Source organism: Pinus tabuliformis, chromosome 2_2 (assembly GCF_031772625.1).
Source record: "Pinus tabuliformis cultivar Carrire ecotype Pingquan chromosome 2_2, CPIR1, whole genome shotgun sequence".
NCBI classification, from domain to species: Eukaryota; Viridiplantae; Streptophyta; class Pinopsida; order Pinales; family Pinaceae; genus Pinus; species Pinus tabuliformis.
Genome location: NC_142300.1, coordinates 968140781 through 968212869, shown reverse-complemented (window position 1 = coordinate 968212869; position 72089 = coordinate 968140781).

Genomic DNA, 72089 nt, shown 5'->3' with positions numbered 1-72089 from the left:
TCTCACCTGTTTAACAATAATTTCAGAATCGCCGAATACTTTTAGATATTGCACTTTAAGGCCGATTGCTTTATATAATCCCTGGACTAAAGCTTCATATTCGGCTGTGTTGTTAGTGCATTCAAATTCTAACCTACAAGACAGCATTGTCTTTTCTCCTTGTGGATTAACCAAAATGCAACCTGCTCCTGAGCCCTCGCTGGACTTAGAGCCATCAAAATATAAAGACCAAAATAAAGAGGTATTAACAAAAGTATTTACATTTTCCTCAGCATCATTAAAACATCTAGACTTATCAGTTTGTGAAAAATTTTCAATCTGAGATGTAAAATGATTGACTGAAAAAGGAGATGGTTGGGCAACAAAGTTGCCAAAAAATGACTCTGACGAATAATTCCCCAAAATATTGTTGTTGAACGCTACAGGTTGGTTTTCTTGCTCAAATTCAGTAACTGTGTGGGTCATGTGTTTCTCTCGATCGATCCTTATTTGATTTGGCTTCCCCTTGTAGGGAAGCCACATATGTGACCAATCAGTGGAAATATACCCATGCAATTTTTCGGACCAATCCCTACTCAGAATTAAACCGTAAAATTCAGGTATATCAGCTATTAAAATGTCAATCCTCTGTACAATTCTGGGATCGGCAGACAACCTGATAGTTACGGAATTAATTTCTCCCACAACCTGCACTTTGGTCATGTCCAACTGTACAATATGAATAGCAGACTTCTGGGGTTCAATGTTTAGTTTAAAGCAAACTGAAGCTGGCATTATGTTAGATGATGCCCCTGAGTCAATTAAACAGTTGTGCAGGTTTCTGTTATAAATCTCATAGGTTAGCAGGAAGGGTGGAGTATGAGAGTTCGATCTATCTCCAATTAGAACTGAATCGGTAGCTTCAACCATACCTGGAGGAGGTTGGCCTGAATCATTAGCAGCTTTTGCACTAGGAAGGGGTGTAGAGGGAACAACATTCAATTCTTTAAGAAGTAATTTTTGCTGATGCTTTAATTTACTAAGTTCAAACATAGTTATGTTTGCTTTAGTTTTCTTCATGTCATCAACAATGTTATATTCCATTGAATCGGATACCACTAATGTTTTGGATGTTGAAGGAGAATTAGAAGTTGAAGGCTGATTTTGGGGAACTACTACAGGTGATTTCTTTGGAGGAACTTTTTCCTTTGTTGTGGTAGCACCTGCACTCCTTTTCTTTGAAGTTGCCTGGGCAGGTTCAGAAGTACTTTTACTTCTTGTAGTAACCGGAAAGGCTTCTTCTTCATTATCGGTATCAGAGTTGGGGAGTATAAAATCCCACATTCCGTGGCATTCAACTACTTCTTCTTCATCATCAATTTGTGAGGTTGTTTCCTCTTCCTCTTCTTCTTGCTCTGAATCTGCGTTAGATATGACATTCGGTGGCTTTGTTTCAGTTTTCTTATAAGTCCTAAATGGTCTTTTGTTTGAGATTTCGGCCACCTGCTTCTTTATTTCAACCATTTCGTTAGACAAAGTTTTCAGGACCTTTTGCAAACCCTCCATGTCATATGGGTCTTTTGGGGTTTTCTTCTTGGAATCCTCTTTAAATGAGACTTTTTTGGCTTTTCTGTCTTCCAAAGCAGCTTTCTTCTCTAGAGCATTGATGCGCTTTTCCACAGCAAGTGCTTCTCTCATGTTTTCAACTAAGGTAGGTTTCCCAGCCCTGTCTACAAAAATGGCTATATTGGCAGGCAGGGCGGTAATATACCATTCGCTTCGAATTTGTTCACTTGGTTTGGAAGCTGTAGGGAGTTTATTCAGGAGTTTATTAAATCTAGCATTAAATTCCTTTATTGGTTCCTTATGCTCTATTCTCAGATTGGAGAGGTCGTTTATTAAAGTAGCTAAGGACCTATCATCTCCATATTTGGTAAGAAACTGCTCTTGGCAAGTGTTCCAACTGGTAATGGAACCAGAGGGTAAAGAAAAATACCAGGATCCTGCTGATCCTTGCAAGGTGTAAGGGAAGAGTCTTACAACAACATCTTGTTCTGTCACTCCTTTCAAGTTAACTGCTAACATAAAATTATTAATGTGTTCTTCAGCCTGGGTCCCGTCATCTGGGTTAAATTTAGGTAGCCATTTTTCAGGAGCATTTGGTAAAGGATGCAATGGTGCAGGCATATTCCATGGATCTGCCATAGCAACAGTGGTTGATACTACTGTTGGAATTCCAGATGTCTGGGAAGGAACTAATGCTGAGGAGTGAGTGGGTTGGGATGTTGAGGCTTCAAATCCCTGGTGAACAACAATATGTAATGGGGGAGTGGATGGTTGACTTTGCAGAGGGGAAGATGCAATGGAGGATGTGGATGAAAGCTCTCCACTATCAGATCCTTCAGTAATTTTCTTCGCCTTTTTCCTTTTGGGTAAAGGGAACTCAGTGGGTTCAATACCGAGTTTTTCGCTCTGAAGTCTGGTGAGAGGATGAGTTAAATTGAACTGCGAAGTCACACTGCTTTGTGATACCTCAGATTTCTGTGGTGAAATCGAGAAGCTCTGAAGTTTGTGGATAAGGGACTGGACTTCAGGTGATTCAAGACTTAATTGTTCTGGAGTATGATGAGTTTGAGCAGTGGTAGTTGATTCCCCTTCTCCTTGTTTGGATACCGGCGAACCATTATGCAAATGAGAAGATTGAGGGGATTCGGAGGGAGAATTACTCTTAGAATGACTTATAGGTTTTGACTTATGTGCCATTCACAGTTGATGGCCCTCCTTCTAGCGCCAAAAATGTTGAGGCCTCGAAAATCGCTGCGACAACATCGGGGATAACCACCCGGTCCGGACCTTAGTACAGCTCCTTTTCCGTTTGAAGTAGTGGCTCTGACTGGGGATAATGGGACCAGTTTCCCAGAAATATATAAACGGGATGGATGGGTGATTATAAACTACGCTAGCGATGAGCGAATAACTAAAACTATCAGCAAGAATATAATAACTATGATCTATCCCGGGGACTTATTGAGCTTTAAAGCGTAGCGTTTGATGGTCTGTGTCTAAAGACAGGCATATAGATGACTCCATCTTTAAGGCATAGATATTAATTCATTCAAGATTGTTGTGCCTAAATAGTTAAACAAAGCAATTAAAACAAAATTACCACACTTTATCATTTATATCATTGTCACATGCATGATTGAAAGGAAAGGCACTTCGTAAAACATCCAATAGTGGAATGAATAAAGATCTGCTGTTACAACGCATGCATATAATCAACAATAGCAAGAATAATCACATAACAATTCATATAAAAGGAATGAATTCAGACATAGATAGAAATACCATATGAGCTGCTTGACACTCCCAAATATCAATCGCTATTTGTAGTTCTTCCTTCAACGCAAAAACATCCTCAACAACGACAATAGTGCACAATTGCATAAAGAAGCTTCCTTGTTAAATTAAGAACAAGTGGCCCAGTTTCATAAAAGAATATTGACTGAAGCACAATAGTGCAAACTTCAGTATTTTAAGTCTGTTACAAAACTTTACGACCCTTTCCAAAACAACGAAAGGGTCTATAAATACTAAACTAATCTTAATATCTAATAAACAGAAATCCTACATAATTGGCATCAATAAATATTGATCCTATTTCCTGGAGCAATCTGGCAATCAGCGACATGATTCATCAGGTAGGCTGCTTGCCTTTAAACCTGAGCTGACTTGTCGCAAGCATTGGCTCTACTTCAGGTGGTTTGTTGAGAAGCGAACTGAGCTGGGTAGCATAGGTGGCATCCTGAATGTCGAGAATTATACACCCGATTGCATCTGTTAAACACTTAAGGGCGGCTCTCTGTGTGTGCGGCTTAATCAGGAAAAGCCAATATGCATCAAAGGTCAAACTGTTAACCCTAGCGATTAATCTCCCCTTTTCCTCCAAATCAGGATAACACGTTTGCTCCGACATGTTTGTTGTTGTTATCTTTCCTGGCGTACATTGGGAGATCATATTCGCTAAGTAGAGAGTGTTGTTAACCAAATCAACTAGGTTGCTGGAGGTTGATTTACTCCTTGAAGCTGCCCTTTCTGCTTTCATCACCTGAGTGTGCCATTCTGTGAAAAGTATGTCTTTATATGTTTCTGAAATCTTGGGCAAATTTGCTTCTCTCTCTTGATCAGAATCTTGCCAGTCAAGATATCCACTTATGATCTCTTCGGCCTGGTCTAACTCATTCCTGGCCTTCTCTACCTGTTGATTAATGGATGTAGTTAACTCACACAATGCCTCTGCCTCAGTGAGTTGTTGACAAAGGAGCCTAATTTGTGATATCAATGCATTGTTTATTAGTGATGCTTCCTTTCTGAACTCATCCACCTGTGGAGCGCCCTTGATTATTTCAAGCTGTGATGATAACTGAGTGATTTGCTCATCTTTCGTTTTCATCATTTGCTCATTTGCTGCTCTCAATTGTGCCAATGCCTCCGACAATTCCTTTTGTTTCTGGATTGCATTTTGGTCAATCCTTTGCCTTTCTTCCTGCAATTGCTGGGTTAATTGATCATTCATTTGCTGTTGTGCCAGCAACTGCTCCTCTGCTTGCGCTGCTTTTTGCTTTGCCTCGGCCAATTCTGCCTGTAGTGCAAAAATCTCTTGGTCCTTAGTCTTCAATAGAAGACTTACCTCCGATGCCTTGTCGATTGTTGCTGCGGAATAGGCTCCTGCATACTGTGACAGCTTTGTTAGGTCATCGGAGGGGTCCAATTCCTCCTTCCATACTACATTACCTGTGACTGTTTGCTTTGGAAAGCTAGAAGGTTGATCAGTCCTTCGTCTTTTCCTTGCTTTACAACTGCTCTATGCCTCGGGCTGTAGAAAACATCCAGGGGAGGAATATCTTCTACCTGGAGAATGATTTGATCAGAGGGGTCCTTTGGAATTATCTCAACATCCTTAGAAATAGGTGGGCCGCTGGTTCCACTTAGAACCTGAGGTGAAGTGATGTCCTGTGTGTCATTTGTCTTGGAAGTGTCCCCATCTTTTGAACATTCCAATCCACCGATGATGGAATGAAACTGCTGCCATTCCTGGAATAGTATTTTTAATTAATGGAAAAACCTGTGAGCAATTTTTGAAACCGACGTTTCGGACTAGCTAGGTGAGTCCATCATCAGGGTAATGAGATCTATGGTAGTGTCCACAGTGACATTGGTGGTGGTTTGTTTCTCCTTTTCGGTTTGGGACTCTTCCCGTTCTTTTTCTTGCTCTTTCTTCAGCTGTTCCTCTTGTTCTTTCTTTTGCCTTTCCTCTTGCTCTTTTCTCTGTTTTTCCTCTTGCTCTTTCCTCTGTTGTTCCTCTTTATCTTTCCTCTGTTTCTCCTCATGTGCTCTCTTCTGCCGTTCTTCTTTTTCTTTTCTCTGCCTTTCCTCCTATTCCTTTTTATGATCCTTTGTTACTACCAGAGGTTCTTTTGATTGTTGCCGAACAGGCCCGCTTGATGATGTCGCCGGGGTTGTTGCTAGTAAATCTAGAGGCAGAGTTTGCAACCTCTGTTCTCTAAGCTTATTGAACTCAGTCAGCCCTTCATCATTATATCTCAATCGAGCAAGTTCTTTAGCTTGACCTATTGTTTCGGCTGCAACGAATAGGTCGTCAAACCAATCTTCTTTGTGCTCGAATTTTGTTAATTTGGCCTGCTCTAGCGCATTGTAGGCAACTTTGCTTGGATCATATGGCCTGTTTGGGATAGTCGCCAGAGTTAAAGATTGAAGCTTTGTGGCTTCCTTTTCTGCATGTTTGAGATCATGCAGAGTATAGACACCACACCTGAAGGGAAAAGAGGGCCAGCCCCTCTTCTTTTCTTTCTTGAGAGTTTGTGTAACACTCTCAGCCGTAATCTGATAGGCGATTTCTCTTGCTAGCAACTTATCTGGTATATACAAAGGGAGAACATGTGGGTTGGCTTGGCTGCTGAAAACTCTTATGTAGGTAAATCTCTCCTCCCCAAACCAACTTGCTACCGCTGTTATATCAAACGGATCTTGATATGAAATCTTGGGAATGGGTTAAAAATAGAATAGTGAATAGGCACCATAAAGCCATTGCAGACTTGGTACAGATGGTGCTTGTAAGAGGTCTTCCATAGTTTCTGATGGTATATGTGGATGGCCGTGGGATCTTGTGGCGTCTGTTATCACTTAGAACTAAAAATTGATACATGTAATTTTCTATCCTAGCCCGATGACAAAGGTCTGTGTTAGTTTAATTTCAAATTTTCATTTTTAATTTTCTTCCCGTAGGATTTGGAGTTTTTAAAAGAGTTTTTAACTCAAGTTGTTCTCAACTCCCATTGGTTCCCCTCTACCCATCATTGTTCTACAGCCACCTCTTGTCTTATGTGAGTCACCGTGCCTTTTCGTGATTTCGCAGCGCTATTCCAATTCGCCAATTTCGTAGCGCAATCATAACTAGGCAGTTTCGCAGCGCTTCATGATTAGGCAGTTTCGCAGTGCATCATCAAAATTTAAACTGACCGCGCTGCGAAATCATGGATTCGTACTTTTCACAGCGAATCTTTCCCGAAATATCAAATCCGTTAGGTGAGTCATAGGCCATGTCCTCTCATGTCAGCTCATGTACCTCTCTTTACCACTCATTGCCACTATCACCACCACTAGATCTGTTGATATGCACAAGTTATTATTCCCAAGAAATTTTACCGTGCATAAACCATAATGATGGCCGTAAGTCCTGCATGAATGAAAAATCTGCAAGATTGTATCTTGAAAGGTTTTAAATGGAAGAGTTTAAAATTCAAGCGAGGCTGATAATCAAGCGAGGCTGAATTCAAAAAAGAAGCTGAATCACAATTCCAACCGGAGCTGGTAGTCTTTGTGTGCGAAGATTTGGAAGAATCCATGGAGAAAAAAGAGCATAGATCCGGTAAACCTCTAAGGACTGAACCTGAAGGCCTGGATATAACGCTGAGAAATGAAGAGGTGAAGAAAGCGTTTAAAAAGGCCGGGTGCTGGAACTTTTGCAAAAATTTACAAGGAGGACATGCACAAGTAACTAAGGAATTTGCACTTAACTTCACTGGTTTGAATTCAAAGGTAGCCATGTTAGAAATGCAGGTTTCCCCAGAAGTGATATCTGCTGTGACAGAGATCCCAAGAGGACAAGAGGAATGGTTCAAAAATTTCAAATTTGACATGAATCCTTGCAAGGAGTTTTTGAAGGATGATTATGTAAATGAAGATTTAAGTAGGGGAGTGCCCAGGAATTATGTCAAAGAACATTATGCTCTCTTACTCACCTGCATACAGAAATATTTGACTTGTGAGGGAAGGTATAACAAGGTTTATTCTTACCATTTCAAACTACTTTTGCATTTCACCGGGAAGGTCTCCATAGACTTACCGTTTTATCTTTTCCGTAGTTTGAGTAAGATGTGTGATAAGGTACAGCTGAGAAAAGAGGATTCTGAAACCTCTTTGTTTCATCATGGTTTGATCAAATTACTGGTTTTAGATGCGCTTCAAAAGATAGACAGGGATTGGAGTTCATTCATTTTTATGGCTGGTTTCAAAAGCCAGACTGGGCTCACTCCCCAACCTGCCAGGGATTTTACAATAGCTGAGCTTCAAACAGAAGCAAGAGCTAAAAGAGTTACAAAGTCACAAGTAAGATCACAAGTAAGAAAACCAGTGAAGCCACTGAAGCCACTCATCATCCAAGATCAAGCTCAGAAATCAACTAAGGAAAAGGCTCAGGGTAAAAAAAATGTACCTGAAACAAGCACATCTGAAGCAGTCTCAAGGGTAAGAACAAGAAGTCAAATAATGAAGGAAAAAGGTAAAGCTATAGCAGTTGAAGAAATTCCAGTGTCCAAGGCAATTTTAAATGATTTATTGCAGGCTATTGAATTTGAGCAATCTATACCAGTTCAAGTCGAATTGATGCAGTCAGAACAAGAAAGCACCAAGAAATCCAAGGCCTCAAAAAGGCTTAGATTTGATGTTCCAGCTGAAGAGTTCGTTTTTAAACCAAGAAGACCTATGACAAGGAGATTCCAGCAAGTACAGGAAGCACTGCCTAGAACAGAGGAAACAGGGGAAGAGATACAAAAAGACATGGGCAAAACAGTCATTGCATCTCAAGAAGATAATATAGCAGCCATACAGAGACAATTGGAATCAGCTAAGTATGAAATTGCTAAATTGAGGAAAGCCGCTAGAAAACATGCAGCCATACATGCAAAATATTATAAAACCCTATGGGAAGGGAATGAAGCTGTAGAAGCTCAGCTGAATTCAGTGGTTGATGGCCATTCACAATTTCACACATGGACAGTACCAACAATCAAAGAAGCCAAATACATAAGAAGGATCAATATGCAATTGAGAGCTGGGAATAAGGCTATGAGGAAACAAATTGAAGACCTGAAGGCACAGCTAAGCCAGCTACCTGCTAAATAAGTTTTCATTTCAAGTAAGGTTTTGTTTCCAAAATTTTGACAAATTTGCTTAATCTTATCTTTCTGAGGAAATATAAATCCCTGTTCGGCATGTGGAAAGTTTAGGGGAGTTTTTAGCAATCAAATACTCGGCTAATAAAGTTCTCGAGTTAAAAGCAAGCTATTTTAAATAATTCAGCAGTTTCATAGCGCGCTACGAAACTGCTGTAGGTGATGATTTTTACGCAATTCCAACAGTTTGAATTATAAGCGGGAATTTTGAAAGGAAATGTCTAAAGGGTATGCAAGACATCATCTGGAGCTGTCAACAGTAAATCAGGTCAAGACAGGTGGATGCTTAAAAGGGTTGAATATTCAAATCCAATTTTAAATTTTTGGTGTAAAGCCCCTTTATCACCGTTCAAGATATATCAAACGGGTTGCCTGCAAGAAACTCTGGCTTGCACACATGTTCATGGACAAAGCTTACAACGCATCAAGAACGTGGTAGTCTTTCACATTTTGGGTAATTAAAGGCTAAAGAACATGCTTCTGTGCATTCGAATATAATGGGGAAAACTGAAGCCGAGAAGCAAGGGTAGTCTCCTAATATTTCTGAGCAGTTAAAAAGATTCAGCATTCAAGGTCAACATGGAGCATTAAACATCACAGCTCAGCCAAACTGAAAGAGGACCAGGTGTCAAAGAACGAGGAGAAGCCATCATGCATGTAATATGGAGTTAGAGTCATAGTTGATTTAGAACTCTAAAAAAAAACTCCAGTCAACACTTTGTTGTATTTATTAGTTAGTTAAATGGTTGATAGGTGTCATTTGAAGTAGTTTTCGAATTCCCCTCATGCTGGAGGAGGAATCTCGATCAGTTAGGATAAGAACTCTATATATAGCTGAAATAGCAATGTAATAAGGGTTGGAAAACTTTATAACAGAGCATAGTATTTGGCTTATGTAAAAGACTCACTTTCAGTAATATAGTTTTGATTTTACTTCTCAGGATTCATGAAGGATTTTTCATATTCAGAATGTGTGATGTTGTCTTCTTCTTAGTTTTTTTTACAGTGCTATGGATGTATAATCACTCAGAATTCACTGAATGTGCTCTGATTTCCTGTATGCATCTATAAACTGTGTGGTTCCTTATGAGTGTATGTTCTGAATATTCAAATGTTGAATGCCCTGACTTCCATGTAAGGTCAAGATCTTTGTTGTATTGAAGTGTTGTTGACTCCATAGGCCCAATGGATACTTGTTTAATGTATTTCCAGCATTCATATTTGTCACAGTTGTTCTACAAGAGTTAGCCATCTTAGTTTTAATCAAAATCATTATTACACCCAGAGAGAGCCCTCTCAGGTTGAGGAGGCTAAGCCTCAGCCTAAAGTAGGTCTGAAATAGTTACTTAGAGTCAACCTGACCAGCAGCCTATCAGGGTCTGATTTTGAGATAACAGCGTCCACCTCCAGCCGAGCACGAGGAATTCAGAATTGAAACATAGTGTATCTAAGATATATGCACTGTAATAAAATGGGGGAATTTTCCATTCTGTGACGATAGTATGATGTCTAAAGTCACGCACAACTTGTGCTAATTTGTCAGAAAGGATAGTGGCCCAATCCATAATTATACCATTTACAGCTGCCTCCATTAGAGGAACCATCTCTATGGTAAGATTAGCAGAGTCATGCAATCCCCATAATCTACACATCATTATTCCCGCATAGCAATAAGGAGAAGCCAGAGAGTCGACTGAGTACTTACCCGAAGATTCGTGCTTGTGTTTGGCTGGATTTTGTCTCCAATCCCGGATGGGTTCGGATTCAACTTCATTTTCATTTGCAAACTTCTCCAGGAATGCTTTATTATATATCTTCTCCGGCTCAAGCAAATGATACATTTGGCTTAGATCATCCGGCCTGAACGATCCGAAGATTCTCCCATCTCTAGTGTTGAAAGTTCTGTCCAAAATTGGGATTTCTTGAATTGCCCACTGCACTACATCTGTGTATGGGAGAATTTGCTCCCTAGCCACTATTCTGTGAAGGAAAGAGTCGGCTAAATCTTTGAGAGTACAATCAGACTTGCGAGTAGGATCAGCAGTAGCTTCTATTACTGTCTTTTCTGGTTGTTCGGCCTCAATCAAATTGTAAGTGCCTTTCCAAGTGACTCTGGTGAGACCCGTACACGTAGTATCAGAAATTAAGCCCTTCTTCTTGTCCACAAGAGCTTGACCAGCTGCTGATGTAGTGGAGGCGCCTGCGGTCTTCTTTGATTTCTTCCCCATCTTGTTTGAGTTTTCTCTTTCGGATGGATTCTGCACAGAGAGACAAATGTGCGTAATACAGAGATAGCAATGAAAACTTGCAAGTGATGAGAACATAAGCATAGGTGCGTAATAAGGGATTAGCCTTTAAAAATGGGTGCGGACACAATCCATGGAGAGATTTTAAGAATTATGATCTCATTAATTGGCCGTTTAAAACCTGTCATCCCTTAAATGCCCATTATATCGTTATTCGGTTGAATGATTCACTTAAGCGTGCAGTGGGCATTTTGGCGGTTGAGTGCAGGTAAATGACTGCTTAACCGATCAAGCTTTAAATATGAATGAATTGCGATATCCCATCACTTAACGGCTTTTTATTGAAAACTGCGCTTTATCGCATCGCGTCGGGGGGATGAGGATTATAAAGTGCACATATAGTGTATCGCCGATCGCCGATAGCGATATCGGATCGCATCGGGGGTATGACCTGTGCGCCTTAATGATGTGCATTGGATATTGCCGATTGCCGACTGCCGATTGCATCGCATCAGGGGAAAATCTTTGAGCATATTAAGACTTAAGTAAAGATTACCGCCGATTTTTGATCGCCGATTTCGCATCGCATCGGGGCTAATGGCATGGGGCGCTTTTAAAATGTGCATGAAGTTTTGCTGATTGCCGATTGCGATATCGCATCGACGGAAATCAATGTGCCGTTTATTTATATTTCTTATGTCATTGCGATATGCGATCTTGTGATATGCGATCTTGCGATCGCTTTATCGCAATGACAAAGATTTGCCTTACTTCTTTAAACGGGTTTTTCAAAAGGGTTTTATAAAATGAGTTCATTTGATTATCGGACCTAATAAAAGGATTGATACCAATTAATCTTTAAAGGGACCTATTTCATATGTTAATATTTATAAATAAAGATGATATGAAATGGGGGGTTGTTGTAGAGCACAACACACCCTTCAAAATTTCAAATTCTACAAGTATACTAATGTGTTAGTTACAAATCCTAGAAATGTTATTGACAAGCCTTTCTGAGATGAGTTCATTGATGTTTGTTCACTGATGTTCTATCATTGGTCACAAAAAAACATAGTTTTCATATACAAGGATATGATCTGAGTACTAACATAATGATTATTCCATTGTCCTTAAGAGAAGGAACACTGCCTATTACACAATATATCTATACATGCCTTTTTACAATACATCAATATCTAAATAAATATAAGATCATTAGCTTACTCTTAATGCTTTCTTCATAGACTAGAAGATCTATCATTTCAAGCAATATGATTGACATATACTTCTAAGATTACAAATCTCTAAGATCTTTATTTTGATGAACTTTAGTAGTCAAGAGAACCTTGAAGTGAACTTATGAGTTAAATCCTAGCTCTCGAGATATGAGAAAAATATATACACACATTTTTCACCATGACTATCCATTCTTATAGTTTTGAGATCGGCTATATAAGTTCAACCCCTTTCACAAAGGTTCAGTCTTTTGCATCATACTTCAATTAATATATCTTTCTCCAACATAAGTACCTCCTTTTCCCTTAGTCTTATTCACAAGAAAAATATGGTTTGGATCATGGATATCACTTCGTTTTGAGGTAACTCATAGATACTTAACACAATATTATATAATTTTGGATTTTGGTTCAAAAAGAGACTTGGTAATGACACTATCCAAAGAGACTCGAATTCATCAAAGTTTGATCATATCATGCTTTCATGGAGGCTTGTATTGCTTTAGAGACATTTTCGAATCATGGAGAAGACTTGATCCTTCAAGCAAGGATATTTTGGACCAATGTAACATCCATCCACAAGTTCAGATATCTTGCGTAGGTGATGTGTCACAAAATTTGAACCTTTCTCTTTTTTTTGCTTAAGCAAGATTCGTGCCTTTTTTTCCATTAAGTCAAACATAATTACAACACTTACAAAGAACCATCAATAAAAAGGTGCTCTACTGTCTCTAAGCTTTCTAACCTCTAAGAGTTCCACATCACACACTCTCGGGTACCGAAACAAAAGAGATCCGGGCCAAAACCTCGTGCCAACTTGCTTTCTAACCACTAAAGACACTCTGCCTCCCAAAACTTAAGTAAAGAACTATGTTGTAGAAAACAAAAATTACAAAATGTAGCAAAAAGACAACCCTCTGACCCCACCGAACCCTCACTTAATCCTGAGCGTTGATCTGACGAGAGAAAAATCGACGATGGAGCAGAATATCGCACACTCGAACTTGATAGAATTTTAATGTGCGATGAGGGTGGTTTCCCGGACCGTCCCTCATCCACGTGGCAAGCGATGAAAGGTGTCGCTGCCCAACGAACGAAACCACCATCTGCCAGAAAGTGGTGCGATCACACCACAACCGCCCAAGAGGTGGTTTTGCAACTCTGCCATGCGAGGAAAGGGAAGTGATGCCACAAGAACGTTTCGTGTTCTCATTCCTGCTCCTAACAGTGTAAACCCAGCACCCATCTTCAGGGCTATTCGGCGGACTGGTGATTAAAGCTGTTGATTCCTCCTCTGACGTGCTATCTTCCGTTGATCTGTCTGACCAACCATAAGTATTCTGCAAAAAACTGCTCATTGCATCGTGGCTTCCTTGGTTCTGTGCTGATACACTCTTTTGTCCTCTTCCACCTGGGAGTGGCAAAGAGCTTTTAGCTGGCTTTGTGGCATTTCTCGCCATCTCATAGAATTACTTCTGTCCTTACAGATGATGCCTTGATTGGCAAGGATATCTGCCAATTTGTTGGCTTTTCTACGCACCTGGTTGAATCTGAGTGTGCGAAGTCCTTGAAGATGGATTTGAATTTTTTGGAGCACCCTTATTAACCGCCAATGATTTGTTACTTTTTCCGGTCCTGTGCCATGACTAAGTTTTTTGGCTGCGTTGATGACTAACTCTGAATCAACTTCTATCATGACCTTGTGGCAGTTGTCCTGCTTCAAAAAGTCTAAGCATTGCTCCAGAGCCATTAGTTCCGCCATGTTGTTGGTAGCTCTTCCTAAATGACAGTGGAAGAGGGAGATGATGTTTCCTGATTCATCCCTTAGAGCTCCTCCAAAACCAGCCATTCCAGGGTTATTTTTTGATGCTCCATCAATGTTAAACTTTAAAAAGCCTTCTGGGGGGGGGGGGGGGGGGGTTCCAGAAATCCTCAATCGGTTCCCTTAAGATGATTTTCTTGTTTGAACATTGAGGAGTAAGCCCTTGCATGTCTAGCTGTTTGAGAATATTCAGCTCTGTTTCTGAGGGAGGATTTTTGGGGAGATCCCTAACTATTGTGCCCACTGTTTCTTTTAGTTGTTTCGAGATTTTCTCCAACAGGCGGAGAGAGGACTTCTTTTCTTCTTTGAAAATTATGTTATTTCTTTCTTTCCAAACATTCCATATTATAAAACTTGGCAAGAGAGCCCAGGCTGAGTTAAGAACCTCATGCTCCGAAAAATTATCCTTCCAATTGTTTATGGTGTTTGTGATACTGTCTCTGTCTCTGTCAAATTGATTGAAGATGGAGGCAAAAAAATCCCATATCCTTGAGGTGTAAATGCAGCTATTGAGAAGATGTTCCATTGTCTCTTCTTGTGCTTCACAGAGCTGGCATCGGGAGGGTCCCAGCATGCCCCTCTTTCTAATATTGTCCCAGGTTAAGATTTTCCTATGGTGGACCAGCCACATAAAGAGCTTGATTTTCATCCAGCCTCTGTTCCTCCAAAGCTTCTGCCAAGATCTGACCGGAGCTTGTGAAACCAGTCCTAGGAGAATACCTTTTGCTTCCTTAATATTAAAGTTTCCCTCTTTATTGCTACCCCATCTTAGTTGATCCTGCCCTTCAGTGACTAAAATCATCCTTTGATCCAACATCTTTTTTAGGGTCTCTGCTTTGTCGTTGAGGGTTCTGTCTTCTCTGCCATCTATTACTTTCCATGTTCTCCATTTTTCGGTATTGCGAGCATGTTGCCAAAAGTCCTTTACCTTTACTAGTCCCTGGTTATCTGTCTCTTGCTTGAGTCCTGAAAAATCCTCTGTCAATAGTTTTGGTTCTTGCTGCCATTTGTCCTCCCAGAAAAGTGCATGATCTCCATTTCTTATTTCCTAGAAGCTGTTATTTTGCACCACTCCTTTGTTTTCCCAGGCTTTGTTCCATATGGGAGAGCCCTTCCTGCTTCCCGTCATTCTTATTAACTCAGAGGCTTGCCAGGAGCTTGCATATTTTTCCTTCCAGATGCTTGCCCATTGAGCCTCAGGATCCTTGACCCACCGCCACCAAAGTTTGGCTCCCAGAGCCTTACTGAGAATCTCTGGATCATCCAGTCCCAGGCCTCCTTGGTTCTTAGGGTTGCAGATCTTTTCCCAAGAAACTAAGGCCCATTTTTTCCTGGTTTCCTCCTTGCCCCAAAGAAAATCTCTTTGGATATTTCTGAATTGCTATAGGACTCCTTTTGGGGCAGGAAGAGCTGATAGCATAAAGACTGGGATAGCTTGGAGCACTGCTTTTGCAAGAACTAGTCTGCTGGCCAGATTTAAAGACCTGACAGTCCACTTTTTGACTTTGTCTTGCATCTTGCTAATTAACGGTTCCCAAATGCTCTTATGCAAAGGATTAACCGTTAGAGGAACTCCCAGATATTTCGAGGGGAGGGACTCTCTTTGGAAGCCTAGAATCCTGGAAACATTTCTCTGGATGGCAATGTGAGTGTTAAAGAAAAAAAAATTAGATTTGGAGAGATTGACCGCCATACCTGATGCCATTGCAAAGTCGTTCAGAATTTTTTTGTAAGCGAGCACTTCCTTGACAGTGGGAATTCCTTGTAACATTGTGTCGTCTACAAATTGTTGGTGGGTCAGAGCCTGCCCATTCTCCGATAGTTGGAGTCCTTGAATTTTGCCTGTTTCTTTAGCATGCTTAATGGACTGCCCCAGCCCTTCCATCATGAGGATGAAGAGAAAAGGCGAGAGCGGATCACCCTGCCTAAGTCCTCTAGATGGAAGAAAAACACCTGAGGGAGAGCCATTAACTAAAATTGAGAAGCTGGCAGAAGTCACTAGGGCCATCACCCATCTGATCCAATTATGATCAAAACCAAATGCAGAAAGCACTCTTTTGATATAAGTCCAGTTTACTTTATCATAAGCTTTGGCAATGTCCAATTGCATTATCATACCCGCTTTTCTTTTGCTAGTAAGCGAGTGAACCACCTCATGAGCTTGAATGATGTTATCAAGAATTTGTCTGCCTTCCACATACCCAGATTGTTCACCCGAAATAATCGTAGGCAACAAGGGTTTGAGTCTGTTGGCCACTACCTTGGAAATAACCTTGTAAATAACATTGCATAAGGCAATGGGTCTGTACTTCTCTGGCGTTTGGGCATTATCCTGTTTTGGAATAAGGGCGATGAAGGAGGTGTTGAGAGCTTTCAAAATAGTTCTGTTCAGCCTGGAGTCTTCCACAACCCTTACAATATCCTTTTTGACAATGTTCCAACAAAATTTGAAAAAATCCACATTGAATCCATCCGGACCAGGGGCTTTGCCATTTTGCATTTCCTTGAGAACCTCGCTTACCTCCTTTTCAGTTACAGGTCTGTTGAGATTATCATTGTCCTCTCTGGTTACCAACCTAGGGATGTGATTAGTGAAATCTTTGATGAAAGGCTCCCTTACTAAAATGTCTTCCTGGGCTATACCCCTGAAGTGATTAACTAACACAGCTTCAATTTCCTCATGGGTTTGCTGGATCTGCCCGTCCTCATTCTTGATCGAAGAGATCCTGTTGTGAGTCCGATTAGCAATGGTAGATCTGTGGAAAAATTTGGTGTTGCGTTCTCCTTCCTTAAGCCATTGCACTCTTGATTTTTGTTTCCAGAAAATTTCCTCTTGTTTACACAACTTTTCCCATTCTAGATGGTATTTTCCTACCTGTTCATTTTTGTTCTTATCAAATCCTTCCTTGATCAGAGTTTGGTTGAGCTCCAGAATTTTATTTTCCACTGATTTCTTACCTGCAAAAATATTTCCGAAAATATCCTTGTTCCAAACTTTTAGCTTCATCTTGATGTGCTTTAATCTCTTGTGTAGCAGGAACATTGACGATCCCTGAATTTGCAGATCTTCCGCCCACCAGTTTTCAATGTTGCTGATAAAATCAGGGTGTGACAGCCATATGTTTTCAAATCTGAAAGGTCTGTTTCTAGGGGTGCCTATGCCCTTGATCTCCATTTGTACCGGCCAGTGATCTGAGCCACTATAAGGGAGAATTCCTGCAATTATTTCCTTATCTAAAAGCATGAGATCCTCCGAGATCATGAATCTATCTAACTTAGATGCTACCTGGGAATTCCCTCCTCTTTTATTATTCCAAGTGCAGAGGCCATTGTTTGTCTCAATGTCAACTAGCTTCATGTTTTCTGAAAAGTTTTGGAAGGCTGTGGCATCCTTGTTTAGAACTCTTGTACCCCCTTTTTTTCCGAGAGATCTTATCATATTGAAGTCTCCTCCTATGACCCAAGGTAACCCTGCATACCTGATCTAGAGATCAACCAAGGAATCTAAAAACTTGATTTTGTCATCCAACTTTTGGGGGCCATAAACATTCGTGACTAGATAGGTGTTCCTGTCACCTACCAGCTGTATGACCACTGATAAATAGTTCCTTGATGCCTCCGCATCGATTATTCCAATCTTTAGGGGATTCCATAGCATGAGGATACCTCCTGCTGAGTTTTCCGCTTTGACTTCTAGAAACTCAAATCTGCTGAGCCATTTACTATGGATTTGCTTTAGCTTTTGTATAGAGCATTTTGTTTCTTGGACAAAAATTATATCCGGAGCTGCTTGTTTCATCCTATTATCTAGCATTCTCTATTTTCTCCTACTGCCTAGACCTCTAATATTCCATGTTGTGAACTTCATAATTAAAGATTGGTGAAAGAGTAGCTGGTTAGATCTTTCATCTTACCTGAGTCTACCATGAGCTTTCCACATTCCATCAGGAGCTCGTTCTGTTTTTTTCTGCCTCTTTTTTTTCCGGGATTTCTGGGTGCTAGCCTCGGAGCCGCTTTTATTGCTTTCCCTCCTTCGTTGCTCTGTCTTTCAATGTTATTTACTTCCTCCAAACTCTTTGCTCGCGTTTTCCATAGGAATAGCTGCTGTATTCTATTGATCTTTTCTTGTGGTAATGATTCAACTCCTCCAAGAGTTCCCTGATTCAGGAATCCTTCTAGATCTAGGTTTTCTCTGTCAAGAATCTCCTGTAACTCATTGTCCTCCATTTCCATCTCACTCTGGTTCATTTCCTAATCCATTTCTTGTTCTGAATCACTCATCATGTGCCTTTTCTACTTTTCATTTTCCTGTGTCAGATCATTATCTTCTTCCTCCTCCGTCTTCTCATAACCCTCCTTCATAGCTCGATCTTCTACCTCTGTCTCGACATCCACTTCAAGAACTTGGTATTGATTCTGATTGTCCTTTTGCCCTCCCGCTTGATATTGTTTTGGCCCTTTCTTGCCATTTTTTCCTTTGTGGACTACTCTGTGAAAGCTGTCTGTGTCTTTCATTGTGTTGTTTTTGTTTTTGTTTTCTGCTTTACTGAGAGGGCAGTCTCTCAACAGGTGTCCATGTTCATGGCATCTGAATGGGATGTGTTCATAGTCTACTGTCTGCACCCAATCCTCATCAAAAACCTCCAAGATAACTTCATCCGGAAGAGCTCCAGATAGATCCATCTCCACACAGATCCTAGCAAAGGAAGTATATTTTCCCCTCCTTGTGGCTTCAGACGCTTTGATAAACCTCCCTAACTTATTGCCTATGGCAGCTAGCGATTCTGTTTGCCAATAATCCAAAGGTAGAGAATAGAGTCTTACCCAAACCGGGACCGAGGTAAAAGTTTCCCTCTCCGGAACGAAGTTCATCTTCCAGGGCCTCATATAAAGCCCTGCCGCAGCATAGAAGTAGGGCCCGCCCTCAAACACTCTGTCTTTGTCCTCGATGTTGGTGAACACCACAGTGAAGAAACCTTTTGACCCCAGATGGAGATCAATGCTCCCTTTGGGTTTCCAGTGGTATCAGATCCAGGATTGTAAAGCTTTTTCAGTGGGCCATAAGCCCATAAATTTGCATATGATAGCGTACGTCTGCATGTGCTCCCTGTAGGCCTGCAGCTCTGGATTATTTAATACTACTCTAGGAGTGATTTCAGCCTTGGGTTTGCATGGTCCCTTCTGATTTTTGTCTTTTGTTCCCTGTCTTTTGTCAGTTTTCTCCTTGTCTTTTGTGCCCTCAAGCTCCTCCGGTTTGGAGCCTTCTGCTTCCTCTTCCCTATTTCTCCTTCCTTCCTCTGCTCTCCCTCTGCCTCTATCCAGTGGTGTCTTGCTTTTGTTAGCTACCGCTTCCTTGTAGGAGGGAGTGAAGCCCCCTCCTCTTCCCCCCTCCATGGTTAACCCTTCTGCCTCAGACTGTAACCCTTCTGCGCCTCACCTTTCTTGCTCCCACCTTTTCCCGTCGTAGATCCAAAATTTGAACCTTTCTCATGGAAACGATCCATGGAGTAATATGTTACACAATTAGGTTCATGAAAAGGTATAAATCTAAAACCTTTTTCCTTGTTGATATCATTTCAAGGAGACTTTCTTCACCTAAATAAAAGCTTCCTTTATTGGATGACGATTTTCAACAACCTCGAAAATAATGTCTTTAACAAGCATATTCCCTTCATCTTCCACTATGACATCCTTCTTCTTCACCTTCGACCTACCCTCAGATTTTATGTCATAATACAGGCCTATGGTAACACTAACCTCATCCTGTAACATCTCTCTAATTGGCCCAATAGATGTACCATGCCTTTTTTGTTCCCTAAGGCTACTCAGGGCTTCAATCCATAACCATACAGGCCTCTCAACCCTCCTATAACAATCATCCATGATCCTCGGTCTTTCTCCTACAACATAGATATGACAACCCTTTATATGATGCAGAACATAGGTACCGTTAGTCCTATTCTAGGCCTCTTCAACAAGAGATCGACAATATTTTTTTATAACTATCTTCTTAAAAACTCAGCTTCAGGTGAACACATTCTTCACAATCTTGACTAGATCTCAGAGACAAATTCGAACCTTATTCCTAGCTCTGATACCGTGTTTAAATTTGTATGTCTCATAGAAATTTTGAGCATGCTAATTACTTGTGATTTTTATATATATTTTTTTTCCTTTAGAATTTTTCTTTATTCATTAGTTCATCAAGAAATTATACAAATACAATGCACAAAAGACAAGAAACACCATAAATTAGGCTAGAGGACACAAAAAACCCAAAAGGGGAAAACCTATCAATCCTTTCCTTATATATTCTTTGTCAACAAGAGAAATCCAAGTCAAACTAACCAGTGATCCAAGTGTTAATTCATCCCTCCAAACTCTACCTTCTTATATCTCACATCATCAAAGATAGTAGTCTTTTTGTAGCTCACATTACATAGAGATAGTAGCCTTCTTGTAGCTTGCATTACACATGGACATGTTTCATAAAATAACTTGCATGTCATAGAAATTTTGTCCATCAAAAGATCGTATGTCACAGAGGAAGATGCTTTAGAAAACTCCAATTAACACATACACAAGATGCCACAAGAAGCCCACTTTACTTTAGAATGTGTGCCTCATATTTCCATGCCCCAAACGTGAGTTACTCATCCACAGATGATCACCAAATTGGTTGATAAATGGTGGAGGATAGGTTTCAATATATATTTGTTTTCCTATCTAAAAAGGTGCCTCTAAATGTAGAACTGACTTGATAGTTAGGAGGGCTGACTTGACAAATTGGAGTGACTAATGACACTTGACAAATTTCAAAATTTATTTCTTTTACAAGGGTCACAAAGAACATTCACTTTTCCATTTTATTTTGACCAAAACAAAGCATGAAGAACATGCTTGACAATAAAAATAATAATAATAATTTTTATTCTTTTTGTTTCATGTAAAATACATATTGATACAAGTACAATGACAATTATGAACACTTACCATAGCTACATAGTTCAACAAATTGAAGGTGTTGGGATATCATTGTCAAAATAATATTCAAGAATGGGAGGATATTATTTTTTACCTTTTCATTATATTCTTCCTACCCTAGAGAATCAATGTAGCCATATACCTATTGTTGTATTTTTTCAACTTCTAGGCTTCCCCTTTCAGGCATTGCTGGTGATAATTCTAGCTTTTCCATTTATGAAATTTCCAATTTTTAAGGTGAAACAAGACTATATTTCTTTGTCATACTCCTTATAAATCTTATGTATGTATCTTTGTTTTTTGAGTCCTTCATTCCCTTGGAATCCTTTCTTTTAATGCCTTTCTTTTCAAGGACAAGTATACTAGCGACAATGTTCAACTTTTTTTGTAGCCTTTTTGTTTGCACTTGTCAATTTTCTCACTAGTTTTGAGATTGTCTTGTTTTGAATTTTATTTTTCCATTTTGATCTTCAATTCTACCTCTATATATGCACTAACTTTGATGACTCTCCCTTTTCAATAGGTTCAGGAATTAGGGTTTTGTTAGCTTCAAAAACATTGTTGGCTTATGGTATAGTTGGATCTTTTGGATCTATAGCCATGCTTTCTAACTCCGTGGGCATAATTTCTTATGTCTCCTACATTAGCATTTTCTCAACCCCTATATTTTCATTTGTGGGGTTAGGGTATGAAACCAAAACCCTACCTCTTCTTCTTTTTTCTTTTTGGCCCATTATTTTCTTTATCCTCTAACAATTCTTTGAAATGATTCCTTACCAAAAATATTTCCCAATTATCTTCTCTTGGCTTTAATTATGATTCAACAAGGATCTTTAGTAAATAAAAATGATAAAGAGATCTATCTATGTTCCTAGAATTCCTTTAGATATTGAATTCCATCTTCTTAAGACTACTAATAAAATAGTAAGCCAATTTTATCTCTTTACTCCTTAGGAAGTGCATAAGAAGTCTTATATGATAGAAACGGATTATACCATACCTCTCTTTGTAGTGATGAATTTTTGGAAGATGAACAATAAATTTCTTGATTTCTTCTTGAAGGTTTATATGAGTATCCCCTTCTTCTAGCTTGTGATATATAGGTTATGGTTTTTTAGCAAAGTCATCCATGAAAAATCTCCAAATCGCTAACACTTAGAACCAATTTTCCCCTGTCCTCGGTAGTTGTGTGGCCTTTTCCAGAAATGATTATGTTACTTTTAGCCTGATATCTCCAACCTCTGCTTCAATGCCATTGAAGGCCCTTAAAAATTCCATCTTAATTTCTACATCATGGCCTTGAAAATTTTCAAATAATTTCAGCCACCCAACCCTTTCTAATTTCTTACATTTTGGGCAAGCCTCCAAAATTTTTGCACCTACAGGTTCAACACAAATGATAATACCCATCTCTATGTGTTGGGAACTCTAAGATTTGAAATGCACCTTTAGTAAAATGCTACGAGAATGGTTGTGGTATGGTCAAGATAATGGACGTTAAAATGTCTTCGAGAGTAATGGAATGAAATGCAAAATGTGGAAAATCATTATTTGTACAGGAGGTGGAAATATAGTAATAGGATTGTATAATCCTGTAATCATTGCATAATCCCCGAATGAATTCTTAACAATTTCATGGGTGATTTAGTGATTCATTAGGATTATACATTGAATGGGATTGGGATTTTATGATTTGAGGGATAGGAAACATGAAAGAATATTTTCCATCATTAATTGATATGGAGGCTAATTAGAATAAGCCTTATATTAAGTTATGTTAGAGAATAATTAATATATATATATATATATATATTCATATTCTAGGCCCATAGTTTATCTTCAATAAAATCAAACTAATATATGTTATTAGTGATACTTGCTACTTCTTCATATTGTTGTTGATATAGGAATGGATCATGGTTGTTATTCAAATATCTGTTGAAAGTGGATAGCTATTGAATTGATTTTGGCTACATAATCTTATCAGACTCAGAATATTGAGAAATATGGTACAAATATTTTTGCAAAATAAGTTGGTGATGTTGTTGGCAATGATTATGATCGTATTAAAAGAGAAACAAAGTCTTTAATTTTTTTTGCAAATTTGAAAGGAAAAGAGAGGATATCCTAATCATCAAGAGCTTGGTTTTCAACTAGGATATATGCACAGTTATGCCAACATGTTGGTTTTCATAACTATATCTTTGTTTATTTTATTTTATTTTATATTATTTTTTTAAAGAAAATAAATTAAGTGGCATTTGGTGGTAAGGATACTAATCTCCTTTTTCCAACAATTTCAACTTTGTACTCTGCTGCAAGTTCTAGATTAACTCTTCTCTTGTTAAGGGTTTATTATAGAGCTTTAATCTATGCCTATTAACAAGAAAAATGATTCATTCCTTGTCAACAGTGTTGATTCATACTGCTCCATTATCAAAAACAACTTCTATTTCATAATGGCTTAACCAGTGTGTTTCAAATTTCCCTTGAAAATATTTAAATTTTGAATCAAAAGAAATGGCTCAATCACATGGTTTGAACTTCTTGATCTTCATGATTTTATCATTCCATCTTGTCCTTTATTATTGAATGATCTTATGAACAAGCTTGGATGGGAATTGTGCACGCTGATTTGAAACAATTTCTCTTAGGACACCAAAACGAGTAAAAATATGCTCAAAAGGAAATGTTACAATAACATTTTCATCAGCAAAATTTAATGGTTATCCTCTACCCATTTAGTGAAATAATCAGTGCAAACAAGAATGTACCTTTTTTGCTTGGAAGATGGATTAATTGGACCTAGAAATTCTAGATCCTTTTTTTTAAATGGCTCTATCAATACCTAAGTTTGTAGAGGAATTTCATTTGCTTGAACAAGCTTCCCCCTTCTCTGACATCTATCACATCTCTTAACATTCTTTAGCATCCTTAAAAATGGAAGGCCAATAATATCCAAAGAGAAGTACTTTGTATGGAGTTCTTCTATTAGCAAAATGTTCTCCACAAGGTTCATCATGGAATGCTTTGAGTATATCAAATATTTCATATTATAGAACACACCTTTTGATGATTAGATCTTCTCTGACGATACAATTCTTCTTCTATCCAAGGTGCACTGGATATAATAACTCTTTGTCTTTCTTTGGTTGATAAGTGAGGAGGAAAATTTCTTGTTGCCATGTAATTAGCAATATCTGTAAACTAAGGAGATTAGTAGAAAACACAAAAATATGTTCATTAGGAAAACTATCCTCTACATGAATTGTTGTATTAGTATTTTGCATCATGGAAAGAAAGTTAGCAATTGTATTTTTCTTTCTAGGTTTATCCAATGTAGTAATATTGAATTCCTGTAATAATAAAATCCATCGATTAAGTCTACCATTCGTTATAGGTTAATTCATTAGATATCTAATGGAAAAATGATTAGTATGAATAAAAGTTTCATATACAAATATAATGCCTATATTATTGATGGCATGGACTACTGCCAATAACTCATTTTTAGTAATTATTTAATTCAACTCCGCATGAGTTAAATTTTTGCTTGTATAATAGATTGCATAAGGGTTTTTTAGGTCCCTATAATAATAATGTAGCCCCCTTATTGTTATTTTTAATGTATCCCCCATATTATTATTGGTGTGCCCCATAAAAGTTCATTATTGTTATTGTTGTGCCCTTACATTATTATTTTTATATAGGCTCTGATTATATTATGACCCCTTAGACTCCTATATATACTGAGGAGGTCTTGTCATTTGTATCATCCAAGAAGTGTTCATTTATGTGATGTAAAAGGAGGTTTCCCCCTCGAAGAGGCTAATTTTCAAGTCGTTGATATATTTTTTCTTTTGTTTTTTGATCTAGTTACATAACATTTGGTATCAGAACTTTGGATTCTAGGGTTTCGTCGCTTCAAACTGGTCATCTTGGAATTTTCACTATCAATTTTTTGATAGATCCCTATAATAATAGTGATTCCCCCATTAATATTTTTATTATAGCCTTTATTGTTATTATTGTGTCCCTATTGTCCCCATATTGTTATTATTGTGCCCCATAGAAGCCCACTATTGGTATTGTTGTGCCCTTATATTATTATTGTTATGTCGGCTTTGATTATATTGTGACCCCTTAGACTCCTATATACAGAAAGGAGGTTTTGTCATTCGTATCATCCAAGAATGGTTCATTTGTGTAGTGTAAGGAGGTTTCCCCCTCAAAGTGTCTGATTTTGAAGTCGTTGATCTATCTTTTCTTCTATTTTGTAATCTAGTTACATAACATTTGGTATCAGAGATTTTGGATTCTAGGGTTTCGCTGCTCCAAACAGGTCATCATGGAATTTTCATAAAAAAAATTATGACATTTCAGAAGCTTAAATTAAAACCCATTTGATTCAAAATATCAGTGAACCTCAGGTCCAAATTTTAGATCTTTTTGCACTATATTTTCGGAGATAGGGTCCAAGGAAGTTAGGGCTTTTGCAGGCTCCCGACTTATATCTCAAACAAGTGACTTGGGGAAAATCGTCATAACATTTTCTCTAAGCACCATATTGAAATTTTGTAAAATGTTACAAAAAAAGGATGGAATGAATTTTTCTGTGTATCGGTTTCAAGTCCTAAGGTCAAAATAGTGACACATGGCACTTCGTACAAGTTTCCTCTACTGAACTAGTCTATAATTAGGATATCGTGGGAGATTTGGCATAAATATTTCTTTCAGAATCCAATATTGATAGGACTTATAGGGTTAGAAAGAGGACATGGAGGGCTACCACAGGACGCAATTTCAAACCTTGGAGATCCGAAATTATAGAGATACAACAAATTCAATATCGAGCTCCTACAAAGTGAAAAGGTGTGTAGTTTTTTTTTTTAAATTTTGCATAAGTGTGGTTTGAAAAATTAGTTTGAAGGAACTCAAAGGGCATAGTGAGGCATATTTATCATTAATTTATTCCCTGAAGAAATAAAATGGAAACACCTAGTAAGCAACCTGGAATATCTAGTATGACTCATGAAGAAGAGGAAGAAATGCAACATGATATATCAAAATTACGAGACCAAGTGCAACAAAATTCACTCTCACAAAAAGTAACAGAAGCTAAGATGGATGGTTTAAAGAAAGGCATGGAAGCTAAGATGGATGTCATGGAAGTTAAGATGGATGGTTTAAAGAAAGGCATGGAAACTAAGATGGATGGCATGGAAGCTAAGATAGATGGTATAGAAGAAAAAGTTAAAGGTAACATGGAAGATTTGAAGATAGATTTGACAAAGTTGCTACAAGAATTGCTTACTAATGGTGAAAGGGTAGTAAAGGAAACTCATTATGAGAACAAAAGCAATGTTAATCATGATTTCATAGACTCTAATGTTGGATTGAAAACCCACCATGTTCCAAAGATCGATATGAGGAAGTTTGATGGCAAGGATCCTGTAACATGGATAATACAGATGGAGCAATATTTCGATCTCCATAATGTGAAAAGCACACAAAAGGTATGCATTGAAACTTTATATTTGGAACCAAATCAGTTGGTATGGTATCGATGGCTTTGCTTTTGTAAACAAATTGTCACTAGGGAAAGTTTTACGGAAGAAATGATAGCACATTATGAGGACACAAAAAGAAACACCTTTTTTATCCAATTAATAAATCTCAAACAAAAGGGTTCAATGATGGAGCACATTGAGGACTTCCAAAAATTGAATATAAGGGTAAAAGATATTCCATAGGAGCATAGGATTGATATGTTCATAGGGACTTTAAAGGATAACATCCAACATGAGGTTCGCCTTTGGAAACCTGATTCATTTGAGGAGGCATTCAAGTTGGCAAGAAAAAAATGAAAGCAAAATTATGGCAACAAGGAAGCCTACCACTCACAACTATATAGATGGAATTGTTGTTTCCCCTAACCTTCCACAACCTACAAGGTTTACACCACAAAAATTGGAAGAAAAAATAGAAAAAGAGATTTGTTACAATTGTGATAGAAAATACACTAAAGATAATAAGTGTGTTGAGAAGAAATTATTTTACATAGATTGTGAAGAGGAGGAAGAAAAGGAACAAGAAATGTCAAAAGACGAGGATATACACCAGGAACAAACCCTAGAGAAAGAAGAAATGAATTTGACCATATCTTGTAATGAATTGACCGGAATTACCACTCCTCAAACCATCAAGATAGAAGTACATATCAAGAAGAAAGAGGTAATAGTGTTGATTGATTTGGGAAATACCCATAATTTTATTCATTGTAAGATAGCCAAGGAATTGAGTTGCTTCCCAGCACCATAGTGTCAAGTGATGGTTGCAAGTGGAGGAACTATAAATTTCTATGGAAAGTTCCATAATATCAAGCTATCCATGGGAGAATATGTATTGAATAGCCCAATGATTTTCACTCCAATGGGTGGTGCTAAAGTTGTACTAGGAGTCTGATGGCTATAATCCTTGGGCACAATAGATTTTAATTTTTAAGAAATTTTCATGAATTTTTTTCGGAATGAAAGGAAGTTGAATTAAGGGGTCTCGCGAGGAAACCAGGAAAGATAATCAGTTCTAACAGAATGACAAAGCTTCTAAAGAAAGAAAAACAAGGCGTAATTGCACAATTATGTTCACACTCATTCAAAAGTTACAACAAGATATGAGTACATCCAATACATTTAGCTGGAAAAATGATTCGTTATGGTACAAAGATTGCTTATACCAATGTAAGAATTCCCTAATCAAACAAAAGATTCTTATGGAATTGCACACCTCTCCCTTAGGAGGGCACTCAGGATTTTAAAAACTTACCATAAGGTTAAGAAGGAAATTTTTTGGGATGGCCTTAAATCAGATATTCAAAAGTTTGTGGTGGAATGTTTGGTTTGCCAACAAAATAAAGTTGAAACAATTAAGACCCCAGGTCTATTACAACCTTTATCCATTCCAAGCCAACATTGGGAGGAGGTTTCAATGGATTTTATCACAGGTTTACCCAAGTCTGAAGGAAAGAGTGTCATCATGGTGGTAGTTGACAGAATTACCAAGTATGCACACTTTTGTGCATTATCTCATCCATTTAAATCCAATACAGTTTCTACTGCATTTATGGAAACAATTCAAAGCTACATGGAAACCCAAAGATTATTGTAAGCGACGGAGATCCCATTTTCACTGGAAATTTTTGGACAGAATTATTTTCTTGTCTTCGTACTCAGTTAGCTCATAGCTCATCTTATCATCCTCAATCTGATGTGAAAACTAAGATAGTAAACAAATATTTGCAAGGATATCTTTGTTGCTTTGTATCTGATAAATAGACACAATGGGTCAAATTATTACCTCTGGCTGAATGGTGGTATAACACTTCCTTCCATAGTGTAGCAAAAATGACCCCATTTATGGCACTTTATGGATATCATCCACCATCCATCACACCATATTTAAGAGAAAATTATAGGGTTCAAGCAGTGGAAGATCACACCGATCATCAACAACAAGTTCTCCATCTCTTAAAGGATAACCTCAACTTGGCACATAATAGAATGAATCAACAGTAGATCAACATCGCAGTGAAATAAGTTTTGATGTAGGTGATTGGGTATTCCTACGGCTACAACCATATAAACAAATGTCCCTCAAGTAAGCTAAGAAGGATAGTAAAATATCACCAAAGTATTATGGTCCATACAAGGTGTTGCAAAAGATTGGTACTATGGCCTACAAATTGGAGCTTCCTGCAGCTTCCTGAGTGCACCCAGTTTTCCATGTTTCATGCTTAAAGAAGGTTATAGGTGACAAGCTCTCAGTTCAAACAATATTTCTAGAACTTGATGAGGAAGGAAAAATCATATTAGAACTTGAAGCAATCACAAAAACAAGAACTTGACATCTATGAAATTGATCAGTTTCGGAGTATCTCACAAGTGGAAGAACTTACCCACTGAAGTTTCCATATTGGAGGATGAGAATTTTATACAAAAGCATCCAGAACTACTGAAGCATTGAGGAAAACACTTTTTTCAAGGAGAGGGGCATGTTAGTTCCCTATAATACTAGTGATTTCCCCATTACTATTGTCATTGTAGCCCTTATTATTATTATTATGCCCCTATTATTCTGATATTGTTATTATTGTGCCCCATAGAAGCCTACTATTATTATTGTTGTGCCCTTATATTATTATTGTTATCTCGTCTTTGATTATATTGTGAACCCTTAGAATCTTATATATAGAAAGGAAGTTGTTTTCATTTGTATCATCCAAGAATGGTTCATTTGTGTAATGTAAAGGAGGTTTCCCCCTCGAAGAGGCTAATTTTGAAGTCATTGATCTATATTTTCTTCTATTTTGTGAGCTGATTACATAACATTTTTTCTACAAGGCTTCAGAGGATGAAATTATGACCACATGACGCTGAAATATTGGTGAACTTCGTGTAAAAAATTCAGATCTTGGTTCACTATATTTTTGAGATATGGTCCAAAGAAGTTAAGGTTTCTGCATGCTCCAAAATTCAGTCTCAAACATGTGACCTAGGGAAAATCATCATAAATTTCCCTTCGAACATCAGATTCAAATTTTGTGAAAAATGACGAAAAAATCATGGACTGTAATTTCTCATGTATCAATTTTAGGGTTGAAGGCTGAAAATATGGCATGTGGAATCCGGTAAAACTTAGCTCTATTGAACTAGTCCATAATTACGTCATCATGGGAGATTTGGCATAAACTTATGTTGAAGAATCCAATCTTCGTCTAAATTTTGGAATTATAAATAACACTCAAAAAACTACCATAGTACGAAATTCTAGACCTTAGGGGGTTGAAATTATAGAGATACAACCATTTCAAGATCGAGCTCCTAAAAACAGGAAAAATGTGTGTATTTTTTTTTAAATTTGCATAACTTTTGTTTGAAAAATCAGTTTGAAGTGATTCAAAGGCCATAATGAATCATAGATATCATTGTTTGATTCCAAAATGCCTCGAAACAAAAAAAAATGGATACACCTAGTAAGAAACCATAAATCTATACTCTGACGCATGAAGAAGAGGAAGAAATACAACATGATATATCAAAATTACGATACCAAGTGAAACAAATTTCGCTCTTGCAAAGAGTATACAAAAATTAAATTGAAGCTAATATGGATGGTTTAGAAGAAAAAATAAAAGGAAACATGGAAGGTTTAAAGGATGGTTTAAAATAAAACATGGGAGTTTTTAAAGTAGACATGGATGCGATGAATTTCAAGTTGGAAGGGTTGACAAAGTTGTTGCAAGAAAGGCTTCCCAGTGGTGACAGGGTACTTTATGAAGATCATGATGAGAAAAAAATGAATATGAATTATGATTTTAGAGACTCCAATGTTGGGTTCAATACCCCTCACATTATGAAGATATATATGAGGAATTTTGATGGCAAGGATGTGGTAACATGGATAATATAGATGGAGAAATCCTTTGATCTACATGATGTTCTACATACACAAAAGGTACACATTGCATCTTTATATTTAGAACAAAATTATTTTGTGTGGTATCGATGGCTTTGTTCTCGCAAAACAATTGTCACTTTCACATTTTTTATGGAAGAATTGGTAGCACATTAGCCAATACCTTCTTTAGCCAATTGATAAATATCAAACAAAAGGGTTCAATGGAAGAGCACATTAAGGACTTCCAAAGATTGAATATCAAGGTAAATGATATTCCATGTTGAAAAAATGTAGCAAAAAATGCTCAATTTGACTTAGGTAGTTAACTGAGGTAGTATGGCTCTTGTCACTCAGTTAGCTCAATAAATTTGAGTTAGAGGGATTCAAGTTCAGTTATGCATGTGTGATTTCTAATTTGTAGCAATCCAATTCAGTTATTTCCATTTGTATTTAGTTAAACTAGTTCTAACTGTTGATAGAACTAGTTGCAGGTTAGTCATGCAGTGGGACAACACTCTAACTTAGTGATCATCCATTTAACTAATCAATCAACCAAAAATATCTACTTCATGCAAGGAATTCAATTTCCTTAGTTGTGGTGGAGATTCCAACGTAGTGTAACATCAGTTGTAGATAGGTGGTGCATGCAATCAATGATCAATCCTTGGGAATTGCGCAATCAATTGGAGGAAAATTCCTAAAAAATATGGGCCTAATTCCTCAAAATTTGTGCAAGGAAATAGGAACGTAGGTGGAGGCAGTAATTGACTAAGTCTAAGTTAGAGCCTTTCATTGAGAAAAGAGAATAGTTATTAACTTGCAGGTTGAGCTCAGAGCGAGCAAGAAATTATAATACATTCTCTATTCATTTGATTAATGCAATCAGGCTTAAGGGATTTTTACCAGTTGGTTTCCCTTAGATAAATCTGTGTACTTGTGTATGTGATTGATGGATGTTTGCAAATGTTGTTCTAAATTGTGAGTTAATTTCCACAGAGTGGTAGATTAAAATTGTGTATCTTGATTTAAATTAAATTTCTTTAGAATTTACAATTCTATCACCCTATTTTGACATGTTATTAGATCCAGATTCACATTAGAACAAGAATTAAAAAGTTTTTCCTCAGGAGGTTCAAATTTGGAGCTTCAATGTAGCAGGATTTTTTAAGAGTTGGGAGAATGGCCTTCAATTGGCTGAGATTAGAGTATGTCTTTGAAGGCAACTCAAATTTAATTTCTTGGAAGGATCACATGAAGGCAGTGCTTGATGACAATGGATTGTCAGAATATGTCAAGACATACATTCCAAAAATAGGATCAATTGATGCCCAAAACCTAGCCCAATGGAAGAAAGATGTAGCAAAGGTGAGGAGAATAATCCTGGAGGGAGTGAGAGACCACATTGTCTCAAATCTCCATGGAAAAGAAACTCCTTTCGCAATGTGGAAGGAACTAACTGAGCTATTCAAGAATAGTAGTGACCATAGAAAACTTTCCCTTAAAGAAAAACGTCAAAACATTAAGATGCAGAAGAATGATACTATTCCGCAGTTCTCACTAGATTTACACAAGTTCGAGATGATCTTGGAGGGGTTTGTGTGAATGTTGCAGAACATGACCTGGTGAGCCTATCTCTTCTAGCCCTTCGCAAAATTTGGCATAGCTACCAAGACTCAGTGAATGGCAGGGAGAAATGCCTGAATTCGAAACGTTTTGATTTGTTTTGGTACAAGAAGAAAAAAGGTGAAATAACAGAGATGGAAGTTCATCCAAGGGAGAGGATGAAGAAAATTTTGCATTGGTTAGAAAGGGAAAGAAGGTAAAAGGGAAGAATTATCAAACCAAATCGAATCTATCCAAGGGGACAAGAAGAAATACTTGTCCAAAATAAAATGCTTCAATTTTCTTGAATTCGGGCACTATGCTACAAAGTTTTCACACAAAAAGTCTAGCAAGAAGAACTCAAGAGGAGTAGAAGGTGAAGTATTGGCTTCATAGTTCAAGCTAGACTTCACCTTGATCACATGCATAGCCAACATTGTGATGGGGAGTGATCTAGATTTAAATAGGTACGCAACAAATTACAAAGATAACCATAAATATAGATATGCAGCCGAAATAACACTTCATTTCATTACTGTAAATATTGAAATATGCTTACAAATAGAAATGGAAATAAACCAGCGAGGGTGATGGTAGCTTATCTCTGAGAAGGGATGTGGCGGCTACATGCCTCTGAACTGTGTTAAAATGAGGCTCGAAGGCCTATTTATTGTTGAGAAACAATGGAACACCATAACCATCCAAAAACCTAACCCTAGAAGATGAAACGCCAAACTGTGGACCCTGTTTAGGTAAATTGGTACATCAACTTCCCGGGGGCGTAACTTTGGCATACGATCTCTATTTGACATGAAAAATATCTCGTTAGAAATATCTATCCAAGAACTACAACTTTGGGAAGAGAAAAATTGGTCCATGGACCCATGTTGCTCCCATTTTTCCCAAAAAAACGTTGTTTACGGCCTCAAAACGGCTCCGGAAGTTCAGGACCCAAAAAACTGCTAAAAATAGTAAATTGTGCAACAATTAAGGAAAATGAAAAACTGAAAGAAACAATGGTATCTCATTAGAAATATATATCCGAGAACTACAACTTTTGGAAGACCAACATTAGCCCATGGACCCATGTTGCTGCCAGTTTTCCCAAAAAAACGTTGTTTAGGGCCTCAAAATAGCTCTGGAAGTTTACGACTCGAAAAAACTGCTAAAAATAGTAAACTATGCTACAATTAAGGAAATTGAAAAGCTGAAAGAAACAATGGTGGGTGTCCATGTGGACTTGGCGGGTGGCCACCTATATCCACCTGGATCAGGGAGTGTGTGGTACTTGGACTCAGGTGCCTTGTTCCATAAGACAGGTGTAGAGAATTTTTCAGTGACCTAGAGGAGAAACATCTCCAGATGCATATTAAGCTTGGGGATGACGGAAGGTACAATTCTATCGAGATTGGTACAATAACCTTTAATAGGGATCTAGGATCCCCTCTTTACCTCAAATATGTTATGTTTGTACCAGGCCTGAATAAGAACCCCATCTTTGTAGCAGTTTTGGAAGACTGTGGTTTTGATGTAATCTTCATTAAATGGAAACCCTTTTTGAGACACATAGCTACTAGGTAGGTGAAGCAGATCGGGGTTCGTGCGAAAAACTTGTATAAAATTGATGTGGAAGTGATCCAGGAAATTTTTGTGAGTTCTTTCAAACAAAAATCCCCATTATACAAGCATGAAAAAATTTAGGGGCTAATATTCGCAAGTGGGCTAATTTTCCATATTAAAAAAAAATCACCAATTTCCATTTTTTTCTAAAAATAATTCACCCAAATTTTATAGTATAAAAGTATTTTACCTTGAAAATCACCAAAATTTTATATAGACTAAAAAAAACATTAGTTGTTTTACAATTTGCATATTAGGGGCTATTATTATTCGCCTAAGTTTCTAAACCTTAAAATAAAATTCCATCGTTAAAATTTTCCCTGTATAAAAGTCTTTTTATTGACACTTACATTTTCTTTGTGAAATCATCATCAATGCATTTTCTAACAACACTTTAGAAAACCATCAACATGAAACAAGGAACAAATAATCATGAACAACCATAACAAAATGATATGATAACGAAGTTCATCTAGTGTAGATTGCGTCTTCGGGCCTAGTGTCAAGAGTGGGGATGTGGCTTCATTATTTGCTACAAGAAGAAGATGAGTACATGATGTAATCTTTGTCAATACAAGGATGAACCCCAGTATTTAGAGTGGAATGTCTCTCCACGATACGTTCTCCTATAAGAACTCTCACTCATAAAAGCTCTACTCCATCATGACAAAGGAACAATTTCTTACATAAAGTGGCATACAATGATCCTCACACAAAGTGGCATACATGGATCTAAAATCAAATCATCATCTCAGCAAAAATAAAATGAACATATTGCAATAATGCATCTTATACCTCCAAGTTTGGGGACAGCCAAAAAATCGACTACTCGGATGAAGAAACAACATGCACCATCATGTTCCCTGCAAAAAAACTATGAAATCTGAGTATAAGCTCGATCCCTTTCTATCTCAATAAAATCTAGGCTCCTAGGGAATCTCAAATATTCTTCAAAGATTTTCTTTTGTGGGTTGACTGAAATTTGACTGCTTCGATGAAGAATTTGATCATGCCATCACATTCCTTTCGAAAAATAGAGTCATATGAGTATAAAGTTGGCTCGGTTCTGAAATTGTGAATTTTGGGCCTCAAGCAAATCTTTCAGATTCCATGCATATTCTTGCGTCAATGTTCCACCTTCATGGTTCCACCCTTAACATTCTGCTTCTGGAAAATCCACTACTCATATAAGAAAATTGATCATTCCATTAGACTCCTGATGAAATTCTGATCAATTTGAATATAAACTTAGCATGATTATAACTTTGTCAAAAATTGGCTCCAAAGGAATCTAAAGATTCCTTACAATATCAAAGAATATTCTTGCAGAATATTCCTCTCTCTAAAAATTCGTGCCATCACTGCTCCACCTTGGTCAGGGTTCTGGCACGTCAGGTTTTTGTACCTTGACCCTCATGCTCGATATTCTGTTTGACCCTCCGTTGAATGAAATAAGGGTGCTTTTTCTATTTCCGCACTGGCAATATTTCCAAAGATCAACTTGGCAATATACCCATTGGTAGGCGACATGTGAAATATTTGAGTCCTGACAGTCACGAGTTCCAACCTATTAGGCCTTATTTTTAAACCATGTTGAATGTCCATTCATCCTTTGTAACAATTCTCGCAATATAAAACATGGGTTATTGTTATGTGGAATATATGACTACAGAAAAAAGTATATTCCCTAGGCCTGGTGGACTAACCTAGAACAATAGAAAGACAAAGAAGTTGGTTTTTTGTTAAAGTAAATAGATAATGGGATGAAGCCTACCTGTAACCTATCATATGATTCACTCCTTCCTTGGCTTGTACACTCCAATCCTAGCTCTGATAGCTATACTTAGAACCTGCACAATCAAATGACATCAGCCAATGATCTACGGGATCTATGTAGCATATTCTAATCACTTTATTCAATAGATAAATATGGTATTGAAATACATAAAATCATAACATCATATATAGGAAAAAAAAGAACTCTTTGCATTAATAGAAATGGAGTGGGTTACAACCAAATAATTGTTGATCTTGTAGAAGAGTTCCTCCAAGTATACTTGTCCTTTTTTTGCCACAAGGTATGAGGCTCTAGTCACCATAATTCATAGAATAATGTCTCTCATAGTAGTAGCATAAGGGTAGAATCAATCTCCAAAATTCAACCCCTTACCTATGGATGGTTGTAAATATATAGATGAGGGAGGTAGTTCATGAATTCTTATCATTTTACCAATCTAGGCTTGAGATACACTATTGATGGGAGGATGAGCTCAAGGGATAAGGGATGAAATCTCCAAGGAAAGATAGGATAGTATTTGATACTTTTATCTAAGGTAAATAATTACAACAAATCCTAGAAGTTTCTAGAAAAGGAAGCTTCGGGATTTTTTTTTCTCAAATTTCTAGATTCAATGCACCCCCAACATAAGGAAACTTGTAGGTGATCAACACAGGCTGAGAGTAGGACAACCTATAGGTGAATGAGACTAATGAGGGGCCAGGGTGCATTTGGCCTAGAAATTACTGAAATGAGGCAGTTTCGGGCAGAAACTCAGGGATATGAGAGAGGCATACTTAGGGCTTTGTGCAAGGAGGATGACAAAATGTTCAAAGGATGTGAATGATCCTGTTTGAAGGCCTATTGACCAGATGTGACAAATTGTCCTATAATAGATTTCACCTTAAAGCATAAAGTTAGAAATGGAAGCTGGTGACAGAAATGCTTTACCTTGTGACAAGTCAGGATCAAGAACAACCGAAGAGATCACTATCTGTGACAACACATTTACATCATGACATCTTTGCTAAGGGAGGCATACCCATACTCAGCACATGAGCTAACATTACATGTAAAATGATCAAAAGACACGTCCAAAAATGAAAAATGGCGGAATGATGGTTGGATGATTGTATGTAACATCATAGCCATCATACATTGTGATCCTGTATTACTCTTGAAATCACAGCCGAATGGATGAACCTAGATCTAGGGCCTTCTATCTCGTTCACATGACTAACCAATGTATGATTCTAACCATTTGAATCAATGAGCTAAGGTCGAAAATGGTAGACACCATTTGATTACTGACCAATGATGTAAGTTGTTAATAGACATGAGAGAAACCATTGATGATGTTAATGGCTCTCAAGGTACCGTAGTACAATCTGTATAGTTTGAATAAATGAGTTGATGTTGAACACCATATATAATCTTTCAGTTGAAGGCCAATGATGAAAACCTGTCATCGAGAGTGAGGAAAATTTCCATTGATGTATGCAAGCACCAAGGCACTAAAGGAGTGTTTCTAAGTCAATTTATTGGATAATGAGCTGATGTCGACAGGAAGCAACTCGTTGCAGGAGGGAATTTATGTATCCTCCATCAACGAAACGAAAAATGTATGATGATTTGAGACAAAATGATCAGAATGATGTTGATACGGAACTAGATTAGGAAAGGCAAACATGCAATGAAGGCTTAAGAGTATTTTAGTATATATTGACTAAATGACTTCTCTTGAACACATTGACGACATTGAACGGAGTTGGCAGCATTGACCCAAAACAAAAAATGGAGGCTTTGTAATGGTATGATAAACCAAAAGACAAGCAGATTTCAAAACCCAATGACCACAATGATAAAGTGGAACAGTGTCGTGTTCAAGAGTGACTCACTTCCATTAACAAATGGAGTACCCTATTTTCCCAATTTCCCCAACCACACTGGTCAGTACCTCTTTATTTTTTAACAAGCTTGAGGAGGATAACATTTGCTTGATCTATAAGTTCATCCTTCGTATGAATCCCTCTGCAAATATTTAACAAACCAAGAAAAAGAGTGGTTGGGTCCCATCATGAATGACGAGTCCATCGATGTTTGATGTTTTTATGAGTCTACGAAGGTGAAAAATCATCATCTTTTTCATGTTTAGAGAGTTTGAAAAAGAGGTGAAAAAGAAAACCCCAAAGGTTCCTTTTCGTAGGTAGTCCCTTGAGTCCAAAAAGGTAGAAAACAATACTAAGGAGAACCTCTTAGCCATGTTCGACTAAGGTATTCCTTTTTCATAAATAGTCTATCTCAGTCTGGAAAAGCGTTAAAATTACACTGAGTAGACGTCTTTTCATTTACTTTAACGAGTTCAAAAGGACAAGTTATCAACAATGTTTTCATATTTTGGGAGTCTGAAAAGAGCTTAAAGAGAACTCCTCCCGGAGGAACGAATTGTATAAATGGTAGCAACTAGTTCCGATAATGATGGAACTACTAAAAACACATAGAGGTTAAGAGGTTGGCTAATAATACTACTCATCGCAACAATTCCCCAGGTAAGCGCAAAACAACCAAGTGAAATCATATGATTGACTAAGTAGATTGTGACAATGGAATGAGAAAACCATGGCTCATCTGGAAAAAGCGAGCTGATAAAAATAAAAATCACAAAGGATAGGATGAGAATGGTTTCATTTTTACACAAGCTTGAAACATGGGAAACTATGATTCAAATTGGTGTCATTTTTATAAAGCTTGAAACAGAGAAAAACTATGCTTGAAATAAGTTTGGATGGCCCCAACATAATGACTCAATTCGAGGTACATGCCCCCCAAGCTTCATTTCATTTAGCTAAGTAGACTAACACTTACTAACAGGTGGATGGAATGAAGGTTCATTTACAAGATCAAGTGAAAGACTCGACTAGGAAATTACAAGATCTAATCAAAGACTCGAATTAGAAGGGGATTTGTTTCATTTTTTAACGAGCTTGACATAGTAAAAGAACTATGATCATGATACCTTGTTTCATTTTTCAAGGAGCTTGACACAAGAAAAGGAACTCTGCACCAGGAACATTGTTTCATTTTTTAAGGAGCTTAACACAAGACAAGGAACTCTGCTCCAGGAACCTTGTTTCATTTTTTAAGGAGCTTAACACAAGAAAAGGAACTCTGCTCTAGGAACCTTGTTTCATTTTTTAACGAGCTTGACACAAGAAAAATAAATTTGCTCTGGGACCTTGATCATGACTTATAGAAGGTCATGGCTTCCAAGAGGTTCTCATCAGAAGGGAGAAAAATGCTATGGAAGGTATCAAAGAATCCAAAGGATAAATCAAACTCCAATGAGACCAGTACATGATGCACCATATCACCTATTGGATCTAGGTTGAAAGAGGTTGAGAAGACAATGAGAGGCTCATCTTCATCAGTAGGTATGTGAATGGGATAGATTGTCACATAATTAACTTGTGGCAGGGAAGATACCACTTGTGCATTTAGAATGCTTACGAAAGTAGGATGATTAGCAGTCAAATCAGGACCATCAAATGAAATTTGATTGATATTCACAATCTTTCCATCATTAAGGAAGAAAATCACTCGAAAGAGTGTGGACACAACATTCATAGTATAAACATAGTCTCGCCCCAAGAGAAAATTGAAGTCCAAAGGGCCCATGACAACCATAACATCAATACATATAGTTTTTACTCCCAAGGTAATAGGAAACCGAGGAAGGATCCATAAGGGTTGATTAGTTCTTCTATTAAAAGCTAACAGATTCAGAGCAGTAGACACAAGTTGTGTGGAACCTAGAGCTTGCCAAGTAGTGGAGGATGGAATACTAATAGAAGCTCCCTCATCTATAACAATGTTATGGATATTCTTATCATAATCCTTTACTGTGATCTTAAAAGGCATGTAAGAAGGGAGATGAGGTTATCTTAATCAACTCCAATCAAAGACAATGGTCAGTTTTCTTGGAGGGGGTTTTGTAGGAACAGGAGAAATGACCCCTTGTCCAGTAGAATCAGAAGAAACAAGAACGTGAGTGGTATGATCCTCACTCTCTATGGGAAAATTACGATCAATTGAAGGTGGAATCAAGTCAACCAATTTCTCAACTAATGTTTGGTTGGGAATGGACTCATTGGATTCACATTCATAGAGAGTGGGATTAATTGGAGACGAATTCAGATCAATGGTGTCATCAACTAGTGGAGGATTGGGAGAAATATTTCAATAAACAACCAGAAGACGAGGTTGCGAAGCTGTAATATTTTCCAATAATTTTGAGGCTTCATCCATATAAGGACAAAGGTGAATATGATGATTCCCTTCACATAATTTATAGGGAAACTTCACTTTCCCCTTTTTCCCATGGACCTTAGTATCACTAGGTGATGGTTTATCACCAGCATGATCTCTAGAGGATGATGACAAAGGTTCATGTGAGCATGTATACCACACTTCTAATATCTTGGGAATACTAGGACAATATCTAAGAAGGTGATCACCCTTACACAACTTGCAAGGGAATTTAACTTTGTGGGGCTTATTGGAAGGTTTCTCAATACTAGTCACATTGGTAGCAATGGTTTCTTGGTTTCCCCTTGCATATTTTGCTTCTTATTCTTCATCCTCTTCTTCTTATTCTTAGCTTCCTGGTTACTAGAGTCAAGAATTTCACCAGGTGAGGAGGAAGAAAAGGTTGAAGAAACAACATGTGAAGAAGGAAAAGGGTCAACTTTAGGATCAAATTGAGGTTGATCTTGTTCAGGTGGAGGATAATCTGGTTGAGGAGTATTTTGGACATTCAGAACCATAGTGGTCGAAAACAACCAAACTGATAAACCAATGGTAAATATGGGAAGGGACAATGTTGCCATATAAGGAGCACCAATATTTACAAAAGAAGGAAAAGGAATATGATTTCCATCATAGGGGTCTCCTTGATTGGTTGACTTAGGAACTGTTTCCAATCGTCTCAACCTAAGATCTACTAAGGAGTTGTTCCACAGGGAGGATGTTATTCTGCGGTCAATTACTTGATTTTAGAAGTTAACAACACAAAATAAAAACAAATGGGTAACTAGGAAAAATGGTTTACCAAGAAACCGTGAACTGCAATATACGCCTTAGTGAACCAAGGACTTAACGTGTGTACAGAAAATCTCCCTAAATGTTGTGTTTGGTGTATCACGGTATACAAGGCGACCAGCTCGGTTACCTATGGCGAGGATAATAGCCTATAGGGGACTTCCAAAATTTACTTGATGCTATGTGGAAGTACAGTTTGTAGTAGTGATGTCTAATTCATAACTGTTCGATGAGAGCATTCCCGTGTAATTTTCATGTGTGGAGCATCATCCAATATACTCAAAGGTATGTGGAGAACGATCCTATACACTTACGTACGTGGAACGAGATTTCACCCCTGAGATACAACTATGGAAAACAACGAACACTCCTACGTTTAATGATGTCAGAACATGTATCTAGCCTAAACCTCTAAGTGTTTGCGTTAATGTTACAAATGCTTCTTAGGTTGATCCAATAATTTTAATTTTTATATTCAATTAAGTTTTAGTTTTGGGGCTCACCACGAATTTCACCTAAATATCCTAAAATGCAAACTAGCATGAGGAAATGAAATCTTTCTCATCCAATGAAAATCTATCTAAGGAAGAGAAGGGACAAAGAGTATGCAAAAAAAAAATACAACAAACAATGTACAAAGTACAATCCCCTTTTAATGTAGTTGTTTCAATGTTGATGCACACACAAAACCCTAAATACCAATGAAAATATTTTTCTTTTCAAACAACTTAATTTTCGAAAATGATGAAAACTAAAAATGCAAAGTTTAACCATTGATTCAAACAAACTTTTCAGAATGATGACTAAAACACCAATTCATCTAAGCACTCAATGATCAAACAAAATCAGTTTGCAAATGACCTAATTATAAGAACAAAGGAAAATCTAAACAAATCCTTACCAAATTCACTAAAAAATGAAAGAAAACCAAATGGAGGCTTTAGAGAGACTACAAGACACTCAAAGACTCAAGGAAGACTAGTTTGAAGAAGGTTGTTCAGAGAGAAAATCAAGACAAAAGAATTTTTTTGCATGAATAGGGGCCAACGCAGGTGCAAAGGAGGCTTCAATGCTTTATAACATAGGCATGGAGAAGGCTCAACTGGGGTGCAATGATTTGTCTCTAGACCAAAGAGTGCATTGGTCAAGGGATCCAAGGTTCCAACATAAAAATTGCATTTGAAACTGAGTGAAGGGTCTTTCTAGGTCTGTTCTTAACTGAATAAGATAGTAAAGGTCTAAATAAGAGGTAAGACACGCAAAATGGACAAAGAAACCACCAAGGGAATACATCATTCCCCAGTATGGTCGCCAATTTTTTATGTTGAATCTATGACTGCGGAAAAAAGTATCTTTCCTAGGTCTGGTGGACTGACCTAGAACAACGTAAAGACAAATAAAATGATGTTTTCCTTAAAGTAAATAGATAATGGGATGAATCCTACCTGGAACCTTTCATATGCTTTGTTCCTTCCTTGGCTTATACACTCCAATCCTAGCTCCTATCACTATAATTATAATATGCACAATCAAACAATATGAGACAACAATCTACGAGATCTATGTAGCATCATCTAATCACTTTATTCAATAGATCAATATGGTATTGAAATACATGAAATCATAACATCATATATAGGAAAACAAAGAACTCTTTTCATTAATATAAATGGAGTGAGTTACAACAAAAAATAGGTGTTGATCTTGTATAAGAGCTCCTCCAATTTGACTTGTCCTTTTCTTGCCACAAAGTGCGCCTCTAATCACTGTAATGCATGGAATAATATCTCTCATAATAGCATCATAAGGGTAGAATCAATATCCAAAATCCAACCCTTTTCTTATGGATGGTTGTAAATATATAGATGAGGAAGGTAGTTCATGAATTCTTATTCTTCTACCAATCTAGGCTTGAGATCCACTATTGATGGGAGGATGAGCTCAAGGGATAAGGGATGAAAACTCTAAGGTAGGATAGGATAGTATTCAAGACTTTTATCCAAGGTAAATAATTACAACAAACCTTGGAAGCTTCTCGAAGAGGAAGCTTCAGGATTCTTTTTTGTTTTCCCGAATTTCTAGAATCAACGCACCCCCAACATAGGGAAACTTATAAGTGATCAACACAGGCCCAGGGTAGGAAAACATGTAGGTGAACGTAGACCAATGAGGGGCCATGGTGCGTTGGGCCTAAAAATGACTGAAATGAGGCAGTTTTAGGTAGAAACTTGGGGATATGAGACAGGCATACTTAGGGATTTGTGTAGGGAGGATGAAAAAGTGTTCAAAGGACGCGAATGATCCTGTTTGAAGGCCTATTGACTAGATGTGACAAAATGGCCTATAACAGTTATGGTTATATGAAACAAATATTTGTTATCCTCCATTGGTTAATATGTAACAACCATATAATAATATGGTTCATCCAACCATGTATTTGAAAACCCAACCATTTTTTGTTTTATATATCAAACCACATAAATATGGTATGAATTAAATGTAGTGTATGGCTATTAACCATATACCACTCCACCATACCATTAATATATTCGTTGATTTGATTGGTTTTATATGGGTTAACCAAACCATATTTAATAACCAGTCTTTTTTAATAATATCATTTTTATATGGTTATTTTAATAGCCATAATTTTTTGTATTTTTAAATGATATATATATATATATATATATATATATATATATATATATATATATATATATATATATATATATATATATATATATATACACACGTCTTTTTGCAGGGACAAGGAGCCAATGATTGAGCTCCAAGTGTCAATGGTTGATTGGCCATTTTTTTTCCATGTAGACATGTGGGTACCACTTAGCTTGTTCACTGGGATGCCATGTGGCACACTATGGGTCCCCCTTTTTGTTTATCTTATCAAACTTCAAACTGCAATAAGTTGGTCATACAGACTTGGATTTGAGTGTCATCTATTCCATCAAAACCATAATGATGAGCACTACAACTTGGTCTTGTATTCACTGCATTTTAAATATTGTGATTTTTGAGCCTATCTAGAGCCACCTGGATCAGAAAGATTGTGTTGCATTAAGAATTAAGGTAGAGAAAGTGTAGATTCGTGATGCCAGTGAACTCTGGCACAAGATATTGGTTGATTTTCACCATGGCATCCTTAAAATTATGCAACAAATAAACACTGGCCTCCCTAAAGGATCACTTGAGCAACAAGATGTTTGCAAGCGTTGTACCTTGAGGAAGTATGTAAAATCCACATTCTGTGATCAAGATAGAAAAGCACATTTAGTCTTGGAGAGAGTCCACTTTGATGTTTGTGGACCCTTCTCGATAGCCTCCACTACCAGACATAAGTACTATGTTATTTTTATTGATTATTTCTCAAGGAAGTGTTGGATCTTCTTCATGTGGAAGACAGATGATACATTCTCAAATTTTATAGAATTCAAGGCAATAGTTGAGAAAGAGAATGACAAGAAGGTGAAGGCTCTCAAGAGTGAAATGGAGGTGGGTATGTTTTGAATGACTTCAAGGAATTTTGTGCCAAAGAAGGAATTTGATGAGAGTTGGGAGCACCCCACAACCCACAACACAATGGGGTAGCTGAGAGGAAGAATAGGATCATTGTGGGAGATGCGAGAGATATGCTACATGACCAAGGTCTACCACTACATTTATGGGCAGAGACATGTAACAAAACAATCTATTTGTAGAACTAGAGTTCTCATCGAATTCTTGGTATGATTATACCGAAGGAGGCCTTCTCTGGGAGAAAGTTGGATGTGTCTCATTTCAAAAAAATTGGAGCCTTTGTTTATTTCCATATATCCAAATATTCGAGGTAGAAAATTGAGACAACAACAAAGTTGGGAGTTTAAATGGGTTACACTGAAACTCCACAAAACTACCGAGTTTACTTACCTTCCCTCAAAATCACATTTGAAAAGGGATGTAAATTTTGATGAAGAGAAATCAATGGGATGCTCTCTTGAGAGGGAGCTACAAATCCCACTAGAAGAGGAGATTTTAACTCAAAAGGAGAAGCCTCTAGAAGTTGTGCAGAAACCACAAATGGAGGAGCATAGAGGAGGAAAAGTGGATAGATCCACTTAAGATGAACTATCCAGAGAAGGTAGAAAAAGAAACAGGGAAGATGATAGATTGGTGCAGGATGCAAGGGATAATGTGGGAGCTCCTTCAAATTTGCGCAGGAAAAGGAGATCACCTAAGAGGTACACTAGCTGCATGGATTTAATGATTGATCTTATAGAGACTGATCTATCCTTTTTTGAGGAAGTAGTTGAGAAACGAGTTTGGGTTGATGCAATGGTGGAAGAATATAAATCCATCATGAAAAACAATGTTTGGGAATTGGTCCTAAGACCAGCAGATAAATCAGTTGTGGGTTTGAGATGGATCTTCAAGGTTAAGCATGTAGCAAATGGAAGCATAGAGAAATATATGGATAGATTTGTGGCCAAAGTATTATCTTCACTTGAGTGAATTGACTATGAGGAAACCTTTCCTCCCGTTACAAGGTATACATCCATTAGATCAATTCTTGCACTGACTACACAAATGGGGTGGGAGATCAACCAGATAGATGTAAAAGCAAAATTTCTCAATGATGTTATTGAGGAGGAAGTGTACATAGAGCAACCAGAAGGTTTTGAGACATTAGATCGGAAGTCTCATGTGTGTAGACTCAAGTGAGAATTGTACAGTCTCAAGAATGCACCCCGAGCTTGGTACACTCAGATTGATAATTATCTCATTGGATTGGCCTTCACCAAAAGTGAAGCGGATGTGAACCTCTATCAGAATTTGGTAGAATGTAAATTTCATTTAATTATTTTATATGTTGATGATTTAATATTGACAGGTGATGAGCAGTTGATCAGCTCTTGCAAGGAGGGCCTTGCAAGGAATTTGAGATGAAAGACATGGGTATCATGCACTACTTCCTCAAGCTGGAAGTATGGAAAGGTGATGGGGAATTGTTTGTGTCTCAAGAAAATTATGCCACTGAGATATTGCATATATTTCACATGGAGAGTTGTAAGCCCATGGAGACACCTCTAGCGACCAACTAGAGGAAGGAAAATGCCACTTCAGGTGAAGAGGTTGATGCTACCATTTACTGGTAGCTAGTGGGTTCATTGATGTATCTTGTGAACACACGAACAGATATGTGCTATGCATTCAACAAACTAAGACAAGCTATGGTTAGGCCAACCAAATTGTATTGGAAGGCATCTAAGCATGTTTTACGGTACCTCAGAGGCACTACCCAATATGGATGATGGCACAAATGGATAGAGGGAGTGAATTTGTGTGGCTTCACATATGCATATTGGGCATATATTCTATCTTAGATAGAGTACATCATGTGTAATTTTCAGTGTTGAGTCCACAACAATTTCCTAGTACAGCAGGAAGCAAAGCTATGTGTTGCTAATCTCAAAAGAAGTTGAATACATGGTTGCAAGTCAAGAACCATGTGAGGTGATGTGGATGAGAAAGATACTTGTGGTATTGTTTTGTTAGGATATGGATACAACTTTGATCTATTGTGATAATCATAGTTTCATTAATCTCTCTGAGAATCCAATATTTCACGATCGATCCAAGCATATAGATATCTAGTATCGTCATTTACAGGAATGTGTGCAGTGGAGGATAATGTTGTTACAATACATTCTAACAGAGGAACAATATGTTGACATCATTACAAAGGCCTCGTCAAGAGAGAATTTCAAATTCCATAGGTTCAGGATAGGGATGGTTGAAAATCCCTTTCTTGCTAAGAGGGAGCGTTGAAAAAATGTAGCAAGAAAGGCTCAATTTGGCTTAGCCTTGGTCAAATTGAGAAAATTTGAAATTTCGACATCACCAAACAACTTGGAGGAAATTAACTGAGGTGACATTGCTCTTGTCACTTATTTAGCTCAGTTTATTAGAGTTATATGCCTTCGAGTTCAGTCATGCATGCGTGATTGCTAATTTGTAGCAATCAAGTTCAGTTATTTCCAGTTGTATTAAGTTAAGCTAGTTATAATTGTTGATAGAACTAGCTGGAGGTCAGTTATGTAGTGGGACCACAATCTAACTCAGTGATCATCCAATTAACTAATCAATCAACCAAAAATAGCTAGTGCATGCAAGGCATTCGAGTTCCTCAGGTGTGGTGGAGATTCCAAGGCAGTGTAACATTAGTTGTGGACTAGTCTTGAGTGTACAGGTGTTGCATGCAATTAATGATCAATCCTTGGGAATTGTGCAATAAATTGGAGGAAAATTCCTAAAAAAATAGGGGAATAATTCCTTAGGATTTGTGCAAGGAAATAGGAGCTCAAGTGGAGGCATAAATTGACTAAGTTTGGGCCAGAGTCTTTCATTGAGCACAGAGAACAAGTATTCACTTGCAGGTTGAGCTCAGAGTGAGAAAGAAATTGTAATACATTCTTTAATCATCTAATTAATGAAAGTGGTCTTAAGGGGTTTTTACCAGTTGGTTTCCCCTAGATAAATATATGTACTTGTGTATGTGATTGATTCATGTTTGAAAATGTTGTTCTAAATTGTGAATTAATTTCCACAGAGAAGTAGAGTAGAATTGTGTCTCTTGATTTAGATTAAATTTCTTGAGCAGTTGTAATTCCATCACCATATTTCTACATTATAGAGGAGCATAGGATTGATGTCTTCATAGGGAATTTAAATGATAACATCCAATGTGAGGCTCTCCTTTGGGAGCCTAATTCATCAGATAATGCATTCATGGTGGAAAGAATAGTTGAAAGAAAAATTATGGCAACAAGGAAGTCTACCACTCAAAACTATAAATATGGAAGTGTTGTTTCTTCTAGCCTCCCAATACCTACGAGGTTGACACCACAAAAAATGGAGGAAGAATGAGAAAAAGGGTTTTATTACAGTTATGATAGAAATTTCACTAAGGGTCATAAGTATGTCGAGAAGAAATTATTTTACATAGACTGTGAAGAGGAGGAAGAAAAGGAACAAGAAACATCAAAAGAAGAGGATATACACGAGGAATAAACTCCAGAGAAAGAAGAAATTATTCCGACCATATCTTGTAATACATTGGTAGGAATTACCACTCCTCAAACTCTCAAGATAGAAGGATATATCAAGAAAAAAAAAGGTAATAGTGTTGATCAATTCAGGGAGTACCCATAATTTTATTCATTGTAAGATATCCAAGGAGTTGAATTACTTTCTATATCCAACATCAAAGTGTCAAGTGATGGTTTCAAATGGAAGAACTATAAATTTCTCAAGGAATTTCCATAATATCAATCTAACCATGGAGGAATATATATTAAATAGTCCATCGCTTTCCATTCCAATGGATGGTGTTGATGTTATATTATGAGTCCAATGGTTACAATCTTTTGGGACGATAATTTTTAATTTTCAAGAACTTTTCTTGACATTTTCTTGGGAAGGAAAGGAAATTGAATTAAGGGGCATCATAGGAAAATCGAGGAAGGTAATAATCTCTAATGGCATGACAAATATTTTGAAGAAATAACAAGAAGGAATTGTTCACAATTATGCCCACTAGATGTTCAAACATCGAAATCATTTGTTTCTCTAGATCTCCAAATAATATTGGAAAATCATTCCAAGGTATTTGAGATTCCAAAGGCCTCCAACCTATCATGATCATGATCATTTTATTCACTTGATTCCAGGAAGCACTCCTCCAAACATTAGATCTTACAGATATCCCTATGCCTAAAAGAGTGAAATTGAACATATGGTTGCAGAAATTATAAAGGAAGGTATAATTCAACCTAGACAAAGTTCTTTCTTTGTTCCAATAGTATTGTTACACAAGAAGGATGGATCATGGAATATGTGTCCATATTATATGGAGCTCAAAAATCTCACTATTAAAGAAAAATTTCCCCATCCTCTCATTGATGAATTGTTGGATGAATTATATGGAGCATTTTACTTCACCAAGCTAGATCTTCGTTCAGGATATCATCAAATTAGAATGTAGACTAAAGACATTCCAAAAACAACATTCATAACTCATGAAGGTCATTATGAATTTTTGGTCATGCCTTTTGGCCTTACTAATGCACCTTCCACATTTCAAGGTTTGATAAATTCCATTTTCAAACCATTCCTTAGAAAGGATCATGTTCAACAAGTTGACATGGTCCTCAAACTATTGGAGGAGAAAAAATTGTATGCAAAAACCTCCAAATGTTTCTTTGGGATAAATGAGGTGGAATATTTGGGTCATATTGTATCTTATCATATTACAACCCCTAAAGTTGTATCTGAAGAATCAGTAAAAATATGAAATGGGAGAGACCAATTTGGATCTATTAAGATAGATGCTTTATAAATTTTCCATTTTAATGAATCAAATGCTAACTAACATGAATAATCTCAATAAAATTCACAATCTTTGGTGAATAGCCTAAAAGGTAGCGAATTGATTTTTCTGAAGTTTTCTATAAATATTCTAAAATAACCTATAAATCCAAGCAAATCTCTTATGTAATTTTGAAATTTGGCTATTCAATATTTGGAAATGACTTCAACCATTGTTGAGTCCACTTTGATTTTAGAACCTAAAATATGATGCCCAAAACAATCCCTTCATTAAACACCATAAAACATTTTTCACTCAAAGAAATGTTAGTTTATTGACATCTAATGAGGAATTTTTCTAAATTTTTAAATCTTCAAAAAAAAATTCCATAAACTGTGAAATCATCCATATATACCTCTACACAATCATGAATCAAGTCAGAGAAAATACCTAGTACTGTTCTTTGAAATGTAGCGGGGGAATTGCATAATTTGAAAGAAACTAATAAGCATATGTTCCCAAAAGACATGTAAATGTAGTCTTATCTTGACCTTCTAGTGCTATTTGAATTTTATTATAACCATTGAAGCCATCATGAATAGAAAAATATGTTTTCCATGCTAATGTGTTTAAGACTTGATCAATAAAAGGTAGTGGAAAACGATATTTTAAAGTTGCTTTGTTTAATTCTCTATAATATATACAAACACCACATACCATTTTTATTTGGCATAATACCTAATGTTGAAACCCACTGGCTACCATAAATTGGATAGATAAAGTCCACATTAACCAATTTTTGTAATTCTTCCTTCACTATTTCCCTCAAATTAGGATTCATCCTTCTTTGAGATTGTCTATTGGGTTTAATATTCTCTAGTATTTATATATTATGCATGCAAGCGTAAGGATTTATTCCTTTCATGTTTATATATTCCCATGATAATGCAAAGGAATGTTTTTGCATCATTTTGATTAATTGATATTTTTAAAAATCTTGTACATTATTGTTAATATTTAAAGTTTTTCCTAGACTAATTTCTATAGGAGTACTACCAAATTTCTTCATAGCATTTAATGATAGCATAGAGAAACATGATGAAAAATATTCAATCTTACAACTTTTTTGAAAGCCTTTTTTCTAACATGTGAACACAATATTTTTGTCTAAAATTTTGAGAAAAATCACCATTATTCATAAGATTCATTAATTGATTTTCCTTATCATTTTTCTTAGTGGACATTGCTTGTGAGATAGTTAAAGCAGGTTGTGTATCTTCGTATTCTTATTCTTCTTCATCAATCCATTCTTCATTTTCAAATTTAGTTATTTCTCTTGCTAGACGATATAATGTAAAAAATTTAGGGTATTTCCATTAGAAATTATCATGTCACTAGATCTACAACTAATAAATGCATTATTCATGGCTAACCATGATCCAAGTGGGTATTGGTGGCCACCTTCCAATTCCACTTGGACCACCACCATTGTTTCTTTCAGTTTTTCAGTTTCCTTAATTGTAGCATAGTTTACTATTTTTAGCATTTTTTCAGGTCCTAAACTTCGGGAGCCATTTTGAGGCCCTAAACGACGTTTTTTTGGCAATATACCGCTAGCAACTTTTATCTTGCATTCCTTTTTAAATTTAGATAAGTGGTATCAAAGCGGTTTGCTCTTTCTCTGTTTTTCTTTGCATGTCCCCAACGAGGTCAGGATATAAGGAGTTAGGGCTCGAATTGGTCAAACCTTTGCAAGACCAGCCTCGTAAATCCTGATGGCCTCCCATGGAGGAAGAAAATAAGGACGAGAGAGCAGGAGATCCTATCAAAATATTGCTCGAGGAGGCCCTTGAGAAACAAAGGAACGCGATGATGGATAACTTTGCCCAAATACTTCAATGGTTGCCCACCGGTAGTGCATCCACATCCAATAGCCACTCTGGAGGCTCCACACATTTTAAGGTACAAGTAAACTTTGACATTCCCATATTTGAGGGCCAAATAGATGCAGACACCGTAGATAAACGGTTGAATTCGTTAGAAGGATATTTTTCTGTTCATGATTTTTCCAGCCAAGAAAAGATTACTCTTGCTCTTTTCAAAGCCGCCCCCACGTCAAGGATTGGAGGGAAACTTATTGTGAGCAGAAGGATGAAAATACGAACTCACTATTTTCAGCCTCTCCCACTTGGAATTCTTTATGGGACGCCATCAAGGAGCAGTACTACCCTGTTAGGAGCTATGAGAACAAATATATAAAGTGTACCATGCTGCGATAGGGAAGGGACCAAGATGTGCTGGAGTTTACCAATGCTTTTCATACCCTGTGCACAAATTTGGGCATCAAGGATTTTGATAAAAATTTGATACTCAAGTATCACATATGCCTACATAGATACATCCAGGACAAGATGGAGTTCCTGGACATCTCCTCACTCGGCACAACGTACTGATACGACATTAAGATCGAGCAGAAGTTTAAATAGAAGAAGCAAGACTTTAGATCTGTGAATCTGAAGCAAGAGAAAGGTGCCCCCAAACCGTAGAACAAAGGAAAAATCCAAGGTGGGATAGCCTAGGATAACCCACCAAGGCCACAAGAAAAGGATAACACTACAAAGCCGAAGAAGGACACGGGAAGGTGGTGTGAGTTTCATAAGAGCTCCACCCATAACACAAGCGAGTGTCAAGCCAAGCAATGAATGGTGGCCGAGCTGAAGGCTTCAAAATCATATGCATTTTCTGACTCTGAGTCAGAACCCGACAAGGGGAATGACAAAGGGAAGCAGATTATTGATGCGGAGCCCAACGCCATTGTCGCCACCACAAAGATCCAGAAGGAGGAACCTGAAGATCCAGAGGAGGAGGAGCATCTCTTCCACTCCCAGATGTGGGTGAAGGGTTCCCCGCTACAGTTCATTGTCGACAACGGGAGCCAAAAGAACCTCATTGCAGCAAAGGTCGTGAAGTGGCTAGGCTTACCGACCACAGCACACCCACAACCGTACACCATCGGGTGGCTTCACCAAGGACGGGATCTGTGCGTGAGCCAACAATGCCGCCTTCCATACAACATCAAGCCCTTCACGGATGAGGTATTATGTGACGTTGGTCCCTTTGATGTTTGTGATGTATTATGAGGCCAACCATACTTGTGGAAGCGACATGCTGTGTATGATTCAAGGCCTCGCGTTGTTATTGTTACATTAGGAAATAAGTTGTACATGATACTGGAGGTAGCCCCACCTACCGCCATCTCTCTGGTTACTAAAAAATAATGCAGTAAGCTAATTTCAAACAAGGCCCCTCCACACGAAAACAACAGATGGACAAGGTCATGGAGGAGTACAAGGACATCTTCACCTCCCCCGCAGGGGTGCCTCTACACTATTAGGTCAAGCAATCCATCGATCTCACCCTAAGTGCGTCGTTATTGAATGGACCTATATATTGACACTCCATTTTGGAGAATGATGAAATCTGTTATCACTCAGGTTGTCCTTAAGCTCCGGAAAAGGATACGGCCGAGGTAACCACAGACCAACTTTGGACTGCAGGTTCTAGCCAACCTGCAATCAGAGAGGGCTCTCTCTTTATGATTTAGCTTTGTTTAAAATGATTTCAGGCTAGTTATCAAGTCCAAGGGTTTTGTTTTGTTTTTTGGTGGGAAGGATGATGTTTTCCGGTAGAGAGGTAAAACATAGTCTAGTAAGTTTCAAACCATTGGGCATGGAGTCAAGGAGTCGGATTGCTGGTGCGTTTTCTTGGTCACAAGAGAAATAAGGAGCAAGGTAGTTGCTCATGAAACAACACTTAAAGCTTAAAAGGATGGAATGAGGGATAAGGAATGAGAGGCAACAAAGAATCTCTCACTATGCTTAAAGGGGGAAGGTGAATGAGCTCTATCTAGGAGTAGTTAAGAATTCCTAGACAACTGTCAAAGATGAATGAATTAGGGGAAATATGAGCCGAAGGGAATTCATATTCATGACTGATCCAGAGGAAAACATAAAGAAACAGCAGAAAATGAGCATAGAGGGCAATTAAACCAATTCTAGACTATTCTTTCTTTCTTCTATTTAGACGGTATATCAATGGAAAAAATAGAGATAGAAAAACTTATTGAGTCATGTTGCAGCACATGAATTCCAAATTCACTTCTTCAAACCATTAAACACAGAGCAGACAATCTTTCCTCCAAGCTTTTCAGCAGTCTTTGATTACAGAAAACATATCAGGTATACAGTGCGAGTCTTCACCCAAAAAACTATCAACCAACTGACCCTTTAAACAAAACAGAGGGTGGTATATATAGGGAAGATTTATCCAAAATTATCTATTACAGCCGACCTCACAGGTCTGACAGAAAATTTATTACTTTAACCTAATCCTATCCAGAAATAAATGCCAGAAAATATCTTTGAGCTTTGCTGGGGGCATCTGTATCAAAATGAGTTAATATCTGTCCTGGTGGCTCTGAGCTTTTCATCTGTCATAACTGTGCATTGGTCTTTGCACCCTTGCTGTTCGGCGGTTTTAAATGCCTCTGACTGTGATTTGAGAGCTAGGATGGGCTTACTCCTCTTGATTTGACTTTCTGGGGGGCTCATCAATGTTTAAGTGCTTCGGGCCCCTAAAAAATCTTTGGCTGATACTCTTTGGCTCTCCTTCTTCCTCTGATACCCTTTGGCAATAAATTGATGTTATTCTGAGGTGCTGTGGGTCTTATTCACAAATAAATGGCCGCTGCTCGGCCTCTGTTTCTTTCAAAACTGTTTTATGCTCCTTCCGGCAAGTTTCGCGAAGAAAAATGGGTCATTCAGCGCCTTTCGGGCTTGCCGGGGGCCGTAGAATGAAAAGATTCCCCATTCAGGTCCAAAAAAATATAGCGATGAGCGATAGGCGCAAATCGCTCATCAAAAACTGCCTCAGAATCGAATTTCGGGGCTCCGAAGTGCGATTTTTTGCCCTTCGCGCCAAAAAAGTGCTGATGACGTCAGCATGATGTGACATTGTACGGCAGGTGACGTCAGCAAGACGACGTGGTGGGATGACGTCAGCATGACATCATCATGTACGGATGGTGACGTGGCAGGTACGGTGGCAGGGATACGTGGCAGTGACGTGGCAGGAGGCCACGCAGGCAGGTGACTCGACATAGTGACTGGGCAGGGGGGTGACGTAAGCGGTGATTGTGCAAGGGGTGACGTCACTGGGCAGGCGGGTGATGCAGGCAGGGGCGGTTTCCGGTTTTGGGCGCACCACTTATGGACAAAGGTGGTTTCGGGGGAGAGGGCTCCGCCACAGCCCAACGCTTGACGCGTGGTGGGAGGTACGACAGCAATACCGCCCATCTCCTGGACGCTAAACGTCGGGCAGGTCGGGGATGGGACAGCCCGCCCACCATTGATCTGTGGGGCGGGTGATCCAATGGTTGGCGAGGAGTGCGATATGACGGAGGGATAAGGGGCGGCATATGCGCAGGAATATTCCCTTTTAATTATTTGCGGCGGCGGTTTTAGACTTATGGAATGGGGTTTTTATGTGTTAAAAAAGGTGCGGGTTAATATATTTACATTCGAACTTAGGGACAAGGGTGGAATATGGGTTTTTTGACAAGCGGGGTTAATATTTTATGTACAGAACGTAGGAAACAGGTGCAAAAATGGGTTTTTTAAGGTTTTTGAGGGGTTTTTGGGCTAGGGGAGAGGTTACTAGCTGACCAGATGTCAAACTAGCTCCTTAATGACTCGGATGGGCTAAAGACTGCCCCAGATGGACTGTGATTTCCCGGACTCAGTAGAATTATGGCTATAATGCCTAGGAGGGAGTATTTACATAAGGGAGTTTTATATACATGATTTTAATAGGGGAATGGGAAAACTGATAGGGATTTATATAATACTGTTAGTAGTTAATATGAAGGCGACCAGCAAGCGCTAGGATCAGGGACCTTAGGCTAAATTTGGCAAAAACAACTTGTAGAGAACTGAGATCCTTGAGTGAAGCAGATCTTCACCAAGGCAACTGATATGGAGTATGATGAGACTAAGAGGCAAGCAGATCTTGACCTCTTTGGGAAGTTAGTAAGTGGCTTTGGGGAGTTTAGAAGAAAGGGGAGTTAGTGATGTTCACCTTTGAGCCCTTTTGCATAAAAACTACCTGCACTGTGATCTGAAAAGATAAAATACTTTGTACCACAAAACTGATCACAAATTATCATTCTGCAACCACACAGCTACCTACCCAGCCTACTTTTCTAACATTTTTTCTTCTTTTATGGGTGGGTGCATTTAGACTTGCAGACCCAGCTTTACAATTTTTCCTATCTAAATTTACACTTATTTCTGCCAGGGCCCAGATTAAACAGTTGGGTCCCTTTGATTCTCTACTTATCTACAAATCTGCCAAGATTTAGCTGTTTGGACAGATACATTCTCTATATTCTACAACAGGAAATTGAAATCTAGGGAGACCAAGATTTAGCTGTTTGGCCTTCCCTTAACTGAAAATCTTACCAAAAATGGAATACAGCAGTGGCATTCGGACCATGACACTTTCATGGCATCTTCTTTGGTCTGTTATGGAAATATGGAACATTGCAGCCAGCAAAGTATGACATATTTGGCATGTAAAAATGTCAATCATGAAAAATGAATACCTGCTGCAGCAGGAGGCTAACAAAATCAAGAGGCAGATTCAGGAGCTGTTGTAGAAAGGTCACATTCATTTGATTTCATCACCCTGTGGGAGCCCGATTGTGTTGGTACAAAAGAAGGATGGGACTTGGAGATTCTGTATTGACTATTGGGCGTTGAACAAGATCACTATCTGAAATAGGTACCCGATCCCATGGATTGATGACCTATGGAACAACTCAAGAAAGAAAAATATTTTAGCAAGATCAACTTGAAGTCTGGATATCACCAGGTACCAATCGAACCCTCGTATGTGTGGAACACTGCCTTCAAAGCTAAGGAGGTCCTATTTGAATGGTTGGTTATGCCTTTCAGGTTGATGAATGCTCCTACAACCTTCATGAGGCTCATGGATGACATCTTAAAGCCATTCACCAACTCATTTGTAGTGGTATACTTGGATGACATCCTGATATTCAGACAGAGTTGGGAAGAGCACCTCCACCACATCCGATAAGTTCTTCAAACACTGCGGCAACACAAGTTGTGTGCTAATTTGGAGAAATGCACTTTTGGCATCACCCAGGTTTAGTATTTGGGATACATTATTGATGAAAGGGGGGTGTATGTGGATCTAGCCAAGATCCAAGTCATTCGGGATTGGCCAGCCCCAACCACTCTGACAGAGCTCCACAACTTTCTGAGTCTTGCCAATTTCTACCGCAGGTTTGTGTTGGGTTCTCTCATATCACTTGGCCCTTGAGTCAAGTCACCAAAGGATGTGAGAAAGAAAAATTCTTTTGGTCTTTATCTCAACAGAAGGCATTCACAAAGTTGAAACATTGCCTCTGCTCTACACCAGTGCTCAAATTACCAGACTTGCAACAACCATTTGAGATTGAGACAGATGCTTTTGACTATGCTATTGGGGCATTCATTACTCGACAGGGGCATCCAGTGACATATCATAGTGATACACTTTTAGACATGGTCTGGAAGTATCCCACTTATGATGAAGAGATGTATTCCATTGTGCAGGTCTGAAGATAATGGAAACATTACATTTTGGGGAAGGAAACAGTCATCCACACACACCACTGACCCCTACAGTTCATACAGACACAAGGGAAGCTGTAGAATGATCACCATTAGAAGTGGTCCACATACCTGCAACAGTTCCATTTGAATATTAAGTACAAGAAGGGAAACACAAATAATGTTGCAGACTGCCTCAGCCAACCACCGATCATGGCGTTAGCTACCGTGCTCAACTCTTGTGGGCACGAGACTTTTGATTTGCCACTTCTCTACAAAAGTGACTCGGAATTTAGCCACACATACCATACGCTCTTGGAGGGTCGGAAAGTTCCAGGTTTTTACCTCCAGGATGCTCTATTATGCCATATGGGACACCTTTTTCTTCCTTTAACTGAGCGTGCGAAGATGATTTGGGAGACGCACTACAGTCGAGCTGCTGGGAATTTCGGGGTCGAGAAAACAATTCCAGTACTGCAGAATTATTTCTATTGGTCGAATCTTCGACAGGATGTCGGGAAGTACATCAGATCCTGTACTGCCTGTGTCATTGCTAAACCGACCATCAAGAAGCAAGGTCTCTATACTCTATTGCCTACCCCTAGTCGACCTTGGGAATCCATCTCCATGTATTACATGTTAGGCCTTCCTTCTACTAAGCATGGAAATGACTGTGTTTTTGTGGTCGTTGAAAGATTCTCGAAGATGGCCATTATGGCAACTTGCAAGAAGAGTATCACAGCAGAAGCCATTGCTAAACTCTTCTTTGAACGAGTGTGGGTACACTTTGGGATCCCACATTCTATCATCTAAAATCGGGATAGTAGTTTCCTTAGTACATTTTGGTCCAATCTCTGGTCGATGTTGGACACCAATCTCACTAATTCCACAGCTTTCCATCCCCAAACTAATGGCCATACAGAGGTCGTCAACAAGATGATCATACACATTCTGCACATGTACAACTCAAAGCATCCACGCACATGGGATGAGAGCTTCCCCTATGTCCACCATAGCTACAATTGGGCTCTCCATAGCTCAACTGGCCACAACCCTTTATAGGTGGGCTTGGGATTCCAACCACTATGTCCCATTGATGTGGCCATACCAGTTGCAACAACTCAGGGAGATTCGACTCATGTCCAGTCCGAAGCCGACAAGGAAAATAGCTTCATTGAGCATATTCAGCACATCCACCAATAGGTCCATGACATATTGGAAAAATCCAATACCAAGTACAAACAGCGGAATGATCAACATTGGGTGCCACACAAGTTCCAGGTGGGTGACAAAGTTTGGCTACATTTGGAGAAGGAGCGCCTTGCTTGACCCCATCGCAAGATTCACCCGCTTCGATATGGGCCATTCACCATCACCAAGGTTGTGGGAGATAACGGTTTTGAGCTTAGAATTCCCCCATTCCTTGGCCTACACCTAGTGTTTAATGTGGATCGCCTTCGACCATACTTTCCATTGTTACTAGACACATCCGACATTGCAGAACAACTAACACCAACATAGTTAAATCCAGACTGCATGGAATAATATGTAACTGATCGGATCATGGACACGAAGATCAATAAAAATCACCAGCAGAAGATCCAACTGTATCGAGTCATCAAAGTAGGCCAACTCCTTCACTAGGGCAAGTGGCTCACCAGGGACCAAGTTCAGCAGAAGTTTCCTCATCTCATGGAGGAATTCAACATAATGCGGACCATTACTTCCTAAGGGGGAGAAGTGATCCTGGTCGATATTGGTGGCCACCCGCCAATTCCACTTGGACCACCACCATTGTTTCTTTCAGTTTTTTAGTTTCCTTAATTGTAGCACAGTTTACTATTTTTAGCAGTTTTTCGAGTCCTAAACTTCCGGAGACATTTTGAGGCCCTAAACAATGTTTTTTTAGCAATCTATTGCTAACGACCTTTCTTAAGTCATTTTTTCTGTCGTAGTCCTCGGAGAGATATTTCCAATGGGGTATCATGCACATAAAACGGAGATAATATGACCAAGTCACAACCCCAGGAAGTTGGCTACCCAACTAACCCCAACAGGTCCCATAAACTCTTGGTGTTACATCTCCTTAGGTTAGGGTTTTGGTTGTTTAGGGTTTGCTCTTATTGTTCAATAATAAAAATGCCCTTGAGCCTCATTGTAATGAAGTTCAGAGGCATGTTGCCACCACATCTCTTCTTAGAGATAAGCTACCATCGTCGAGCTAGTCTCGTTTTCATTCTGTTTGTAAGCACATTTCATTATTTGATGTTAAACAAAGGAAGTGTTATTTCCGCTGCATCTTTGTATTTATTGTTATACCTATATGTTGGGCATGGAATCCCCCCAAGACATGTTTTGGGGCTTAAAGCCCAAGTTTTGACCATGTCCTTTGTAAAGGCTCCGCGATTTATGGGAGCAGAGCACAAAATCATAATAGAGTCACAGGGTTGTCTCCCTTGTTTTTGTAATGTAATGTCAGCTTGAAAGATCCACCCATGGTCCACGTACCATGGGATTGTATAGTTAGAGTGAGGCTCTAAGTGTAGAAGATAGCTAATGAAAAATAGAATGGAAGCATGATGAGTCTAATAGATTGAGTCGAAGTGTGAAGTGTGTCTTTGGGTTGTAGAGTAGGAGAAGGCTTTGCAGCTGAGTGCACAGAGGCCTAGTAGTCTGCAACTAAGTGCACGGACCCCTGCAACTGAGTGCGTAGGGCAGGTCGAGTACGTAACCATTGGAAACATCAATAAAGAGAAGTTTTATCATACTTCTGTGTATCTTTTCTTGTTTTATGTATTATTGGGTATGAATTACAAGTTTACTCTGTATTTGTTGCGTGAACTCATATGAATGTGTTGTATAAATAAATATAACATAAGGCATCCATTTATGCAAAGATAACTAACTGGTGTAGGAAGATAAGTAAGATCACAAGGGTGACTTAGGGAAATAGTGCAGATCACTGCTCCAACAACGCAGAAGCCCCACAACCCTGGTTAGGGCTGCTCGAAGGCAAGTATATCAAGGCGCGAGGGAAAGGGAAGTGCGCAAAGTTGGACCAATTCAACCTCTCAGCCTCTCAGACATCTCAAGGGTGTGGAAAACGGGTTCCAGCACCCCCCCATACTACTTCGGGTGAGACCTAAAACCACGCTCCGTGGAATGTTTCTGAAAGGGCCAGCAGTACAGGGATTTGTTTGGCTAATTAACTCCTAACCTGGGTCAGGCCCCAACAAGCCAACAAATGGTCCTTGCAACGGAACCATTTGTTGGCCTGTTGGGGCCTGACCCAAGTTCGGAGTTAATTAGCCAAACAAATCCCTGTACTACTGGACCTTTCGGAAATAGTCCATGAAGCACGGACTAAGGTCTCACTCGAAGTAGTAGGGGAGGGTGTTGGAACCAGGTTTCCACACCCTTGAGATGTCTGAGAGGTTTAATTGGTCCAACTTAGTGCAGGTTACTTCACACACTTCCTTGTCCCTCGCACCCTAATATACTTGCCTTCGTGTAGCCCTAACCAGGGTTGTGGGGCTTTTGCACTGTTGGAGCAGCGCTCTGCACTATTTCCCTAAGTCACCCTTGTGATCTTACTTATCTTCCTACACTAGTTAGTTATCTCCACGTAAATGGATGCCTTATGTTATATTTATTTATACAGCACATTCATATGAGTTCACACAGCAAATACATAGTAAACTTGTAATTCATACCCAATAATACATAAAACAAGAAAAGATACACAGAAATATGATCAAACTTCTCTTTATTGATGTTTCCAATGGTTATATACTTGACCTACCATGCGCACTCAGCTGCGGACTACTAGGCCTCTACGCGCTCAACTGCAGAGCCTTCTCCTACTCTACGACCCAAAGACACATTTTACACTTCGACTCAATCTCTTAGACTCATCATGCTTCCATTCTATTTTTCATTAGCTATCTTCCACACTTAGAGTCTTGCTCTAATTATACAATCCCATGGTCCGCAGACCATGGGTGGATATTTCAAGCCGACATTACATTACAAAAACAAGGGCGAACAACCCTGTGACTCTATTATGACTTCGCGCTCCGCACCCACAAATTATGGAACCTTTACAAAGGACTTGGTCAAAACTTGGGCTTTAAGCCCCAAAACATGTCTTGGGGGGATTCCATGCCCAACACTGTAATTTGTTGCATTCCTGTTTAAATTCGGATCAAACCAAGGACTACCTAATATCAATGAATGACCACCTAGATTTGTTTTTGGTGTTAATATCATAACATCAGCCAGATATTCCCATGAATCTAGAGATACAAGTACATCTTCTACTATACCCTTTGGTTTTATAGTAGACATGTCTTTTAATTGTAATACATTGGGTGTATATTGAAGATTAGTTAATTACAATTCAACCATAGTGAATTTTGTCATAACGTTCATTGTTGCACCTATAACAATTAATGTGTTTGGGATTGCAACATTATTAATATGGATTTTCATTATAGGACTCCCTGAATCTAGATATTTTTCTATTGCATTTTTTCCCATAATGATTTCAAGTATTTTTCCAATGAGTTGAACTTTTTAAAATTCTTTTCTTTCTCTTCCTGGATTTTTAATACACAACTCCTTTATTGTTTTTGCATAAAAAGAAATATCCCTTATTTCTTGAAGTAAAGGAATTTTAATGCAAATATTTCTTAATTCATTTAGAATATTATAATTTGGAAAAATCAATTGTTCCTCTACACCTTTATCTATTTATAATCTCTTCGTAAAATGATGGTTTTGTAAGGATATAGAGGGTCACTCTGCTAAAGGAGTAGGAGGAGTTGGTATTATTTCTTTGTCATCTACTTTATTAGGAATTTATTCCTTCTCATGAATATTTTTCTTTATAGGAACCTCTTCCTCTTTATGTTCTTATTTGACAACAGGGGGATCTTTTTTTCTGTTGTAAAAATCTCCTCAATCTAAGATGGATATCATTCAAATCAAGAGGAGTTATCATGTATGTTTGGAAATTTTGTGCTTTGACATTGTCAGTGGGCTGTGGTAATTTTTTTTTTGGGTTTTGAAGTGGTTGTGCAGGTATTTGAGTGGGTCTTTGAAGTGGTCAAGTAGGTGGTAATGGGAGAGGTTGACTAGGAGTCAATTTTGATTTTAATTAAGGTTTTGGTGGAGGTGGGTGGCATTGATATTGGAACTAAGGATACTGGGGATATTGTAGATTTCTTCCGTAATATCCTTGCCAACCTTGTTTCCAAGTTGAATTATGAGGTTGGGGTGGCTAAGGAAATGAAGTATTCCAATTATTTTGAGACTTTTGTGTATAACATTGAAATTGTTAATTAATATCTTGTCTCATACTTGGTTGATGATATTGCCAAGGTCTCTTTAGAGCTACAAAGCAGAGTTGTTCTGGTGTTTGATTTTCTCCACTATCTTCTTGGTAAACTTCTTTCAACCTTGTTAGTGATGGGGAATCTTTTGTAGCATGTGATTCTACACAAATGACACAAATTTAGATGTTATCAAGTGGCCATTCTCTTAGTTCATGTTTCTATCTACACTTAGACAAAATATGGATAAAGCAACGTTCTCATTTTTTTGCTTATTTTTCATTCTTAACATATCTATTTGTTCACTTAGATTACCAATAATGTATGTTTTAAATTATCTATGAAATTTCCAAGTTCACCTTGATTTACTGATCCTAATTCTGATTTACTTACTCTTTCCATGGTTGGATCTCTAGGACTCCCGTTATACTGTATCATTCCTCTTTATATGTGCTTATACAATTCACAAATTTCTTCAAATGACAATTGAGATACATCCCCTTTACTCATTAGATTAAGGAGATCAATCCACTCATCTCTAATTGCTATAAGTAAGAGGGTTTTTAGTGTATCAAATCCCAAATTCTGTAATTTTTCCCTCTCAACATTATACACAAATATTTCTATAAGATCCTCAAGGTTCTCATCTTCTTTTTCCCTCATTTTAAATATTTCATGTTTAAGGTCATGTTGTATAAAATAGTCTATATACTTATTTTTTTATTATTGAAAGTTTCTTATCATATCATCTTATAGAGTTACTATCGAGTCCCATAAACCATTTAAGAGCTTCATCTTTCAATGTAGCTAGAAACAATTTCAATTTTTTAGCATCAAGTAAATAATCATAAGATCTACAATGTACTTCAAATCAAAAAAGAAATATTTTTGAGTCTTCTAATATCATACCATGCAAGTTGGGAAGTATAGATGGAGAGGTGTTCTTCATATTAACATTCGTATCAATAGCTTTAATGGGAAATCCATAAGTATCCCATTCATTGTCGCCATCACCATCTCTATCTTCCACTCTTCCCCCTCTACCACCTCTTCCACCTCTAGGAGGTCTTCTTCCTTTTGCCTCCTCCAAGTGGTGGTCTTTCACCTCCTCCCATTAATGTTTCACGTCCATTGGAAGGAGGGAATACTTCTCCTTCACCTTCTACCATTGATTCCATGGAACTGCGGTAAAAAGGTTCTTCAATTGGATTTTCTTATTTTCGTTCCTCTATTACTAGTCTTCCAAAGAAAGTTCCTTCTTCTTCTTCTCCTTTAGTAGGTATTTCAAGTTATTGTCCAATAAGTTTCTCTCTTGTTGAAGAAAGAAAAATAATAGCTTAAGCTGAAGATGTTGGTTCATCTACAATTGCTTCTATTGAAGAGGTTGGTTCTTCTTTGGCCCTAGTTTTAGATATTTGAACCACACGAAGCCTCCTTCTACTTGAAAAAGTAGGAATTCTTGATGTGGATGGTGATGTGGTTCTTATTGCACCACATGGTCTAGTGAGGGTGGTTGGTGATTGTGGAATTGAATTTATTCCTCTATCAAATCTACTTCTAGAGTCTCTTTCCCTATACATGCATTCTAAAATGCCTGAGATTTAATTTACTAAGGCAACTCTAAATGGATGAAACTAAGAATGAAATGCATCAACAACTAAGGTTAGGATAAATATCACAATGTGATGCACAAGTTCTTACCTCTCGTATTACCATCTCTCCTTCCCAAAGTTTTGTAAATCTAAATCAAAAGTTAAATCCTCTATATACTTCGCCAATAACAATTATAAAAATGTCAAGTAATTTAATTGTGCTTTTAAATTATATTATATTAAATCATCAATCTAAGTAAGTAAACTTACGAATTACATGGCACAATATATGCTTGGAGTTTAGAATTCAATTCTAATAGCAAGAAAAACAAATTCTACTCTATGAAGGACATAAAATGAAATATTATTATAGGGAAGGAAATAAAATCTATTATGAAATGAAATATTAATATATGGAAAGCAATGGAAATCCTAATTTAGAAAAATAGAATCTAATTTTAGGAAAGAAGTTGAAAGCACACAAATTTTAATCTATGAAAGCATGAAATTCTACTTGAGGAAAGCATATAAATCTGAGCAATGAAAGTAGGAAACTTATTCTAGAAAAGCATTGAAGTCTTATCTAGTGAAAGCAGGACAGTCTATTTTATGAAAATGAAGATATTTATACTATGAAAATAGAATAATTTATTCTAGGAAAGTAAGGATATTTATTCCTAAGAAAGCATGGAAATCCTTTTAAATGAAAAAATTGAAATTCTACTTAAGAAATGGCATCCTATGAAAAACATTTAGAACTAATATATTAAAATACATATCGAAATGTAGTCAATGTAAAGGTTATTTTATACAAACATCATTTGAAAATCTAATTTATGAAAAGCATGTGAACTCTATCTATTTAGGAAGTAATGAATTTAATCTAAGAATTCCTAATGAATCCTATTCTAGAATGTGGAGTGAAAAGAATGCAATGCAGTTGAAAGACCTATTCTTAAATGTGCAAATGAAAATGTTGTGAAAGTAAATCTTTTTGGATTTTATTATATTTGTCAAGCACTTGAGTCAAATATGGAACAAAAGAAAACAATAATTAAAACCCAAGACTAATATATTAGAACATGGTAAAAGCATAATAGAGTAAAGGTAGAGTAAAAACAAAGTAATAAATTAAAGATTATGCTATAAGAATCTCATATGTGACAAGGGGACCCTCTAGGTGATCACACGAGTTTAAGAAAACTTAGAAAACTCTACTATAATGGTCATGAATTATCCATCATTACACAATGGCAACAAAGAGATGAAGGTCTAATATTAAACTGAAAGTAAATGTGCACACATCATTGTTTAGAATTCCATTCTATATTCATCACTTTGTATATGGATGTCCCTCGCTTGTTAGCTAGTCAATTTATATTGTTTTAAAAACTAACTAATTTAGAATAAATGCTACATATCAGAAAAATGGATGATGATCAAGTGTCCATTTACAATTTTAAATTCAATTCCTATGGTTCGTTGATGACTCGGTGAAACTACATGAAGACGTGTTATGGACATCTAATCATCCTTATGTTTTTCCTTAGTTTGTTGGATCTGAAGAAGATAACTTGCTCGCTTGAAGTCATTCCAAGCCATCATGATCATCCAATGGACTATGAATCAAAGGCCTTAGCTTCTTCTCGTCTTCTACCTAATATGTGGAAGAGGTTTGTGGATGACACTTGTTTCATTTGGTCCCATGGTAAAGAAAAGTTGGAATTGTTTTTCCTCCATCTTAACAATCAATCTAGTTCTAAAAAGTTCACCATGGAATTTGAATGTAATGGTACCCTACCCTTCCTTGACGTCCTCCTCTTAAGGAATGATGATGGCTCTTTCTCTCGTCATGTATTTCATAAGAAAACTCATATGGAACAATATCTTCATGCTAATTCTCATCATTTCCTAGCTCAAAAGCTTGGTGTTCTCAACACCTTAGTGGCTAGAGCTTTAAGAGTTTCTAATGAGAACCATCTCAATGAAGAGAAAGCACGTCTCCTAAGTGTTTTCTTTAATAATGTGTATAATAGACACCAATGTACTAAGGCTTTCCTCAGAGCTGAAAAACGTCCTAGTGCTAAGAAAGATACCAAGGATCGATTTTCTGGTGTTCATCTTCCTTTTATCCAAGGGACCACTGACAAGATTGCGAGGATCCTAAGGAAGCATAAGGTGGCTTCAATATTTAGGCCTTTAAATACCATCAGGGGCTCCCTTAGGTCTGTAAAAGAACTAGTGGACCCCAAGAATATGAAGGGTGTTTACGTTATCCCATGCTCTTGTGGGACTACCTACATTGGTGAGACTAGTCGCTTGATTAATCAAAGGATTCGTGAGCATGCTGCTGACGTCAAGCATGGAAGGACCTGCTCCTCTACTTTGGTGGAGCATGCAGATAAATCTAAGCATCACATCTGCATTGAGGAGACCCAAGTCGTTGCTAGGGTTAGTCATTTCCATCATCGTAAATTGAGGGAGGCCCTAGAAATTGAAAAAAGGCCCAATAATTTGAATAGAGATGATGGTTGGAATATTAGTAGAAGTTGGGTCCCTGTCCTGTCCTCCTAGTTTTTTAGGCTTCTTTTTGGGATTTATTTTGTTTGTTTGTTTATCTATGTAGGTATTGGCATCCTTTTTATAGTATTTGTTATTGATTTATTCTTCATTAGAGTTTATTTTCTTGATCCTTCGTGCTTTTTATGTATTTTATCATCCTATTCGTTCTTAACTCCTTTTAGTATTTTTGTTATTTGTTTAATGGGCCTGAGCCCCATATTTTATTGTTGACCCCATTTTATTTATTGATTACTTTTCTTTGGATATATGTGTGTGTGTGTGTGTGTTTCTATTTTTATTTTTATTTTTATTTATTTATTTTTTATTTACATATATATATATATATATATATATATATATATATATATATATATATATATATATTTGACTTGTGTATATTTTTGTTTTATTTTATTTATTTTTCCATTAATTATTTTTAATTTAGTTTATTTTATTTCCATTAATTATTTATCAAATGATCTTGTCTAGATTAGGGTCTTGACTCGTTTTTATAATTTTTGACTCCCCTCCTTTAAAGTTTGACTTTGATTTTTTTTAATTAATTTAAATATTATTTCTCAAAAACTAGTTGTTTAATATAGTGGTTACTTATTAATATTTGTTTTTAATAAAGTAATAAACTAATATCACAATTTAAATATTATTTTTCAAAAACTAGCCGTTTAATATAACCGTTACTGAATAATATTTGTTTTTAATATATTAATAAATTAATATCATATTTTTAATATTATTGTTCAAATATAGCCATTACTTGAAATTATGTCTCTACATTGCTCTGTATATAAGCCTTTGCCATGGTCTGCCTCTTCATCTGGTCCTGAAGATGAACCACACTTGTTCGTTGGAAACGCGCCGGCCAAAAATTTCTCTTCTGTGATTTCTGCCGAAAGACTTTGCTTAAGAAAGGTATTATTAACTACCCCTATCCTACACCTGTGGAACTTAAGCTTCCCTCTTGACAAAGCCTTTGTAAAAATTTCAACATCTTGTTCCTCTGTCAGAATGTAGTGTAGCAACATTATCTGCCTCTACACACAATCACGTAAATGGTGATATCGAATATCTATATGCTTGGATTGTGAAATACAATATTCTCAGAGATCTTAATGCAACTCTAATCATCATAGTAGATCACAACTAGATCCATCATCTGACCAAACAATCCAACAAGTATCTTTCTCATCCAGATCACCACACATGTTGATTGACTTGCAACCATGTATTCTACTTCTTTCGAGCTGATTGACACATATATTTACCTCCTACTATACCAAGAAAAAATTGTGGACCTAACACTGAAAATTCCACCTAATGTACTCTTTTGGTATGATGGACTCCCCTCCCAATATGCATCTGTGAAGCCACGCAACTTCACTCCCTTTATTTGTCTGTACCATAGTCCAAACTGGGTAGTGCCTCTAAGGTACCAAAAAACATGCTTAGTTGCCTTCAAAAATAATTTGGTTGGCCTAACCATAATATGGCTCAGTTGGGTGACAGCATAACACATATTTGGTCATGTGTTCACAAGATACATTAGTGAACCCATTAATTGTTGATAAATGGTATCATCCACTTCTTCACCTGAAGTGGCATCCTCCTTCCTCTAGTTGGTCGCTAGAGGTGTCTCCATGGGCTTACAACTCTCCATGCAGAATCTATGTCGTATCTCATTTGCATACTTGCCTTGAGACACAAATAGTTCCCCATCACCTTGCCATACTTCCAACCCGAGGAAGTAGTGCATGAGAACCATGTCCTTCATTTTAAATTCCCTTGCAAGGTCCTCCTTACAAGATCTGATCAGATGTTCATCACCGGTTAAAATTAAATCATCAACATATAAGACAATAATAAGAAATTTACTTTCTACCAAGATTGATAGAGGTTTCCATCTACTTCACTTTTGGTGAAGCCCAAACTAGTGATATAACTATCAATCTTGGTATACCAAGCACGGGGTGCTTGTTTGAGACTATACAACATTTGGTTGAGTATGCACACATGAGACTCTAGATCAAACGACTCAAAACCTTATGGTTTCTTGATGTACACGTCTTCCTCAATAACCCCATTGAGAAATGTTTTTTTTACATCCATCTGGTGGATCTTCCACCCCATCTGCATAGCTAGTGCAATAATTGATCTAATGGATGAGTACCTTGCTATATGTTGGCTTAGGGGGTCCTAGCCCAGGTTCAGAGTTAGTTGTGCCAACCAACAAAACCCTATACTACTGGCCCTTTAGGCAACAACCTGCTTAGCGCATGCTGCAGTCTCACCTGAAGCAGTATGGGGGGATTTTGGAACCAAGTTTCTGCATCTAGAGATTAGTATGATGTCTTTTAGCACCTGAGATCTGCCTTCGCGCAGATATATAAGCCCTTACGGCTCAATACTGAAATTCTACTGAAACAACCTCCAAACCTTCGTGAAGGTCTGTGATTGGCTTTTGCAGACCCTTATCATTTGATTTACCCACTTACACGCATCGGAGAACAACCCTTAATTAGTGTTCACATAGATCTACTTAAGTTATTCAGTAAACATAAAAAAATTCAACACAGTCCTCGGGGAATTACATAACATGCATTGCGTACATCTATTAAAGCTTATTCAAGTGAATCATGCATCATTAGATCAATATTTCATACACATGGTATTCATTCACAACATATATTGAAAGCGGAAATAAACAGCAATAAACAGATATACACAAAATTTCTTCAATAATATTATTTATTGATCTTCAGTTCAGGTTTATAGACTCGACAATGCCCTGCGCACTCAGCTGCAGGGGTCCATGCACTCAGCTGCGGACTCTACCTAGGCCTCCACGCACTCAACTACAGAGCCTTTCCCTCTTATCTAACCCACTTCTCTGTGCTAAGACTTCTCTTCTATTGACTTGTTACCTCCTCCATGATCCCTTAGACTCTCTAAGACACACCTACTTATAGTCTTTCACATACAATCCCATGGTCCACAAACCATGGGTGGGTCTCAAAGCCGACTCAAAATTTACATAACCAAGGGGTTAAAACCCCTTCGACTCTTTACCATCTATGCGCTTTGCATCCACAAATCGCGGAGACTTTACATCAGTTAAAAAAAGTACATCAAACTTGGGTTCTCTTAACCCAAAAACTGACCCAGGGAACCCCATCCCAACATGCCCCCAACACAAAGATCGTGACTCACCCTCAAGTCACTCAGCTAGCACTGCGATTTTGCTGTGAAGATCCCCCACCTCCACTTGAACTACAACAACTTCGGCAACGCTCTGAGTGGCTGCCTGCTTGACCTCCTCAACTAGCTTCTCTGTAGCTAGTCCTTCTGCGGGCAGCTTCATTATCTGCCGCATCTGTTACAAGCCCGTTAGCTTCTCTTGAATGTTGGTCATGACCTGGTAAGCCTCATCTAACCAAGGTTGTAGTCTGGTCTTAATCAAGGCCTCCTTCTTCTGTGCTACCTCTACCAGTGCAAGGAGCTACATTCCCTCCTATAATTTGGCTAGGCATTACGCTGTTGCAATGGAGCGCGTCATTGCCCTGACTTCATCATACTGCTTTTGTAACTCCCTGACCTCTGTATTCAGTATTTGCAAGTTTGGGTCTTCCTACAGAGTTGTCACCAACTCCATTGCCTGCTCAAATAATGTCGAACAGTCAGCGACTGCGGCATCCAAGGTGGCCATCCCTTCTTTTATGGTAGCTTTGCACTGCTCCCTAACCTCGGGCAGATTCGTGGGCTGCAACTTTAACTGTAGCTCAATTATTTTCCTATTGAGTTCGAATTGAACTCGACCAACCTCTTCCTTTGCCTCGCACACACCAGTGGTTAACTTCCTGTTCTTCGCTTCTAGTTGTGCATCCTCCGGAATGTCAAGCCCAGGCATTGTTCTACATGCCTCTGCAACTATGGACTCCAGTCAAAAACTCTGTGCCTGCAGCATCTCCTTTTCTTTCAAGGCATGCTTTTTCTCAGTGAACATCTACTTGTTGTTCACCATGTATTCGCAGATAATATTGAGAGTGCGCTGCTCCCAAGCTCTCAATTCCTCTGTCACCCCTGCATGCAGCGTGTGAAGAATCTCATTGGGTAGCACTGCGATATTCATCCTAATGTTCTTAAGTGTTCTTAAGATAATTCGATCATCGACTGACTCCGCGCATTGGGACCTTTCTGGTAATGCAACAGTTCGAAGATCTAGGGTCCTTACCAATTCCACTGCTTGACTCGTACTCGGGGCCAAGCTCACTTGTGTTGTGCTCGCTTGACCAATGCCCACCTGTATCTTGTTGGCCTAGATATGCAGCTCGCGCAGATCCTTTTGGATTCTCCCCAGCATCTGCATATACTACTGCTCGAACTACTGCAACACTTCAGTCGTAGTGTCCTGTATTTTATATTTGATCTCATCGAGGTTGCCCTCCATCAATACCATGGGATCACCCTATGACTTGTCCAAATTTTTCTTTTTTCGAGGACCTTTCCGCTGCTCCTATCTGCGCTTCTTTAGATGAAATGGGGTGCTCTGCCCCTCATCTCCTTCGCCACTTTGTTCAGACTATTCTTCCTCCTCGGTCTCTGGCACAAGGGATTTTCCGCTTCTTTCTAACTCATGATACTCCTCTTCAACCTGCTCCTTAGCAGCGTGCTCTTTCTCCATCTGAGCCTTCTCTACGACTTCCTTCTTCCTTTGCGTGGCTAGGTTTTGCACAACTTGCTTGGCTTCTTCCTTTATTTTCTATGTTGCCAAACTTCCTGCGCCCTTACTGGTTCCTGTGTCTAAGTCTGAGGGGTCGCGCCACTCTGCTGGCCATCACACTATCACCTCCTGTACATCTGTCTTCATTACCAAATATGGCAAGTCATGCCATTTTTGTTGTGGATCCTTCCGTGCCTGAATGTATACTCGGTGGAAGTCAGCCTTGAACGTGGCATAGGCTGACAATTACATGTACAAGGTCGGGGACAACCTTGGGCACTGGTTAATGGCCATGCGGAGGCTTGATTCCATTAGGACCCAGAATATTTTTGTTTCTGTGATCCACGCGGGGTCCTTTGTAGCTCACAGGGAGGCGAACTACATTGCCTCCAGTAATCCTTCTTCCAGTGGAGGAAAATGGCTATCCTCCAGCAACTCCCATGTAACTAAAACAATAAAGAGTAGCAACCAAGCGTAATGGAACGACTTAGTCTCATCCTAGGCCTCATTGCAATTCACGAGGAATTCCCGGCACAGGTACTTGAACCAGTTGAACTACACGCCCTTTGCGCATTGTGCAGTTAGGGAGACCATGGGCACAGAAACTATGTCCACACGACACTTTCTCATTACTTTCCCTACTATGATCTGCGTGGAAATTTGCACTGCATGGTCGTTTATGGAGGTGATTGAATATCCTTGCACCTTTTTCACTAGGTCAAATTCCTTCTTCAATCATTCTGTTAGATCCTTTTCTCCTATCTTTCCACCAAATTCCTTGGCCATATTCAGTCCCTCGTATGGCAGGTGCGTGATTCTGTGGATAAGCATGTCGGTGATGGGGATAGGCCCTCCTAGCCATAAGCACCCATCGTGCACCAGAGTGAGCAGTTGGCGCACACAAGTTGTGTTGATAGGGCTGCAGTGATAATGGGGCACCCACAACAGATTCAGTAGTCCTGAATTCTCCACACCACAGATCCATTCCACCGTCTCTTGCACAGTAACACCCAACTCCACGTAGTAGACGCTCTTCATATACTTATTTGTGGCTAAGTGTGGAAACCTAGCAACGGAACCATTTTTTGGCTTAAGGGGTCCTAACCCAGGTTTAGAGTTAGTTGTGCCAACCAACAAAACCCTACACTACTGGCCCTTTCGGCAACAACCCGCGTAGCTCAGGATGCAATCTCACTTGAAGCAGTATGGGGGGATGCTAGAACCAAGTTTCTACATCGAGAGATTAATGTGATGTCTTTTAGCACCTGATATCTGCCTTTGCACAGATCTATAATCCCTTAGAGCTCGATACTACAATTCTACTGAAACATCCTCCAGACCTTCACGAAGTTCTGCGATTGGATTTTGCGGATCATTACTAGTTGATTTACCCACTTACGCGCATTGGAGAACAACCCTTAATTAGTGTCCACGTATATTTACTTAAGTTATTCATTAACATAACATAATTCAAAACAGT